Below are 72,089 nucleotides of genomic sequence, written 5' to 3'. Positions count from 1 at the left end.
GTGAAATCATGTCCCTCATTTTATGGAAAAATAATCTGCATTTTCCTAGGGAGAAGAAAACATGAAGGCATTGCCCAGAAAATCACCAAACTTGGTGAGAAAAATAGTGGGAGAATCGTTATGGTTAAAATGCATTTCATTTACCTCTATATTTAAATACTAAATCTGTAGCTCAATTTAGAGGCCAGAGGTTGCACTGTTTTCTTTGTTAACCCTTTCTTGGATTTCCATTCTTAGTAATATTTTAATCCATTTGTTCTGCATCAGTTTGAAATGCCTGCCACAGAAATCAATGGATTTCTATAGAATTTACAAACATTTCAAGCCAAGCAGGTGTTTCTGTCTCCGCCTGTGCCTGGCACTCTGGCACTAAAATATCCAGAACAGGAAAAACTAGAGTTTAAAAAAAAACTGGATGGCATTACTTTTATTTTTGTGGGATTTAACATTCAACTTTGATATTGCTACAAGAAGCTGCAGTTCAGCAGCTAATGCACATGAATTGATATGATGCGTGGTTTGGAACATGCTAAATCTTTCTAAATGCATCTCTTGTAACTGAGGGAGCAGCACTGAATGAGACTTCTATTTAATAATATTTTTTTAGCTACAAGGATGGAGTTTTTTCCTGCTTTTTTATCACTGCTGAAGGTTTGGAAAAGTAGCATATATGTCACATATTTTCCTTTACCTCATGATCAATGCCTCAATGATCCTCTAACTTTCAATGAAAATATTAATAAAATAAGGTATATTTTAATAACAACTTGGAGAATTTCTTTGTAAAAGGATCACACCTTATATAAATAAATACATTATAATTATATGTAATAACCTAGATTTCTGCTACAGTCCATCCCACACATTCTTTTTGTTTTAAAATGGAAGTTTCAAAGCTGAATAACTATACATAAATGTTTTCAGCTTATTTTTCTGCAGGGGTACATTTTCACTTCCATCTTTTCATCAGCCTGCCACCAAGGCTGAGGGGAAGTTCAGCATACAGAATACATGGTGAATATGGCAGCTCTCTATGAATTAGTTTTGCATGGCTTCTCCCTGCTGCTGCTTTTCCTGTGTTTTGATTTTTCTTGTGCTGAAGTCATCTGGAAAACTCTCCATGCAATTAGATTCTTTTTATCGCATGCTTAAAAGTAGAATAAATGGAAAGCAAGGATTTAAAAGATCTGTAGCTGTGATAACTCCAGCAATTGCACAGGAGACCTTAACAAGCAGCCCAGATTGAAGCCAAAATCTGCTCCTTGATTTATTTAATTTTTCGTTTTGCTACAGAGTGGTATACATTAAGAGCAGGCTAGTCTTAGTCAATAAGTACGTTTACTGTGATTAATTAACATTAATTTCTCTTAATACCACATGTGCAAGCAGTTTTTCACAAACCATCTCATTTGTACTTTGCTTCATCATTTAGTGAAAAAAGAGGATGGTTTTGAAGACAATATAAATTCATATACTTACCATATTTACCTAACTTTCTCTGCTTTAACTGTGTATCTGCTTTTCTAGAAGAGTATTAGAAAGCAACTAAGTGATACAATCAACAGGGAATTTGGTATTGTAGTGTATTCCTAGGCGTGTTGGTAGCTTTTGGAACTGTACTTTCCAAAGGTAAGAGGAGGTTTTTAGGGGTTCTATCTCCATCACAAGTTGCTCAGTCTATGGACCAGGGGTGAGGATGCAAGGATGTGCCAGCAACAAGAGCTTCTGTTTCTGCCTGGGTGTGTGAGAGGAAGCAGAGAAGGTGCTGTAAGGCTGCCTGCTGGGCTTGTGCTGGAGTGTTTTCACAGATCCACTTTGACTCACAGGAAGAAAATATTTTTCCCACACTATCTTCTCAGCATGCTCCCTATTACTGGGTCCTAGCAAAGGCAAAATATTTACCCTATGAAAGTTCATGTGGTACTTAAGATGACACATATTTTATAAGCAACATTTGGGAATCAGTCCTTCCTTTAGCATCATGCCAAAACATGATGTTGCAGTTGTGAGGGTGCAGTAATTAGGGTTCCCCTTATGACTTTAATTGAAACCAGTGTTGTGGCTGCACTGTAACTTGACATCTGGACTCTGGGCTTCTCCCAGGACTAAATTGGGATCCAGGGTTTTGCTTCAGATGATTACATGGAAATGAATCAGTCACAAAGGTAGTATAAGAAATTCAGTCATTCTTTAGAACTAGGGTTTTTCTCTGCCTTTAAAAACCCTGCTCCCAATATCAAAGTATAGAGATTGGTGTTAAACCCAGATAAGATTTTAAACCAGCAGGAAGATCTGTCTCATGATGACCTTCAACTGAGACATATTAGCATCTCTGAAGTTTACTTATATATTCAGTGACACTTATTTTCTGATTATTAAAGTAGAGAAAAGATGGAAAAGGAGGTAACTTACTTTCTTCTCAGAAAACAGAGATAATTTTCTTGGTATCCTGACTTGGGAGCTGTTGAATGTTGCAGCAACATTCCATGTGCCTTGGGGCACAGAGGAAACACTTGATTGTGGTTTTCTGTTTCTTAAAACACTTCATAAAGGAAAAAAAAAAAAAAAAGATGAGGAAATTACGCACTATGTGAGGTAAAAGTCTTTCTTGTCAGCAAGATCTAGATTTTTAGCTTGCCCTATGCAATCATATGGGACAGTCACTGGGATAAGTTACAACAATGAATTTGGATTTATTAAAATATTTTGACTGTTAAAATAAAAATTGGTGGCTATGAATTGCATTCTTTTATCACAGCCACTTTAACGTTTACCTTGGTAATCATTGCATTTCTATTCGATAGTTTAATAAGTGCATTGTCTGTTGTGGTATTTCCTTACTATCAAAAGGATGGTGTGACTTAAGCAAAAGTTTTGAGTATACTCCTCTTAGAAGTAGCCCCAAAGAGAGCTGCATTTGGCAGTAAGGACACTGGAAGTGGGCTTTCACAGCACACAATAGCAATTAGTGCTGTGGAGAAAAAATGGTCAGAGTATTCCAAAGGGCTCTGGGTTACAAACAGATGAGAACCAGGTATGACTTTTGAGAAAGCAGGGTGGAAGTTTAGGGTAACAAGCAGCAAGGTTAATGCCTGACAAAGCTAACTCCTTTTCAGAGCTGGATGGAATTCAAGGTTACTGAATCTAGTAATTCTTGGGTACCAGTAATTTGATGTGAAACTCACTGTCCAGTATCATGCCTCATCCTGACCCCCGGAGGGGTGACAGCCTTTGCATTGGTAGTTGCCTTTGTACAAGTAGCAGAAATCCGTGCTGTGAGAGAGACTAGAATCTTGCTATGAGAGAAGGCACTACCTTGTCCTGTAATTAAAGGCCATATGTATGCAAGAATGGTAATGTTTTAGGATTGAAAGGTCACCTTTATTTGGGATTTCCTAGAGCCTGACTCCTTGGCTTTGCAATTTTCATTTTATCAGGTTGTATTCTTCATGAAATTTGCTCTTATTAGTATTTTAATTACACTCGTGTTGCTGCTGCAAATTCAGAAATATTACCCCTGTGTACTTACTCCTTACTGTGCACTTTGCCTAACACACAAGTTATGCTTAGTAAGGTTTTTAAATCATTCTTGTGTAATGACGTGGTTATCCCAGCTAGGTCAGCAAATATATTAACTGTGTTAATGGCAGGACCAGATTACTGGAAAGTGGTAAATGAGGCATCCTCAAATTTCAGTAGATGGATTATTCTGTGACTGAGGAGATGGAGGAAAACATCTCACACCTCTTCACAAGGATGTGTCTTTTCCAAGATGTCTTCTACTTCAGACAACTGGCGGTTTTCTATTAGGTATGACTCACTACCACTTAGAAATTTGTGAAAAGATTTTCCTGTCTCCTCCAGTTGCTTACATCTTGTGTTCTCTAAAGCAGAAATACTTGAACAAATTAATGCTTTGAAGGTGTGTGCACTCTGAACATGTTTAAGTTAATAGTGAGGCTGTCAAACAGAGCTTACTTATTTCTACAGGATTTGGTAAGTTTCATAAATGCTTACTTCAACTTCTTAAAGTATTCACTTCTCTGTTGATGCAGACCTGAGCAATTTTCTCTGAGTATTTTAAAAGCCTCCTTGAAGTCCTTGGAAATGGACAAATCACCAGGGCTTTGGCTCTGTTGCTACACACAGCACTTGAAGTAGAAAAAATAAAGTGCGCATATCGCACTTCAGATTAATAAGACAAGATGTCAGGATTTAGTTATTTTCCCTCTGTTTATCTGCTGACAGGCAGAACAGCTGAATCCACAATGAGCTGCTGCTGCTGCTGGTGATGGGTACTCATCTGTCTTGCTGGCAGCTGGTTGTGTGTAGAAGTAACAGTTCCTGCCTTACTCAGTTCCCCTGTGCAGAGGCCTCCTGGTCTGGCAAGGGGTTTCTGAACCCCAGAGTGGGAATTGCAAACCTTCCTCTTCCTTAAAGGCAAGACAGGAGATGTCAGCTCCAATGGCTCCCAGACCACCCTGAGCTCCTCCAAGGGCTGCAGTGGCTCTTGTCCTGGAACAAGTTAGATCCAGTCAGCACTATCTTCTCACTGCTGCAAAACAAACATTTTTTTAAAAATAAATTCTTTCTCAACACACAACAGCTCACTCAACACAGTGATATGTATAATTTAATATAAAAAGTGATGTTCTAGCATGATTTTTCTCATGCTCTGAGCGAAGAACTCTGCTTATAACAAGAGAAACAGTATTCAGTGTTGCTCCTAACTTTTGTGCCACGTCCATAAGTTATGATTATTAGCTGCCTGTAGCTACTGCTAAGAAGTGGTGTTGCATAATTCTTACAAATGTCTGTGTTAATATTGGGGAGTTTTACTCTATGATAGATTCATTGCACTGTGTCTCATAGCACTGTCAAGGAATTGTTTCAGCAGAGGAAAGTATTCAGAAGCAGGTAGTACAAATAAGCACAGAGGAAGGCGTTTCGAGTGTAAATGTAGGTGTAAGTATACAATGAAATATTTGCACAAAGCATTTTGAACTCTGTTGTTTTCCTGCTGCAATGACTACGGTATATAAAGTCATCTTCATGTTTCTTGGTGGCACAGTGCCATGTTGTATTCAGCCAGACACTGAATAAATTGGTTGCTTGTAGTCTCACAGCATTTAATTTTAATTTTCGGTTTGCTTCCCGATGTAAATATGACAGCAATTAATATGGCAGAGATGGAGAATCCACATTAAACACTGCTGCTCCCCTGGGATGAGCTCTCTCAAAGCATGTTTGGAGAAGAATTAAAGCCAGAAACTTCTCCCGTTTCCTTGTATTACTTTTTGTTTTGAAAATGTCTTTAAGCATTGTGAATGACGGGAGTGCTGGTGTTCCTCATTCTTGAAACAAATCTGCAAATGTTTGACTGAACTCATAGGGTTTTAGGATCCATTGCTGAAATTCCTTCTGTAAACTCTACACTGGCAATCCATTATCTTTCTCATGTCAGACTTTTAAAACCACTTTTTAATTACTATTTGAGCAAAACAGGTTTTCCTAACTCAAAACAGACTTTTTTTTTCCTGAATTTTAGTTATATTAAGACAAGATGTTTTAATAGAGGAAGACCTATGCATGTATTTTTTCCAGTATTTGAATCCTCAGAAGTGTCAGAAACTAGGTGGTTCTTTTCTGCTTTTCATTTTTAGTGAAGTAATATAATGGCACCTGAATAAAAATACTTTTACGTATATATAATAATGCTTACATCATAAAGAAAATTATTATGTATATTTATGAATTGAGAGTGTGGTTCTTGCTTGAAATTTTTGACTGCCTCTCTTGCTCTACACAACAGTATTTAGCAATAAAAAAATAAATCATTACTGATATCCATGCATTAGAAACAAAGGAGTTTCTGTGTAAAACCAGAAACCAAAAATACAGAATGTTATGTAAACATTGGTCAGCCTCTTGTTCTTAGCACTGTGTTTATTGATTCTAAAAGTAATACTTCAGTAATTTTGATGGATGTCCCCTAGAAGCTGGCCGGACACCATCAGTATTACAGCATACTTTAAAAAGGCCTTTTCTGCCAATTTTTAAAATTTTTTTTTATTTTTCTTTTTTAGCAGCAGTCTGGCCAAAGTAGCCTCTGCCTGTTTTTCCTTTTAAGCATGTCAGCCACATGTGCTGGGTCTGCAGCTCTCCTCTTCTCTGCTGCAGCTCCAGCTGTTTCACAAGCAGCATCTGGTAACCTGTATCAGGGCAACTGTTATTTTTAAACCTGGTAGAGTTGCTGGGTGACCCTGAAAGCCCTTTAGGTGTCTCAGGGTCAGAGAGAAGCAGTGTGGTACATGGGCTGGTTGAAGCCAGGGTGTCTTTGAAAGAAAGTTAATGGACTGTATCTTCAGAGAGACAAATGTAATGCTTCTCTTGCTTCCAGAATTGACAAAAGCTTGCCAGGATTGCCTTGTTGGAGTATTATATGAGGATGAGGAACAATTATTGAAATGAAATGCTCAGCCCTTTTTTTAACGTGTTGTTTGAAAGGTCACCTTCAAAAGTATAAAAATCCCTTGGTGTTTTCAAGCATCAGTGATGTGGTCAGATTGCCATGGTGTCACTTCTCACCAGTCAGCAGCTTTTACATGGGGCACTGACCTTTGGTCTTGGGTGGCTTGCTGTTCCAGAAGTGCAAGCACTAACCTTAGTTATACATCTCTCTAATGCAAAAAGGTTATCTTAGGCATCAAGTAAATTGAAATTTAAGTATCCATAAAAACCTGATTTCATTGTGCTATATCGGGTAGTTTTTAACAGCTGCTTATGAAGAATTAAAAAGGTTTCCTCAATAGAATTCTGCTCTCTGCTCCTTCAGAAACCTCATTCATCAGTGTGATCAAAGATACAGCAGAAAAAACAACTCCTCTGCTTTAATCCCTTGAGCCACAATTCATCCAAGAACTTAACCATGCACACAACTTTCAGTTACCTGAAACACTGAAATTGGTGAGGGTTTCATGCTTCAAATGGCACACCAATTTAAGTGCTTTCTTGAGCAGGGTCCTAGAAAACTATTATTTTAGTGCACATATCATAAAACTATTGCCCCGCAGGAATTTTAAAGAGAAAATATGTGGTTTTAATTTTTTTTTCTTTCTTCTTGTTTTGTAGGGGTTCACATTTGTTCTGTGTTGATTTGCAGCTACCAGTCATCTTCCACAGTGGATTCCTTATCTACTATTCTGGCGTCTTCTGCACTTGTTAGTAAACAGAAGAGAACTATCAAACATAAAGCCAAGTAATCTTAATCTCAAGAGAGAGACTTCATACAATATGTTCTGTACAAAACTGAAAGACTTGAAGATCACAGGGGAATGTCCTTTCTCCTTAGTTACTCAGAGTCACATTACTGAGGAACATGACAAGGATTGCAAAGAAAACAGCTCTAAAGCAGCTTTGCCCATCTGCAAAGAAGTCCATGAAAAAGAGGCTCAAAGAAACCTTCCACAAAGGAAAACGAGCAGAAGTAGAGTGTACCTGCACACATTAACTGAAAGTATCTGCAAACTATTATTTCCTGAGGTAAATAGAGCCTGCATAATACCGATGATACTTTAATAACCTTTGATTATAAATACAAAAAAAACATTTTATGCCAGCCTTTAGATGTAAGCTTTTAGAAAATGGTTTTGACTTCAAAGTTTGTGTTCTTGTGGAGTTCCTCGTAGATTAAATCATTTTTTCATCTTTTTTACAGTCCTTCTGGATACAATTCCGCCACAGTCAGTTCTGTACACACTTCCACGGATTTGCCTATGTTTCTCCATAATTTTGCCTTATATCTGCAACCTTCCACTGATAATTAGATTCCATTTAAATCCATGGTTTTCTGTAGCAATTTTTAAAGAAATAAAGATACAATTAGAGAAACTCTGCCTTGCTACCTAATTATGTAAATTATGTGATCACCTCATCAGTTCACCAAACTTCATCCATACTTCTATGTACATTATTCCTTATCACAAAGAAATTTAAAATAGCAATTTTCACCTGTTATGATGCTAACCTCCTGCAATACTATTTTTAAAACCATTTTGTCTGTGTTTACCACAAAAATATTCCAATGTCTCTGCTCCACTCAACTGAAAACAGGTACAGTGTATGCACAGTGGTTTGCTTGAGTGGATATGAATAGCAGGGTTTGTTTCTGTAAAAAGAACATGAAAAATGCAACCCCATAACATTCAACACTTGGGCTAGCCTCAAATTCTGTGGAAAGTGTGAAAGAAGTGACTGTCTTATATTGGGACTACAGATGACAAATGTTAATTACAATTCTACTATTTGACCATCAATGTACTTCACTAAATGTGCTGGAGTTCTCTTAAACCTATTTGCAGTTCTTTTATCTTTTCTGCAGCTCTTCATTTACTTCAGCTTTTATAAGCTCTATCAGTTTTTTATGGGCTCCTTTTTGCCTCTTCTGGACTTACACAGAAGAAATTTGGCCCTTTAAAATGATCTTTAAATGTAGAGAGGAAAGGAATTTTAATTTCTGAATTAACTGATGTTCATTTTGTGAGTCCCTTTGGTGTCGTGGTTGCTGTATTGCTTTTCAGTATATACTTGCTGGGATTTTTAATGAAATAATTGGTAATTTTTCTCTTTAAAGAGCAGTATAAATGTATGCAGATGCCTTTTATATAATTGTGGTAGTCTAGTTCATCAGCTGGGAGAAAAACTTGATAAATTCAAGGATATTATTACCATGTACCCTAGGATCTATTGCAGCTGAAGGTTATTATCACTGCTTTTTACAGGTATTCAAGGCATACTGATTGGAACATGTCCATGTATAGTAGTCTGTTCTCATGCTGATTTGGGGTCAAGACCTAAGCATCTGTCCAATCCCAGTTCTCTATAGGAAGATTTTCCTTGTTTAAAAGTATAGTTTTACTTGCCTTAACCATCAGCAACTCTCATCATCTCCCTTCCAATTGTGAACATCAAAACAGGGGCCCAGAGCATGACCCTGAGTGACTCTTGAATTCCTCATGAAAACAGTGAGTCGTGCCTGGAATTTCAGAAGTCAGTGAACCCAGAATAAATCTTGATTAAATTTGAGGTATAATGTAGTGAATGTGATTCTCTTTATTGCTGCTCTGGGTGTTTACAGAAATGTAGAGAACATTTATCAGAGACAAGGAGTGAATTGGATGGAGTTCCACTTTTACTGGACCAGTTTATACACAGATGTAATTTAAATTGTGCACATAAAAATGGTAGAATTAAGTTAAGCTTTTGGTTTGGCAACTGTCTAAAGAATATTGCCTTTCTTTCACATAGTATTTTCTTGGCATGTGCAAACTTTGCTTTTGACAATACAAAAAAGTAAAAGACACATCAAGTAGCAAGTGCTGGAGCCTTCAGGGAATGAGAAGCAAAGCAAAGCCAGCCCATAGCCAGCCTCAGGGAGGAATTGTACCATGGCAGTGTAGGTACAGCTCAGTGACACAGCCTCCATGGGAAGTTTGGGTTTTGAATGGTGGGAGACAACATACTTTAAGCAGCTTTACTGGCCTCAACAATTTGAAATGTGCATGTTTCTTTGTGTTGTATCTGTTCCAATGATGAACTAGAGAAAGGCTATGGAACCATGGGACTGAGGTAAATAAAGGTGTAAGGAGGATTCTATTCCAGAATCCTTTTACAGAGCTTAGCTACAGACATTGGATTTTCAACTGGAAGATATTTGGGTTTGCAGCATACATAGTCAAAATTCTTCTTGTTTTACAAATTAATAAAATAAATGGTTCTAACATTGTCTTGAAATGCTATAGTATTGAAAATAGAAAAGGAGGTAATATGAAGCAGGGAATGCTCTCTCACTCCTTATAGCTTCACTTGAAACTGTTATTTTTGCAGTATCAATCTTGACACTTCTTTAATTACCCTGAAAAAAAATTAACTCTTAATATGCCAAGAAAGTTTAATTTTTAATGTTCTGCAGTGGTCATAATGCAGAATATAACTGACATTTTCTAATAAGAGAATATATTTTAATCTGAAAAAATTTCATTCTACATTTTACATCCAAGGCTTTTTTGAGGGGGATGTGTAACAATATAAAGTTATACTTAGAGTCAGTTATACTTATTTCTTAGCAGCACTGTCTGTATTGCTATGTGGCAGCTTGGAGGGAAAGGATATCACTACATTGAAAATGCAGCCCCTTTGGCACACAGCAGCTAAGGGGCTTAATTACTGGTGGCATTGGAGCTGAAAACATCAACATAAACTAAACCCCAAGCACAGAAATGAGATGTTCTTCTTAACAATTAAACCAGCTTGAAAAAAAGCTGTTATTCCCAAGGACAGCAAAGTATAAAAGTGTTTTCTGTATAAAAGTGTTTTTCTTATGAATAAGTTTTCAGCAATGACATTTTAATCAACATACATTTTTTTTCTTCTGTAGTTTGAAAGACTAAATCTTGCACTTCAAAGAACACTTGCAAAACACAGCATAAAAGAAGCCAGGTATGTATGTGTAATGGGTTTGCCACTAACTTCACAGCAAACATGTTTTGTAGAGAGTTCATGGGGCCTGGGGTAGTGACTGGGAATCAGGACTCCTGGGGTCTGTTTGCAATTATCTTTTCAAACTGGTGTGTAACATTTCATGCAATGTAAGTTAATAATCATTTGGTTTATTAAAAAAACCCAAACATTTAAGTCACTCACGGAGTTGGGAAAGTAATAGGAATATTGAGCCATTTGTGCAGGGAAACATGCCAGGACTATGTTTAAAATGAGCAAATACTTTGGAGGAACTTAGAGACTACACAGGCATGGGTAGAGAGGTAAATGTGGCTCTATATGTATCTAGCCCAGTGTTTCTAAGATCCCAGGAAAATAATTTAAAATGAAAAATACTAGTATTATAAAAAAAAATAAATTAGCTTCTGATAGTGAACAGTAATAAGCTACAGATACTGACATACATGTTTTCACTGGGCTCACTGGGGTTCTGATTTATATTTAGGAGGAACTCAGCTTGATTTTCAGCTGAAATCCAATATTAATCATTTGAGCCTTGCAGGGAGTTAGAATTTCTTAGCGTCTGATTATACATTGAGGATCCAATTTATTTAACACATCTGAAAATATAAGTCCTTCAGTTTAAATCTCCTTTCAAAAAAAAGAGAAAAATAATGAAATTGGAAACCACTTGATAAGAAAATTACAATCTGTCTTTTGTGTTATACTGATAGTTTCAAAGCACTTTACATGCATGAACTGAACCCAAGACAGCTGGTCAGATGTATGTTGTAATTGCTGAGTGGCTAATTAATATGAATATTTTCTGTGCCCTTAATTATGGGTTGCTACCTGGAGTATTAGTTTTAAACAAAAAAATTATGCTATTCAGGATGATGAAATAATGCAAATATAAACCAGACCTACATGTCTGGACTGCTTTTGCATATGAACATATCTAAGATATTTCAAATGAAGAAATTCAGAAGGCATGTATCAAAAGCTTATTCCTTATATAGAGTTTAAATATTTAATCTAAGCTATATGTCCTTCTCATTGGTTTGGGTCTGACATTAAGGTTGACATCATTGACTTCAAGAGACCTCAAAGAGGGCTGCAGCTCTGTATCACAGAGTCTGGAGTAGTACCAATGAACAACTCATTTTGAACTTAAAGTTGCTACTGACATTTCCTCTCAAACCAGAAATACTTTCTCACCTCTTTTGAATTTAATGCAATGTAATTCCAAAAAATGCTTGAATGTAAATGCCAATCATATTTTACAATACGTTGTGAAATATAATTAAGGCTACAAGCAAAAAAGCTAAGCCAAACAAAAGCAGGACTCTCACAACCTAAGAGTTTTTTAAAAATTACAGTCTACAGCATTTGGCCTCAATCTATAATCTGAGCTCAAACCACTTAAACTTTAATTTATCACCAATGCACAGGATAATCTAAGATCCTACCAAGACCTTATTTTAAATTAATGAAAAATTGCCCATTTGATCAGCAGAATTTGGTCTGTACACATTAAAGAAAGGGTAGGTTTACTTGCAATGTTTACAATATTCATTGTAAAAATATTGATTTCTAAGAAGGCTTCTTTGTATTTTTATGATTTTTACAGAAAAACTGAGGATAGAGAAGATTTTGAAAAAATAATCAGTGATCATGCTAATGCAGCAGGTACTGTAAGGTTGTTTAATAATAAATTTTCTGTGCAGTATATATAAAATAATACTTGTATGTAAAAATTGGTTTTGTTACTAAGAAATAATTTCCTCCGTGATGCTGACAACACAACTGAACTATGATCACTGCAACTAACAAGTTCAGAGTGTCAACATTTGAGCTAAAGAAATTATTTTCTCAAGTCTGAGCTTTTACAGAAGCATCCACTAGTACGATCTAGCATCCATGTAGTCATAAGTTACAGTTTTATACTCATGTAAAACTCTTTGATCCTTTTCATCTTCTGAAGGACTCCAGTCTGTCAGAAGAGAACTGCTGTAGTTTGCATTACAGAACTCTCCAGCTACATCTGTAATAGTAAATCAGAATTTTCCAGGAACTGAAGCATGCTCTTCTGGACACTTCAAAGTGCTGGTCCTGGCACAGTCAGCCTGTGACAGATAACACTTCCCCAAATGATTCGCAGTAACAGTTGGGAAGTTGGAACGTTCCCAACAGTCTGGATGCTGCTATCCTGTTAAAACAAGTTTGCTATCAAAGGTGTGAGCTTTTCTGTGCCAACTGACCTCAGTGCCCTGGAATATTCCTAGCCGTTTCATTTATTGGATCAGGCATAATACTTATGCCTGTATGTATGCACAGATCCTGTTTTATTCTTATTTTAGGTTTTTGAATTCTGGCTTTACTTCTGTATATCAAGCCAAAGGAATTGGGTTAAATCCTATGCCAAAACTGGCATTCAGTCTGTTTGCAACTGTACAAAGAACACCAAATATTGGATCTTTCCAAACTGCAACCTGTTTTCTTCCTGTTTTCCAGGCAACACAAGTTTGTCTTTGTTTACAGCAGAACTTCTAAATAGAGAGCTCTCAGTCGTCAGTGCTAGGTCAAGGAAGGATATTGCTAATTTGATATGGTCTGGCGTGAAAAATATGGAGGTTAGCCTGAGATTCAGGATGATGAGTGCAGTTCTGACTAAAATGTGGTTCCATGCAGGTGTTCCCGTGGAGTCTCTACGGGAATCTCTCGGTGAGGAGCTATTCAAAATATGCTATGAAGAAGATGAACACATATTGGGGGTTATTGGAGGAACCCTTAAGGACTTCTTGAACAGCTTCACTACTCTGCTGAAGCAGAGTGGCCACAGCCAAGAAGCAGGAAAAAAGGACAGACTTGAAGATTCCTCCATGTTGTGCCTGGAGAAAGATCAGGACTTCTTAAATGTGTATTATTTCTTTCCAAAGAAAATCACGAGTCTTATTTTACCTGGTATTATTAAAGCAGCAGCTCATATTTTGTATGAAACTGAGGTGGAAGTAATGCTTATGCCTCCTTGTTTCCATAATGACTGCACTGAGTTTGCTAATCAGCCTTATTTGCTGTACTCCATACAAGTCAAAAGCGCAAAACCTTCCTTATCACCGTGTAAACCACAGTCTTCACTTGTGATCCCTGCCTCTGTGTTCTGTAAGACTTTCCCATTTCATTTTATGTTTGACAAGGATATGTCAGTTCTTCAAATTGGAAATGGGATAAGAAGACTTTTGACCAGGAGAGAATGTCAAGCTAAGCCAAATTTTGAAGAGTATTTTGAAATTCTTACCCCCAAAGTGAGCTGCACTTTTAGTGGAATAATGACAATGCTAAATATGCAGTTTACTGTAAGAGTCAGAAGATGGGACAATACTGATATGAAATCATCCATGGTAAGAGAATTTTTGTAACTGTTATTTCTGTGTTTACTTCGGATAGAGTTAAAATAGACAAAAAAAAGTGGTGCACTTTGTATTGTCTACCTCTGAGCACCTAATAGAATGGAAGAATAATTTATTGAGGGTATTCCAATGCAATCCAGATTCTGAGGCCAATATTCAGTAAAAACTGTGCTTTAGGACTTTAACAGCAGTAAAATCTGACTGTTATTTCTATTTAAAAATAACTACTTGAAATATTGAGATAAACTCAGTAAATTGAGATGAAGCCAGTAACACACCATGCGGCTGAGAATAAGGGCATCTCCAACACAAAAACAGTGGCAGGGAAAGCAATGCCAAAGTTTCCCTCAATCATTTGGAAACAACAGCTCCAGGAAGAATTCCTGTACTCATCCAGACTCTGGTGTGTTTGATATTTTGGTATCTTTGATTTTCTGATGTTTTCATTAGATGCAGGCGCCAAAGATCCCACTTTTTCAGCTGCTGCGATTACCCACTGAAGCTGGGTCTCTGACAAATGACCTCAATCAGTAAAAAATATTGGCTCTTTAATGATTTTTTTATTCATCACTGGCCCCAGCTGACTTCCATCTTACACACACCTGAGGTATTCCAGGCTGAGTTGCCAGTTCAGACTCAACACTACAAGTACTTAAGTGAAGAACATTAATAAAGTTTTCACCCAGTTATTAATGAAGTCAGAAAAAATGTAGCACTGATTAACCACTGTCTCCCAGATCCCTTTCTGCACCAGGCAAAAATTTAATGATTACAAGGGGTAGTAGACTCTGATTGGCTTTGGCAAGTAAAGGTATTTCTTTAAAAAAATGGACTTTCACAGCAGTGTTAAATGGCCCTCTGCAGCACCTTGTACATCACACAACAGAATACAGAAGGGCCATAAAAAATTTCATTAAAAATCCTTCATTTTTTTTGAGTATTACTGAATATTCTATGATAAAATTGAAGCAGATTTTCATGCTTTGTCTTACCAAGTGTTGCATGAATCAAATACTCAAGTTATTAGCAGAAATTTGTAGGCCACTACAGTCAGTAACATTTTATCAGTAGATGAAAATGCACAAAATTATTATTATTTTTTTCTTTCTTTCCAAGATGAAACTGATACTGCTACCCACACATAATTGAGTGTCTTTCCTTAAATTGTGGTCCAGATTTTGCACCAGGAGTCTCAAGAAAAAGAAACTTACTTTATGGCTTTATGCTTTAGCACACCATGTTACCTCTTTAGCAACTAAATGAAATCATAAGGACTATGGACCACTCTGACTTACCTGGGTACTTCCCCTAAATCTTCTTCTAGATCATTGATGGGCATGTTTTGTATGATTTCTTTTTCTTCAACTGTTTCAGGTAATGGATCTTAAAGGCCAAATGATCTATATCTTTGAATCCAGTGCCATCCTATTTTTGGGATCTCCTTGTGTGGATAGACTAGAAGATTTTACTGGACGTGGGTTGTACCTCTCAGATATTCCAATTCACAATGCACTGAGAGATGTTGTTCTGATAGGAGAGCAGGCCAGAGCTCAGGATGGACTCAAGAAGAGATTAGGAAAGCTAAAAGCAACCCTTGAGCAGGCTCATCAAGCACTTGAAGAAGAAAAGAAGAAGACTGTTGATCTTCTGTTTTCGATTTTTCCTGGAGAGGTTGCTCAGCAGCTGTGGCAGGGACAAGTTGTGCAAGCCAAGAAATTTAATAATGTCACAATGCTTTTCTCTGACATTGTTGGATTCACTGCCATCTGTTCCCAGTGCTCACCTATGCAGGTTATCACCATGCTGAATGAGCTTTATACTCGCTTTGATTACCAATGTGGAGAGCTGGATGTCTACAAGGTACACAATTTATTGCATCTCTGTAGGGTTCTGAGACAGGAAGAGAAACTAAAACTATGTCGTACAGAGGATAATAGAAGCAAAAAAATTATTTTTATTCATTATTTTGCCCTAAATCTTCATTATAAGAAAGGCATATTAAGATAAATCATAAAACAAGCAAACAAAAAATCAGCAGTCATGTAGCTGCAAGAGAAACCCATCAAAACTTAGAGTTCATTTTAAAAATTAATTTCGATGATGGTGCTGTGAATCTGGTATAAATAATTTTTTAATTATAGCTACTGGTGCCTGACAGCAGGCAAGCAAAAAAAAGTATTTAGCATCATTCCCAGCAATAACTCCAAATTGGGCAGTTTTTCCTTTTGAATGGTCCTGCAGCATTAGCCAGGACTGAGATAATTTGGCAGGACAAATAAGACAGTCAATATGTAGGTAAAATTCTTACTGAAGTCAGAGATTATTCTTTTCTGTGTCAGTGTAACACTAAGGAACAAATTTGACTGTTTTAGGTTGAGACTATTGGAGATGCCTACTGTGTTGCTGGAGGTTTACACAAGGAAAGTGAAACCCATGCTGTTCAGATAGCATTGATGTCCCTGAAGATGATGGAGCTGTCAGATGAGGTGGTGTCTCCCCATGGAGAGCCTATCAAGGTCATATATTTCATTGTGTTTTATATGGTTACAGTGGGTATTTTTGTTTGTTTAGTTGCTTTCAGGATATTTGTCTTAATTAAATTTCATATAATTGCATTAGCTCAGGCAAGTGTGTATGGCTGGAGAGGCTGACCTTTTTAGCTTTATGAATGAGTGGTTTGTGAAGAAGTAGAGGTGAAACAGGGATCTGAAAATCAACCCTAGGGCTTTAAATGCAGCGAAATAAATGGTTGCATGCTGACATGCTGCTGGTTTCGTCTCAGTAGCGATATATTTGTCCATGGCATGGAATATTCTGTTATTGTTTTCTAATGTGGAGACTGTTCCTCTCTCAAAATTAGACCCCGTGAGAACATAGTCTTTTGAGGCAATCGGTATAAATACAAATCCTCAAAGATGTGTTCAGATTGCAGTAATCCACATGTACTTAAAGGAATCTATTGCTATTTCTATGTTACTGTTGTATACCCTCAGTAACATAAAGTAATGGTGTTAATGCTGTCAGAGCAACTCTTTGATTCAGTGGTAGTTATATTATGACTTCCTTTTGGTGAGGACTTGCATATGTAGTGAACTTCTCATGTAGGTTTACCTCTCACTGAGAAAAAAAAAAAAAGGCCTGGGTGGATGACAAATGACATGGACCTTCTACTAAGTACAAATTGGATCCTGTTATTTTTAATGCAGGTGTCTCAGTTCATTCTGTCTGAAAAGACACTGCTCATTTTTAACATTTATCTGTTCATGTGTTCCTTTAGAAAACTTCAGCCTTCTTTGATTTTAGATTAAGGAATATTTGTATTCCAAGAGAAAAAGAATGGTTACTAAGAGGATTGCATGATCCACATTTATCACAGAGAACAGCAGTATTATATTATAAATATATAAATATAAATAAATGCCATTGTTTTTGAATTTCACAATATCAAATTAAAGTATTCTTTAAAAATCTGGAAGCATCTTCACTGTATTATAAAATGTTTCTAATTTCCACATAAATGCTACCACTCTGATTTTGAATGAGGAAGGCTATTACATTTCAAAATGTCATTTTAAAAGAGGGAGGGAAAGAATTGTATTGTGTAAGCACTTAACAGAACCTTCTTAGAAGAAAACTGAAGTTTTCTGTTCTTAATGAGACCACACATCCATTTTAATTAAATGCTTCATGAAAGCATGGGCTGTTTTGCAAAGCAACAAATACAGCACACAGTTTATTGTCATTTTATGTTTCAGCTGTCAAAGATAAAAGGCATGACTGCAAACTTCTCACTTTAAATCAGGCTTGTATATTGCTGTACATATTTCAGTCATCTTTGCTGTGTGGGTGAATTTTGCTTTTGTTTCAGGCTTTTCTGCTCAGAATCTGAAATTGATATTTCTGTTTAATGATAGGATATCTCATGATACATAAAGAGCAGCACACACAGCAGATACACAAGCATCCCAGCATCATTCCATTGTTGTGCCAGAGTCCTAGTCTGAAGAAAATGTGTCTACACATTTTGCACATACATATGTGCACATACAATGTATACAATGCACATACAAAAAAGAACACATCCAAAAAAACCCCCCAAAAAGGTCGATATCAAAATGTTTCAAATGCTCTATAATTTAATTATAAAAATTCTGTCCTCTGGGATTGGGATTTATCAATGTGCAACCTTGTTGTTAGAGTTCAATTGAAACTGCAGCATATTAATAATGCTTTGCTTTTCCTTATGGCTCCTGACCTTAACATCAAAGCAAGTGCTACCCGTTAGCTCTCACCAGTCACTGTGTTGTCTCATACAGTTCCTCCCAGAAAAAGTATCCCAAGTGTTGTAGCATCTCCTACTGATGTTTCTAGATCCATTTACTGCCACAGAGAGCAGCATTAGCACAGTGATATCAGATGAAGGATTACTTACATAAATGCAAAGCAATGTAAACTTCAGCTTGTTTCATCTCTGCAAGCAGTGATGACCAGAATACAGACATTTTAAAAAGACTGTACTAACTCAGCTTGTATTAGTAGCTCATTATTTCTTTTTATTACAATTGTTGTTAGAATTTATAATACTGACTTTAACCATTCTCTTTTACCTAATAATGCTGTTTTTCATCTTTTACTTAAAGATGCGTATTGGCCTTCATTCTGGATCTGTCTTTGCTGGAGTTGTTGGGGTTAAAATGCCTCGTTACTGCCTTTTCGGTAACAATGTAACCCTTGCCAACAAATTTGAATCTTGCAGTGTACCTAGAAAAATAAATGTCAGCCCAACAACTTACAGGTATAGTGCTTTATAGCTGTAAAATGTCCACCTGAAGTAGTTATGGTGATAGTTCATTGTCTTCCTGTTGTTTTTTTTTTTCCCCCTCTGAAGTACTGCTGTTTATTTTTCTTTTCTCTTTTTATCTGACTGTTAATAAATTCACTGTGGTTATTTATAGTCAGAATGCAACCAGTAGCAGCAAGAAAAAGGGTGAGACAGAACAGCTGATACTTATTTTCCAAATGTTGCATTTAAAATAAATTGACACTTGGCCAATTTTGCTTCTTGCCCTGCAGCTGTATACCTCCTGCTTTTTATTTCCATCTTTTCTATATCTGGAACCATTTTGAGCTTTCCATGTGAAGTGGATGACAAACTAGCTGCAGGCACCTTTGAAAATAGCATCCTAACTGAAGAACTGTTAAATGTTACACTCTACATCTTCATTGTCTTTTTGGTAGGGCAGATGAATAAACAGGTTGCAATTAATCAACCACGCCAGCACTTGGTTTATACACATTTTAATTCCAACTCAGTTTCAACCCTTTAATATGGAAATCAGGCTGTACTGTTGATCCACTCAGACCAGGTATTTTTAGTAATGAGTACTATGTGACTGTGCAGACAGCCAGCAGGGTCCCCCATATAGGAATAGAGCATCTTTCATTTGTCCTCTGAAACTCATACTCTCTTTGTATAATCTCTTCAGTTGTATGGAAAAATCACCTTGCACCATGTCCATGGACAAGTAATAGTGTTTCCTAGATGGTTTGAATTTGATGGTAACAACAGTCTACATCTGAATTACAGATCCAGGTCTGAATTTTATGCCACTGAGCAGACATAGGCTACTGTTTCTTCCAGACTGACCAAAAGGTTTTTGAAAATGGAATGTATAGAGTGAATCTCCTAGTAGAAAGTGATATTGCTGGCTGGGTAAAATAACCTGAAATATGGATATAATTTTTTTTTTTTATTTTATTTGAAGGAAGCTCTGCTATCCTCACTGTACCCTGGCCAGTCACTTGTACCCATTGTCATGGATGTGATGATGCCTTGCGGCAAGGTTCTGTGGCCTGTGTGAGACAGAGTTTGGCAAAGGATCCTGACATTCCCTGCAGCATATGCTGTGTGATTTACAGGGTGTGAAGCTATGAACTAACTTACAGAGGTGATTTAGATAAAAGTAGTGCAGGTATTAGGGCCCACAGTCAGTAACCTTTTCAGTCATGCACTGTAAACATGAGCATCACCAGTGCTTATGCACATCAGAAAAAACAGTGCCTGGCCAACAGCAATTGAAAGAAAAAATGTTGGGGGGAAAAAAAAAAAAAAAAAGATAAAAAAAGATAATTATTTTTCTGAGTGCTTAGAAAACAGGCAATTTGGTTAAAGCATAAACAATTGTTATTTTTGTTGTGCAATCTTTGGGGTTTTTTCCTGAGTGAATGATGTGTTAACCTCCTTCTTCTTTAGGGTTCTTTTCTTCTTGATTTCTACACCAATTCTAAATATATATGGATAACATTTTGGCATCTTGCACAGGTCCTGTATATTTCAATAATTCTTTGGAAGCTTAGATACCAGTCATCAATTTGTATCCCTGCTGATCAGCAACCTGTTTCAGGTGTAGAAGGCCACTGTGTTTAAAGGACCTCCGTGTGAGAAAGCAAAATTATCAGAATTTGTAAGATCTGAATAGTTAACAAGCTTTTAATTATTTCTTTAACTGAAACATTAATTATACTAAATAATTTTTAAAAACATTATGGAAAACATTGAAAAGACAAAGAGACAAAACTCCTGTCTGTGCTGGTACACAAGTTAATAGGTTATCATCAGGGCTACCAAATAAACTGTGTTTTTTAATCTATTTTCAGTATATAGCATAAATACATTCTGCCCTCCTGTACATGAAGAATTACTGAATGTCTGCACTTATAACAGTTTTTGATCAAGATTATTTGCTTTCTTTCCCTAGGTTGTTAGAAGAATATCCAGGTTTTATGTTCACACCTCGCTCAAGAGAAGAACTTCCACCAAACTTTCCCAATGATATTCCTGGAATTTGCTATTTTCTGGATTCTTACATTCAAGGAACAAACACACAGACTTGGTTTCAAAAGAGAGACTTAGGAGATGGTAATGCCAATTTTTTGGGTGAGGAAACAGGAATAGACTAAACTGTACATTCACAAGTGTATAGAATACTCTATAAATATTTTCCTTTTTTTTGTATAAACTGAAAATTTTTAAATATGTATGAAACATGAATGCACTTTAGATTGTTAACACCTGAAAATCAGTATTAAAATTTCAGGAAGTATGCCACTGACTCCTTTTTGCTTTTTTGTTTGTATTAAGAACATAGTCACTCTAATAATATTGCAACTTCACTGTTAAAAATGCTACTAAAAGTTTTCCCTGTGGTAATTTTTAAGTAAGTGCTATGTAACAACTCTCTCAGTTCCTTCTGTGCTGAGAATTCTAGATGTATTGTACATGTCAGGGAACGTGATGTGAAAGTGATGCAGCCACATGCAGTGTTGTGAGTGGGTGATTACCAATAACTATTAAAAATGCATTTTCTTAGTGATTCCATAAGAAAATATTCGTTAAAATATTGTCACTGCTATCACATACTCCTTCCAGTGCATCATCTGGGCCCCATCCTAGAAGCTGGTGACCATCTTCTAACACTGACTGGAGTCAACGTGTTGAGGGTGCTCAGTGTCTCCTGGATCAGGCTGCTAATTGTATTGACTACACTCATACACAGCAGAGTATACTGCTTACTGTTTCATGAACTTTATGTTGTGTATAAAATTAATATAGATTAAAGCACTGTATAATCACATACTAAAGTCTCTGTAATAGTCAAACGATATTTTAGGTCTTGGGGTTTTTAAAATACTTTGCAAAAATAATAGTATGCACTTGCTATTATGTATTAAAGCAATAAATGTTTTCTTTTAATTGTCATTTAAATTTGAAATGTTTTAAATGAAGTGCAATAAAATATGCTTTGGAGTGTTTGCTGAGAGAGAAGATTCCAGACAGACTGTATAAAATGGAAAAGAAGCAAGCCAGTTTAAAGCTCTGATCCTTATTCAAGAACAGCAACTGGTTTGCCCTGGTTTTGAAATACCTGGGGTATACTTGCTTTAGAGCTGCCAGAGGAATCTAGCAGTGCTTTAAAACATATGAACACATATACAAAGCATTACTATTACTATTACTATTACTATCACTATCACTATCACTATCACTATCACTATCACTATTACTACTACAGCAGCACAAGATGTTCTGTTGTGGACAATGGAACCTGAGTGGAGACCTCTCAAGGGTCTGCCTTTAGAACTGGCAGAAGAGAGGGAGTTACAAGTCCTGAGTTTAGGAATCTGACTCCCTGGTGAGCACGTCATCTGCAGGGAAGTTTCACCATTCACCCACTTTGGTGCCAGCTGGAGAACTGCACTGCTTACATACAAATGTTTCCAGCAGTATCAAGTATTATTAATTACTGGTTTAATCTCTTAGACTCTTGGGGTTCGGTATATCAAGCCAAATAAAAGGCTTTCCTCAAGCTACTTGCCACTGAATCAGAATTAGCTCTCTGAATGTTTACCAAGAAAATTACTTCAGACTAAGTTACCATTCTGGTCATTTTCTGGGCATAACTGGCTCATTCTGAAGCTCAGCATACCGTCTTATCCTATGATTTTGCAGTAGAAAATAATACAGGCAGAGCGTACTCCATCAGTGCTTTGAGAAAAATTCTCATATGGGATAAGCATTAAGAACAGATTAAAAGCATATTTTAATTCAGATTTCTTGTAAGCAACATTTGAACAAAACTTGAAATATTGAATCTTGCTATTGCTTAGGGTCCCTAAGAAATAATGCTTAGAAATAATTCTGTGACACAAAAATAGAACCTGAGAGTATATTACATATTTTATATACATATATATACATACACATATACAAGGATAGATATTTGTAACATTTTAACGACAGTGTTTCAAGGAAACACAAGCTGTGCAAATCTTGGCAACTGATCTTTGCAGTATTATTTTGTCAGAAAATGCTTTTCTATTGACATAAATATCCAGAGGCTGATGGCAGCTCCATGTGGGTGCTCCTGAATTTAAAAATTTGGGAGCATTCAACTACTGACTCTTCAGTAATGGCTGAAGTCAGTAGGACTTTATCAATCCCTGTAATCTATTTAATGTTACAAAAGAGGCTTTTACATAAAAAGCCTCCATACCTACCAAATGGGATGGACTCTGAGGAGTGAATTTCATTTTGTCCCTGAGAAGGATCTGTTGCTTGACAGGATGATGGCCATTCCCAAAGCCAGATTTCATAGAGATTAATTAATCACAGCAGTTCCTGAACCCTTGCTAAGTGTGTAGAGCAAAGTTCTTATTACAGATCAAATTAATTTTCCAACAGTAGTTTTTAGAACTCTCATTTTTAATACAGCCTGGGCTGTACCAGCTAGGATAGAATTGCTGTAGAATTCATTCTTATTCAGCAAATTTTCTGAAAAGTTAAAAATATTCTCGTGTCAATTTCAGCCTTAGTTCAGAGAAGAATCCTGCTAAGGCTCTTAAATGTACACATAAAGCAATATCCTTGAATCTCAGTGAAGTAAATAGGATTTAGGCAGTATTTAAGACAATGACTCAAGGAAGCGCTTTAAAATGTACTTGTGTTCTGTTCTGCCAAAAAATCAAAAGTCTATGCTTAATTTTAAGCAAAACTTCAGAATTTAGGTCTCACTGAAGCTGTTCCTCCAAGTTTTTTGCTGAATGAATATGTATTTCATAAGGGACAATTACTTTTAACTAATCTTTTCATTTAGCTTTCACCTTTTAACTAAGCTTTTCACTTAAATTAAAGCCAAGGGGAAGGGAAGGAAATAAATCAGAAAGTAAATTGTTGAGATAAACAAGGGGAGGGTAATTTAACTGATAAAATACCAGGACATTTTGCAAGGAAATAAACCAGTTGGTTCTAATCTGATGTTTGGTATAATATTATGTTGTAGGATACTGTAAGAGTCTTCAGAGACTATGCAATGCTATTTATATAAATACACAAATATCTTAATGCTATGTCCAGAAACAGTTTTATTTTTATGTGATTTTTTTGTTTAATTAGCTCATGAAGATTCTGAGGGACTGAGTCCGGTTTCAAATTTATAGTATGTGATGGGAGATACCTTTTAATCACACTGCAGTTTCTTTGCCAAAGAGGTGTGAGTGTCCCTTGAAATAAAGAAAGTGAGTCCTTAAAAACTTAGCAACGATATAGCTAAAGTAAAACTATAGCAAAAGAATTCAGGCAAGACCTGGTAAGATTCCAGGGAGATGTTGGAAAAAAATTCTTTTTACTTGTGTCAGAGGAAGTGCAATTAGTGTGGAGTTGATTTCTTTTTGTCTGAGCTACTGTTCAAAGCAAATGAACTCTCAGAAACTGACAAAACAGGGGAGTGCACAGATAATGGAGCCACAGAGCAAATCTATTTTTTCCTGTGAAATTTTAAAAGGAACAATTCAGACCTCACCCAAACCCAGGTAATTTCTCCCATCATTTTCTTTTGCATTCTCTGCAGAAACAGCTGCAACAGATAGTAAAGGAAACAAATCAGCATTTCCTGCTAAAAGCTATCAGAATTAAAGGGCATTTCTCTGAATCTTGGCAAGGGGACTCTTTTTCAAACCCCACCCATCCTATAACCTAGCAGGCAACTGTAGCTGCTGCCATTTTTTCTGCCTTCTCATTGTTCTGCAAGAGCAGTGGAAGGGGAGTTTTTGTTTCCTGCAGCTGCAATAATATTTGTGGCTATTTGCCATAGACCATACAAGGGACTATGTTGCTTTCAAAACCCTGCTCCAGTTTGTCAGAAGTCTGCTTGGCAGGAAACAAATTTGAGGTTGTTTCTGAAACTAAAACTAGAAATTTCTTTTCTACCTTTGCATTCTGCACAATATGTGCTACACCACCTTTAGAGACCTCTAAACCCATCAAAGATGGGTTTAGAGGTAAAGCATAAGAAGGAAATAATCAGATAAAACTTTTTTTTTTAATTTTTAAATTTCCAAATTCCATTTGCATGAGTATGCTGTCAGTCCTTTTCTGCAGAGCAAAGGGAGAAAGTAAAACTCCCTGACAGTGAAGCACAAATAAAAGATGGAAGATGATCAATGCTTCTGGAACCTCTGCTGCATTCAGATGCAACAGTTTGGAGCATAAACAGTAGGATCTGAATGTTAAATGCACAGTTAGGATGGAACATGAAGCTGGAAAGCCAGTCAAAGGAATAATATACTCTGAAGGAATCTAAAACCAAAGTAAATAGCCTTGTAAAGTTCTGTGTCTGATCTGCTTCAGCAGATTTTTGATGCTGGCAGTAAAATGGAGGTAGCAGTTTCCTAATATAAATGGAAATGAGCAACGTTGTTTTGCAGTCCCATTATAAGGCCTTCCTTGAAGAACTGTGCTGAAATGGTTTCTTCTGAGCAGTACAAAGTTACAAATTCTTTTGCCACTACACCAAAAAATGCCATTTTAGGAGTATCCTGCACACACACACGTCTTGTAATGGAAAATAACCTGGATGAATACCTGCAGTAACATCCCAAGGAGGTGAAGAGAGGTTAAGTCACAGGTACACTTCCACTTCTCTGATTTTTTTTTCACCCCCAAAAAAGCCTGAGAAAGAAATATCAAGTGCCATAATGTTCCAGGAGCTTTGGACTACAAGCCTATAAAAAAACCAACAGGAATCTTTCCACTATTTGCAGAAAGTGTTAGGGAATATTGGGACACAGGTTTAGTTTGCTCTGCATTCCTAAAATGACATTTCTCTTTCAGGATGCAACAGAGCTCACAAATTTTCTCAAATCTACACAGGCTATTGCATTACAGAACACTACTGATGTGTTTCAAGCTGTTTCAGTCACAGCTTGTCCATACCAGAATTGGAAAACTAATGGAATGATATAGTGAAATAGTGTGTAGTGGTGTAATAGAAATAAAGAACCTTGCTGAAGTGATCTTAAAAATAAGAGTGTTTTTCTTCTGCACCTGGGAAATATAATTATGACAATCCCAAATGTCTCAGACCATTATAATTCAAAATTGATATCTAGAAAATACCCATAATCCATTTTGATGCAAGTAAAGTAACTCCATCTTCAGAAAATCAAATTCAGCAATAACATAAAAGGCAGCATTTTTATTCAGGATTATAGTAAAAGCATAAACTAGAAAAGCAAGGTCCGAAGTAAAAAATATTCATTAAAATGCTCTCCTTGTTTTATAGTGCCTGTGCATTAACACAAACCATATTGAACTGAATGTAGATGTTCTTGGCCAGAACTGTCTCAGCAACTGCTCTTTCATAGAGCATAAAAGGATTCTATGCTACTTTTTGCATTCATGGACATCAACAAGAATTTCCAGATGAAGTTATCATCTCCAATCAGGAAAAAACATGTATACCACCACTCAAAAGGTTTAGCAGTTGCCTTTCTTACGAAATCACTGACTGCAGCTCTTGGCTCTCCGATGGCAAGCCCAGCAAACATCTCCTGACAAACATGTTCAGGGGGACACAAAGTGGAGAAGCTGCCACGTAGGATTTCAGGTCCAAAAAGCATTTTCTTCAAGGCTCCTTTCATGCCAGCATTCCATCCCGTGCACATCCCAGTTGTGGCTGAAGTGCCACAGCTACTCTTCCACTCCTAAAGACCAAAAAGCAACTGGGCATGAGCAGTACATAGTGCATGAGGGTCCCCAAATGGGAATGAGATTGGGTGCTGTAGTGATTGAGCTGCAAGATTTATGGAAGTGCATCTGATGCAGTCCAAATGGTTGCATGATGTGCACAGTGCACGTGGCCTAATGCTTGATGGGGATGGGCCTTGAAAACAAAGCCCAGTATGAACAGATTAGATGCAAAATTACATTTTCTTGTTGATTCAGAGCCTTTGCTTAAGATGAAATGAAACATTGCCTGAGACCTACCAGACACTCTTGATTCAGCAGGGATCTGAAATGGAGACTGGTCCCTCTCAGCACATCACTAGTTGGAATTCTTTAATTCAGCATCTTCTGAACTTTTAAAAGGGGATCCCTGTTTTAGAAAACTTAATTAATCATCTGCTTTAACTCTGCCCATGCTGTTTTCAGTTTCCATTTTACAAATCTCACCACAGATGCTAGAATTGCCACTCACAATGGTTTAGCTACAAGAACATCCTGCAGATGCAACCCACCAAGCCTGAACCAAATCACGAGGCAATTTCACAGCTCTCTATAGCAATTTTGACCTTTGCACATATCAGCACTTTTGAAAACGTGTCCACCATTCACACAAAAGTGCCAGGATAATATGCTCTCTGAAAGCCATATCCAAAAGGAATTTTATGCAACAGATTTGTGAAGAGGAAACATCACACATAATGCAAGACTGCCAGGTTTTGTCTTAGGCCATCAGTAATGCAGATTCACTGCCATCAGTAGGCACACAAAGATTACAAAGGCTAATCACATAATTACATAGCTACAAAGTTTGTGTTGCAGGATATGTTTTCCACTTTTCACAAAACTTCCTTCCTACCAAATAGGAAAAGTAGGTGGTGACCTGAAGTACTCAAATCCTAGTTAAGGGGCGACAGGCTGCCCCCACCTCAGCTACACTGAAACAGACTTTCATCTGCTTACAACAGAATGATTTATTACATCATCTCTGCCGCCAGTTTCCTGGAAAATGAAGATGTTCCTAGAGATTTGCATCTCTTCAGTTTTTATTTGGTTCTCTATACAGATATTCTTCTATACATCTTCTACACAGTTCTCTATACAGATATTTTCAACTAGTTTTTTTCAATTACTTTTTTTACTTAGAAATTTCCTCCAAAATTAGTAGATCATTTGTATGGTTTTCATTGGTTGTATTGAAACGTTTCTTCTTGGTCATCCTTTAAAAAATCTAGAACTGGCTTTCCCAGTAGATTTGGAATGTGTTAAAAGGAGTAGAATTGGTTGTGATGCCTATGTGACATAAAAGCAGCTTCATTCTACTGTTCTTGGAAACCCTGCTATGAGGTTTGCCAAATTTCTGATGTAATTTTTCTCCTCACTTACTAGTAATTTTAACAGATCTTAACACAGATTCAAAATTTCACCAAGCAATAGATTAGATCTCAAAATATCTTAAATATTGTCATTTGTTAACTTACAAAGTTCCAACACACACATTCCATCTTTGTTTCTGTAGGATTTTTGTTTTTGTTGTTTTGGTTTTTTTTATAAAAAAAAGAGTATTTGAACAGTTAAAATTTTAAACTTACCTTGCACTATCTTACTGCAATTTTCCTTACATCTAGAATCCATCTGGACTGATTAGCACCTATGGCTCTAATGACTTCATGCAACAAAGTCGCTGCCCAAGAACTACATCCCATGAAGTATTTATTTTATAATCCTCCTAGATAATCTTATCACTTATATATTTTGATTCTTTTTAAGCAAGCAAGCAAAAACCCCAAATCCAAACAACCAAAAACCAAAATCAAAATGAAACAAAAAAAAATCCCAGTAGCCTACTCAGGATATTTATTTCATACACTGAGGCCAGGTCTTTAGATGGTACAATGGACTTTAAGCTAAATGGGTTTTTCAGGTGCTCCCATTTTTTCAAGTTTTGTTCTATATATATGGTAACATAATTTCTGAACTGCCCTTGGCATGTTGTAAGAAACCCTCTGCTCAAAAAACTTGTGTTTTAAGGGCCATACCTTTCCTGCAGAACCTTTGGGGAATCCATGCACAGCACAGTGTTGATTCATGTTGATCACTAACAGTGACTTAACAAGCACAAAAAAAACATTACTGAAAGCATTTTTAACTTACTGCACTTTTAGTGTCACTAGCCTTTGGAAAATGAATGCACAGAAACAGAAATGTCTGTGACCCTTTACCCTTCACATCCTCACCTTTTTTGGGGGGTATTGTCTTTCTAAACGCTTAGTGGTTGTATTGGGATATGAAAAAAGGGCCGAAGCTTTAGTGCTCCTGGGCAGGTAGCCCCTGCGCCATACCCTGCGTCGGGTATGACACCAGAACACACGCCGGGCACCACAGGTACACACCGAACCCTTCGGAACCAGCCAGGCACTCAGGTTAACCCTGATGAATCGCAACAACTCCAGCTGGAGTAAAAGGCCTTTGAAAAAACCTTTTTGGTGCGCAGAAAACCGTAAGGCAGCGCTTCCAAGGCTTCCCTGCTGAGGGAGAAACAAACCCGGGCGGGAGGGATGCATCTCCTGGGCCCGTCCCTCCTTCCGGACCGGGGCGACACCGAACCCCATCATCCACCGCCTTCACACCTGAGAGGGAGCAGGGGAACCGCAGCCCCAGAGCTGCCAGGGCGTCCGGCACAGCCGAGACAGAGGATCCCCGGGCTGTCGGGAGGCGGTGACTCAAATCTGCAGGGATGGGATGGGATGGGATGGAATGGAATGGAATGGAATGAATTGGGATGGGAATGGGAATGGGGGGGGAGGGGGGAGGAGGGAGGGGGGAGGGGGGAGGGGGGAGGGGGAAGGAGGGAGGGGGGAGGGGGGAGGGGGAAGGTAGCGGCTACCCCCGCGGGTCTCGCGCCCGTCGCTCCCGCTTTCACGCACCCGCATCCCCAGCCACCCTCGGTCCCGCCCCCCCCAACCCCCCCGCCTCTGATTGGAGGAGAGCACGGAGGCCGAGGCCGCCATTGGATATTGGAGCAGCAGCCGCGCATGCCATTGGCTGCCGCCGGACGCTACCGGGGGTAGTGGCAGTGGCGGCCGGGGTGGCGGTGAGGCGATCGGGAGCGGTCTGATCCGCGGTGGCGGAGGAGGAGGAGGAGGAAGAAGAGGAGGAAGAAGAGGCACCATGGTGAGCTCCGCCGGGGCTCACTTTCTCGGGACACCGAGGCTGATGCAGAACGTCTGTCCGAGACTGGGCTCGGGCCTGGGAATGGGCCGGTGGTGGGAAGGAAGAAGCTGAATCCGCTTGGGAGGAGGAAAACCGGGAGGAGAGCCGGGCCCCGGCCCTTTTTGTTTTGGGGGGAAGATGGGTGGAGGTGTTTCAGGGGGGGGTTTGGAAGGTTTCGGGGGGGGGGGTTTCGGAGTGGTTTCTTCCCTCCGGGGTGAGCAGGGCCGGGGTAGGAGGGATGGGTTAGGGGGGGTTGGAGTAGGATGCTGCGGGGCGGCGGAGGGGTTTCCCCCCTCCCCGTGCCCCACCGAGCCGCCGCCTCTCCCTGCCCGCAGTACGGCTTCGTCAATCACGCCCTGGAGCTGCTTGTCATCCGCAACTACGGCCCCGCCGTCTGGGAGGACATCAAGTAAGTGTCTGTCTGTCCCTGCGTGTCCCTCCGTACTGTCAGCCCTGGCAGAGCCCCGGTACCGGCCGGGATGTGCCCGTCAGGCACGGCAGCGGGGAGCTGGGTCTCAGCTGTGACGAGCCCGGCCACGGTTCTTGCCGCTTTTCATCCCGTTTGGGGCCTTTCCCAATGGTTCAAAGGCCCCCACCTTGTGCCACCTTCGCTCATCTCCGGGAGCCACGGCGGGGATGGAGTTGGTCCCTGCGCTTTCCTGGGTTACACGAAGTGTGTGGGGCAGGAGTAAGGAGCAGGGAAAACGTTCCAGAAACGTCGGGAGCCTTTCCTTGAGTCAGGCCACCAGGTGACCCATGCAACAGCTACATCTCTTTTCATTCCTGAAGGAATTGAAGTACACTTTTTAGCTCTATGCAAGACTAACAAGAGATTTAGGTGATGGGATCATCTTGGAATTAAAAAAGCCCCTGCTACAGAAAAGTGTAACTTCAGCTACATATAAGGATGATTTTTTTCCTTCTTGTGGCCCTGATTTCTAGTACCCAGCCTTTGCTTGTTTGACAGCATACCATTTATCCAAGGAGATTTCTGTATTCCCTTTATATTTTGGATGAATTGTGGGATTGCAAAAAAAGTTTGCAACAAGTAATGCAAAGGAAAATCTATTTACCACGAATATGATAGCATTGATTCTTAGACAAAGCTACAAGAAATATTTTTTTAAAGACAGAAAAGCTCACAGAGTTGTAAGGTTACTTTGTAAGGCTGCAGCTAACTATCTGGTTGGAATAAATGGTTAATGTGGTCTGTTGATATCGTGTGTTTTAATGGAGAAGTGATCTTAGCTGGAGAAAGTCTTCTTTCAATTCATTACCTTCTTCTGTACTTTCTCCTCTTTATTTTGGGTCAATTTTTATATGTCAATGTGGATGCCTAGTACAATTTTTGAGCCAAAGAACTACTGTGAAATTTTTGTGACCATGCCACATTTTTCATGAGTCTATTCATTAAGAATGTGTTAATCTTACACAGTACCATGAGATCAGACACTCATAGAAGTGTTTGTTGGAAGGGACCCCAGGAGATGATCTAGCTCAGTCTCTGCTGCAGCCAGGAGTGGTACCAGCACCAGATCTGGTCTTGGCTGTGACTTTTATCTTGCTGAATCTTTAAAAACACCAGAGATGGAGAGTCCACAGTTCTGGTTCAGCAGATGTTTCTTCTTCCAGTGATCCATGACAGTTAGTCTATAAATTATATTTTGCAAATGCAGTTCTATGGATTGCATAGATGAGTCTTCAGTGAATGCCACAACAGTTTTGGGCTGCAGGTTATGAGAGGTATGTAAGTATATTTTTCTTACCTTATCTAAGCACACAGATCTGATTTGAATTCTTATGACTGGATACTGCTTTTATGTGACACATGTAAGTTAAGAGACTTAGTAAAAAAACAATAAAACATGTACAAAACATAATAAAGAATGTTCACTCTTTCCTGGTATCTCATCTCTCACCAACATGCTTTTGAATATTATGGTCCACTTGTGTCCAGGTTACCCACTGAACAGAATGGGTATTTCAGAATACAATTTGAATTTCATCTGAGAAAGTAAAAAGTTTCTTCATCTTCTACAATATCATGTTGCAGACTGTCAGAACCTGATCATAAGTCCTGATGCATCCTATCTCTAGGAATTTACACACACCTAATAGAATACTGAAGATGACTAAAGCTGTGGAGTGTTAGTCCTTTAAGCTTTAGGGCATTTTAATAGTAGGATACAAAGTATTTTGCTGAAAGTCAGCTGGGAAAATTCAGGAAGCTGCTACAGCTGTTTCTGTCTTTCAGCTGAGAAAGATTTCTGTCTTGTGCCAGTCCAGCAGCTGGGTTCTGCTATTAACTCATAGGGCAGATGGCTTTGGGGGAGGAAACAGTTCTACACCACCACCCAAAGAGAAGAGTGGAACATGAGCTGCAAGAAAGAGCCAACATATATGCAACAGCTGCCTTAGCTCCTAACGCAAAAGGTGTTTGCAACAGAGTGTTTATTCAGCAGAATTTGTCCAAAAAAATTAGGTACAGAGACACTGTTACCCAGGGAACAACCTCTGTCTGTGTCACTTGAAGGAGTCATAGTAGTTGTGCTGGTTTAGGGGATGGCACAGCCACTAAATGCTTTTTGGTATAGGTACTTCAAGTTCCTATGGTGCACTTCTAGAGGTGCTGTTGAACAGGTTAGATGTTTTATCTTATGTAAGCAAACACAGACTTCTTGCAAAAGCTTTAAAAGAACTGATAATCATTTAGGAAATGATAGAAAGATACAGAGCAATGCTGTGGCTTGCTGGGTTCAGTATGTTGAATCACTGATGGCTGAATTGGAGAAGTAATTGGTGAAGTCAATAGGTTTTCAATGTTTAAAAAAAGTACAAAATTTGACATCTATGCTTTTTTTTTCCTTCTTTTTTTTTCTTTTCTTTTTTTTTTTTTTCTTTTTAATGTTGAGCTAATCACATATAGCTATTTTGTTCTCCCTGAAGTCACTGAAGAAGCTGGTTATCCAGCATTGCAGAGTGGTGGGTTGTGACTGCTGAGTGGTTCTCAAATGCCAGTTTGTGAATTTTTACTTAATATTGAGGAGTGGAAAGAAAACAGAACTGAATAGACTAAAGTAATGAAAATAGATCTTTCTTCAGGGAAAAGTGCATTCAGAAAAATACCAGACTGAAAAGGCATGCACCATTGGGAGCATGGAAACTCTTGTCTCCTGTACCTTCTTCAGTCAAAAGTGGCATTGAATGAAGTCCTTAAAGACAGAATTTGAGAGACCAGATTGCTGAATTTGCTGCTCTTATGTGAGTGGGGTTTTTGTTTCCATAAGTGATTATTTCTGTTAACTGAGTCAGACTGATGATTTCAGGTCTCTGTTTCTGCTACACCATTAATTTTCCAATAAGCTTTTGAAACCATGATCTGAGAAAGATAATGCTGATATAGTTTTTAAGTGTTCCAAAGTAGAATTCTTGGGAAAGTTAGACTTCCATCTTTTTTCTATCCGCTTTTAAACCATAGCATAACTAAGTGGTGGATATTTTTTTTTTCTTTAAATCAGGAAACTTTACAGTGAGGCACTAAGCTAATGGGAAAATTATAGTATATACTCTGAAATTTTTAGTGAATATCAATTTTATTATCTCAATGGCAATATGGCTTGATTTTGCTAAAGAACTATAATTAAAATGTTTGAAACCCCAAACACTTCAAAGCCATCTATTTCTGAACCTATGTTGTTGATCCTAAATAGACTGAATTCAAAATAAGACTCAGAAATCTGGCATATGTCTGATAAAAGTAAATTTGATTTATGCATTTTCTCAACGGCAAGGTCTCAAAAATTTTTTTGCTCCTTAGTTTTCTCTGGCTACTCTGGCTACTGCTCAAAGGACTGAAAATTTCAGCTTGTGGACAGTTTTTGGTTGGTTGGGTTTTGGTTTCTTTTTGTTTGTTTGTTTTTGGTGTTTTTTGTTTATTTTGGGTTGTTTTTTTGTTTTTGTTTTGGTTTTGGGTTTTTTTGTGATGAAGTCCTAGAAGCATTATATTGATATAGCAAAGCTGGGTGAGAGTTGAGGAGTGAGATCCATTTGGTAGAGTCCTGCAGTGGCTGAATTCTGCAGCTGCAGATTTATCATAGTGGGAAGTAAAGATGATTCAATGTAATAATTTCTTTTGCTTATTGCTGGTTGTGCGTTGTAGTTTATCCCTTCAGTCCTTGGAAGAAGGCACTTAGGACCTGGAATACATAGAGATATTTTTCTATTATCATCACTCCACTAAAAGCAGTTCTGTTACTTAGAGCATTTAACCCATTTCTGCTGAGCAGTCATGTGCTTTGCTCCTTCCCTGCTTGTGAGAAAACTTCTCTCAGATCCCTTGTTCCTTCATTGTTGCATCCAGAGGGCTATGTCAGATCTTCTGGCTACATTTGCAATGACTTGAAAAGCTGATTCTCAGGATTCTTTTCACATTAGAGATCTTCAGTTCCTCTGCAGCCAGCATAAGCACTGACTGACATAAACAAAAATTGTCAGACCTGAGCATTCTGTTATAGACGGAGCTGTGTGCTCAGTCTGATCAAAGAACAGATTTGTATTGCTGAGTTATACTGATGTGTGGGGATGTGGCAGTAAGTAGGGAGTGTGGAATTGCTGCTGTGGGAGTTCCTGTGGGAATTGTACCTGTTTAAAATACAAGCAGAGAATTTACTCATACTGGAAAAATAAAATAATGAAACCCAAGGCTTATGAAGTTGTGTCTTCTCTGGTATGTTTTGTAGTGGTAGGCTTAGGTTTAAATAGGTTCATAGTTACACCTTTTTAGAAGGGGATCTATCAATATAAAATGTGAGCTCTTCTGTAACAGGTATCACATTTGGCTGAGCTGAACAGCCAACATATGTGAAATTCTGAGTGTTCTATTCAGCAGCTCTAAAGGTTTAATTTTGTAGCAAGCAAACATTGGCAGGGGTGTCTTCTTGAAACAGGTCCAGGACAATATGTGGGAGCTAGGGCCATGTTAGCAGGGAGTATGTATGGTCATGTATAGTAATTTATCTTGTCTTCCCCAGCAGTATCCCTTGTGTTTGATTAAATGAGTATGGAGTTTTCTCATGGGCTTCTAAATCTAAATTTAGCCTGGGTTAGATGCTCAAATTGTGACACTTTCAAATATTGCCCAAAAAAGAAATGAGAGCTCAGTATATTAAGAAAGTCATTAGAATGCTTTATCACAAGACTGTATAATAAATAAATATTTTTCCCACAGAGAGGTACATGAAAGATCTGGATCTATAAATAAAATACCAGTCAACTGCAGGATTAATCTTCCTTCTTCCCACAAAATTATGTTTAGCCTGAGAAGCATAGGAAATTAGAACAGACATTGAAAATTCTGTTTCCAAAAGGTAGTGCTTTTTAATTGTTACTGGAGAACAACATCGGTGTTGAAACTTGCACAGTAGCAGAACAGGCATTTTGTGCCCCAAAAGCCATGTGTCCTTTCTGGGTGTACCTTACAGTGGGATGCAGAAAGCAATTAACAAGCATATTTTCCTGGTGCTCTATGCTTAGTGCAGAATTAAGGCATCATCCTGCCTTTACACTTTTTTGTCCTCCTTTTGTGGGTCAGGTTGGCATGTGCTGCCCATACATGCTCTTAAATGCCACGACCCAGATACAGGGTGCTACAGAAGTCAAGTCAGAGCACAAGTCAATTACTTGTCTTATGAGGAAGAAACTTTCTGTCATCTTACCCCTGATTTCACACATTACCACCTACCAGGCTCCAGGCTAGCTGATTCTTCAGAATGTGTTGTCTGTAACTATCCTACTATGGTTAAAAGGGTAAAAAATTCTGATGCAACCTAGGTGGAAAGATTTTCTCCTCAGTTCCTGATGGGGTTCAGTTCAAGTGGTAGAAAATGCAGCACAATTTGAGGGAGTGAAGTAAACTGCAGGGTTCTCGTTTGACTTTAGAAGACTGAGCATCATGTGAGTAAAGGTTATCATAGGTTAGATTTTAGTTATTCAGTGTGGCTTTTGCAGTAAAAGAATACATATTTATTTGGTATATTTTCAAAGGCATTCTTAGTAGTTAGGTACGTCAGTATTTTTGCAGGTTGGCTGGATAAGTCAGGAGAAGTAGATACTTTTATCTATTTATGCATCTTAAAATTTCTTCCACTGGCTTTCACTGGAATTTGGATACTTATGAACTCATAGATAGGATGTGATATTCTGATTAATCTTATTTGCTGTTCTATTCCAAAGTAGAAAATAATATAAAACCATTAATGTAATAGAAAATTTACCCAACTTTACCCAACTCTGCCTTTAAGAACATGCATTATGCCTTTAAGAACATGTATTACACTTTTTTTTTTTTTTTTTTTTTTTTTTTACACAAAGCTGATTTGGGGTTTTTTTAAACCTTGCATGGTTTCCTGGGAATTTCTGGCATAGTAAAAGCTATCAATTTTTGTGCTTCTTAAACAATATGGAGAGTAGAAAACTGGAGCTGTAGAGGCACTCACTTGATTCATTGTGTCCGTATTCTGTGTTCAGTGCCACTTTGCAAGGTTTTTTTTCCTGATTACTAATATGGCAAAACACAACTTTCATTTGTTGACAAACCCTGTAAAAATCAAGGTTTTGGCCTATTTCTGTTGCTTAGCATGATGTTTAGGTGCAGTAATAATTTATACTAAACTATCGTTTGTCTTTCAGAAACCTAGATAAATACACACAAAAGCTGTAATGAGAGGCTGTTGTTACCAGTTGTACTAGGAAGCTCTTAAGAGGTGTTGGAATTCCAACAACTTGTAGTTCTGATGCTGGTGACATGTAAAGTCCATGAAAACTGTGTAAAAAGTGCTGAGTATCTTGAAAAAAACAGGTCCACCTGTCTCAGACTGGGTACCCAAAATAAATGAAACTTTTTTCATCAGAACTCTAAGCCTGGAGGGAAAGGAACAGATTCTGTGGGTTCATGGATGTGACAGGCAGGTTGTGTCATGCAGGCTCAGGGAGAGGCAGGGAAATGTGGTGTGGAGCAAATTTCACTGATGTTGCTATGAGTGGTAGCCAAGTCCATTATTTCCTGCTTTCAATAAAAAAAACGAAAAACAAAAAAACCTTATTAAATGCTTATGGCTCTTTATGAGACACTCATTTTACTTCTTAAACATTCTGGGAAACGTCAAGTTTTGTAAGTCTTCAGCTGACTGTAATTTCTATATGTAGGGGCAATCTTGTAAAAAACCCCTGTAAAATAGTACCATAATCTATACCAAGATCTGTCTGCATTGTTAACACTGTCACTTCTGCTAGCAGAGAAGATGCACAGTCAGCTTAGAATGCTAAGGTTTTGGAGAAGCTACACTTGTATAGGTAGTTACATAAGGATATAAATATTTATGCATATGTGTGTATTTATGCACAGTGTGTGCAGGCTGTGCCTTTATAGCCACAATGTCATCTGGGTAATAAAAATACAAATGAAACGGGATAAGTGTTGAAGATCCTTACAAAATGTGAGGTTTGGTATTTCACTTAGTTACCATGTGTAGTTAAAGTGAGTTAAAAGCCTTCCAGTTAGTTGTGGTGTTTCTCAACAAGGCTGATTTATAAGGAAACTGTGGTGCCAAACTCCTTTCAAACAGCTAAATGTAGGTTTGGGTGTGCCTAGGATTTAATTTTATTTTTTAATCCAATTAATACCTTTGGGATTTCTCCTGTCAAATTGTTGGCTTTCCTATTGCTTTCTTATGTACTTCTCTTCCCAGGAACTGTGGAAAAAGGTCCAGGTGGCTAGCAACTTGGTTATGGATTTTACTGCATAGCCATGTATAGCTGTAGCATGTATAGCCATGGTGGTCATCAGTCCTGTGTCAATCATCTCTCCTGCTTCATTGAACTGCTGTGACCTTGCTCCATATTTCTCTGCCCATAGCTATTTTATTATAAAGAATACTTGCTTTGCAGTTTACCTAAAGGTACTGTTAACTTTCATGGCCAAAACTGTTGCAGGCATACTCTGTTAATTATTTTCATTATCTTCTTACCATGAACACTGATGAAAAAAAATAGGCTATTCACTAGACTTTTAGAATGGAAGTCCATACTTTGGGTCATGTTAGGACTCAGTTATAATTAATTGCAATGGTCTGTGAAAAAATGTGAAAAATTACTTTTTGCTTCCTCCCTAGTACCATGTGGGTTTGTCCAGTCCTAGAAATGAAGTTTTCTGTTCTATCAATTTCATAAGAATTAAAAAAAAATCTAGATAAAATCTAGGTTAGTATTAAATAGACCCCAGAAAGAGGCTTTGGAAAGCCATAAGTGGTGAAAAGACAGTAGATTATATTTTTAATTCACACACCTCTTAACATTAGTGTTTATTCAGAAAGTGGCATTAAGTAGGAACATTTATTGTTGTTTATGTTTCTAAGTACTTATAGAACTGCAAAGTTCTAAGCAGTATTTTCAAGTTAACTGCTGCTGAACAGATGATTCTTCATGGGTCTGGAGGTTCATATCCACAAGATTTGCAGGGTCATGACACTGCATTTCCTGCTGCTGTAGTTCCTCACAGCAGAAGGACCTGCTCGGATGTCAGGAGTTTAAACTGTGGATGCCAAATTCTTTAACTCATCTGGGAAAGGCTTGGCTAAAAGGGAATAGTGGCATGTTGTGAAGCACCATGTGAATGTTCTTGCAGGATCTCTCAGGTACTTTGCTGTTTTCCCAGAACTGGCAAGTGCTTCCAGAACTGTCAGGGTACCAGGTGTTATACCACTCACTCTTACAAATTAAATGCTCAGAAGAGTATTTTGTACATACCATTCCTTTTAATGCACTTATGTAAAAGGAAGCAAAGCAATACTAGCTTTAGGTTTTTTAATAATATTTTCAGTATTTGGAGTAGTAGCAAAGAACTTGAACATTTATTAACTGTATCTTCTAGGATTATCTTGTTTTGAAAGCCTACATTAAACATTCTCATATCCAGCCTGTAAAACTGGGAAATAGCTCAGAACTCTGAAGTCTATAAATATACCTATTTACTTTACCCAGAATGTCATTTTCCTGGACAGATTCCCATTTTTATTTAATCTTGTAACTTAAAAGAATTTTTCTTCCTAGCTGGGTGTTTTAAAATATCTCTGGACCATCCACAACAAAGCTCAGTACATGAAAAAAGGGGGAAAACATTTTGAAAACGCAACCCATCTGTGAAGTAATACAATGAGCAGTGAGTTTGCCATTTTAATGTTAAAGAGAGGCAAAGCCGGCAATTCTGGTTTCACTGATCCCATTTTTAGTTCTGACACACATCATTCTGCTTAATAGTGTTGAACTTGGAATGGCATTGAACTTGATGTGCTCCTGTCAGTGAGATCAGAGCCATGCTTTGATTCTACGTGCAGTAGTGTTATTTTGTCATTAAGATTGTTTTGACTGGTCTCTTCAATTGAACCAGCACATTTTCCATCCTTGGTACACCAAGAATAGCTAAGCACAATGGTGGCAACAATCCCAACAGAAACAATGCCTATCATGGGAGAAGTCCTAGAGGTGATCTTGGAAATAGCTGTTGTTGTGGTGTGTTCAAGGTGACACACCCAGAGCAGGCACTTTGGGATGGAGATTTAGTAGGAAGTGTCCCAAGTGTACTTTTGGGACAAGTAGATGGCATGTTAAAATGACACAAGCAGCTTCTGAAAAATAACAATGTTGTATCACAGAGAACCCTGTGCATCTTCAGCATACAAAACAACTGTTCCATGCAGCCTTTTCCTGTTTGCATCCATTACATTTCATTGATATTTACTTAATGTAAAGTTCTGTAATGGGAATGGATCTTTTTCTGTAAGATTAAAAAAAAATAAATTATAGACTTCAGAGACAGGATAAAAAGCGATACTTCACAGGAATAAAAATGTTCTTACAACATCCTACTTGATTATTATTTATTCGAGTTCTTTATAAGTTCCATCACATGACTGCAAAACTATATTAAAATCCACTTTCTGCAGAATGGGCTGTATAAGTAGCCTCCTGTGGCATCTTGTCCAACTGTGTTGCCTGTAAAATCTCTAAAGATAGCATAAGAAATCCTTACTGCATCAAAACAGAGGAAAGATTTCCTCTGTGTGAAATAAAGATGTGTGCAACCTGGGATTTAAAATCTGCAGTGCAAGATTGTTCTGATTTAAAAAATGATTTTTGTCAGACTGGTCATTCACACTTAACTTTTCCTCTGTCTCTGTGAATTATTAACATTACCTTTGAGCATTAATAGTGTATTTTCAAATACTAAACTACTTTCACAATAGGAAAGATTTTCAAAGGGCCCATTGTACACACATAGTATCACCTGTAACACTATTCTGTGCTGCTACACCAGCAGCATTTTAGGAAGTATTAGCTTGGCTGATGGAGGAAAGGCTGCTTTAAAACTTGATCCTGCTTTGATCTACTCAATAAGAATTTTCCCACTGATTCAAGGTCAAACCTTTACATAAAGTATGGACAGCTATGAAGCTGTTATTTTCCATGGTGCAATGGCTAAGGCTGTTTTTTTCCCAAGTAAACTTCCTCACATTAACCTGGATAATATAAACATTCTAGAGGAAAACAAAGGCATTTTACAAAAAGTCCAGACTGGAACCTTTGTTTCCCAGAATCTGAAGGGCTCTCTGTAATCATTCACAATTAGTCTAGAGTAAATAAAAAGCAATGCCAGACCGGTGTAACATAGGATGTAAGTTTTGAACCATGAGATATCACATCCTGTGTGCTGGCAACAGGAGCCAGTTTGGGCAAGAACATTAAAACCATGGATTTTTAAAAAAAAACTTACTTGGTAGCAAGGCACATTCTTGTTTTGTCTCTAGAAATATAAATGAGGCATTAATTGTAAATTTTGTTGTATATGATTTAGGCAGTTTTTTGAAGGCAAGGACATACATAAAAGTTAAAAGTTAGCTACTGTTGTGCTGCTGCTTCAGTGAAGAATTAACCAGGGCTTAGGAATTTGCCAGATCATGTTGTTTTTGGCTTATTTCCAGTCAAGCCCTTATGAAAGCCACCAGCATGTTATTGCTATTACTGCCTTTATGATCAAACACTGCTCTGCAGAAAACAGAGCTATGCTAATTTGCTCCCATAATTTTGTCTGATTAAAAACTGGGCATGAAGACTGAAGCCCACCCTTGCAAGGGAAATGCATGCCACAGTTTTTCATGCAGCTGTGGAACATGACATTTTCTATGAAACATGGTCAGCCAAATGTAAATTCCTTATATCTAAGGATGCCGTGTTATATTGCAGTTCTAATGCCAGCTGTCAGCCAGGAGAGGGAATCTGTTCAGATGAACACAGTTTCTGTTCATTCATAGTTCACATACTCAGGTTTGTAGCCATACCTTGTTGTTGCACACAGGCAGATTTATTTTCATATGTGGTACTCCAAGATTATGGAGTCAAAACCAGCTCTGTCACACCAGAGAAATTACTTTGATGAGCAGACAGCCACAACAGCTCCTCAAAGCTGACAAAGCAGCCTCACTTTTAACACTGGTTATTACAGTTTTCACAGTACCATGATATATTTCATCTCACTCTTGTTGTAGAACTTTCATTAGTTTATATGCAGGCAGTTTTGATGGATCAGGCAGGGATCAGGTCATTAGCTGAGAAAACAGCAGCCATAAGGAAACAACTTAAGAATTGCCCATTCACCTGAATGAATATTTCAATGCCTTTGTCCTCTAGACTGCTGGTGATCACACCATGGTCAGCCTCTCTGGTGTGGGTAGCTGTGATGCTAGGCTGTCTGAAGCAAGTTTATTAGAGGGACCTTTAGTTTTGTAGACCTGCTGAAGGACAAGTGCCTTTGTAAAAATAAGAGTGTTTTCACATGGCATTGTCAGTTTTGGATAAGCTTACAGCAACATTTCACCATCACAGGTAGTCATAAGGTTAAATATTTCAAAAAGAATGACTTTCAGATTACTGAGGGAGGCAGAAAGGATTTAGAAGCTGCAGACCCAGCTCACTGAAGGGAGTGACTTCACCTAACCTGTCCTGTCCTCAGGCCCTGTCTGGCTACACCTTTTCCTGTGTACACAACAACTTCTGTGAGCAGGTGATGAAGCACACAAGGAAATACATCCAGCTGAAAAGCAACTTTCTAACTGAGCTACATTTCAGGACAGCATCTAGCTAAATGATTGAGATGTACCAGCTCAACAGAAGTATGGAGAAGTAATTGGAAACAAAAAGTTCTGGAATTTACTGATTTTCAAGCACAGGCTTTAAAAAAACAGTGTCTTTTTACACAGGTTTAGATCAGACATTTTCATGGGATTTGTCATGTTTATAGGACAAGCAAAGAGATTTTTATTTTTGCCCACATGGTTTTCAATGAACAGTTTAATCTCCTGCATGAGTTAATATTTAATTGGACAAATTTTCTAGAAAATTTTCCCCAAATGAGATTGGGTTTTGTTAGATTGCGTTCTTTTAAGTATATTTTTCTCTCTCCCTCTAAAATAAAAATAAAAGCACATTACTTCTTGTTTTGGAGTATTAGCCTGCAGTACAAACACTGGGTCCTTTTGTTGCTGGACTTCTCAGTGAGACTGCTAATAATGAGGGAGAGAGAAGCCTTAGAACTGTGAGTTTCAGCCCAGAAAATTATACCCAAGGAATATGGAAGTGATTTCTAATTGAACTATTTTACCTTCATCAAGGCTACATAGAAATAGTCCAAATATCTAGAGAAAGCTGGAGAAAAACAAAATAGCCAAAACGATAAAAGTGGAATAGGCATTGAAATAACTAATGGTGATTTTAAAAAGTAATGGCTCAGAGAAACTGCAAGCATGGAAAGAAACTTTTAGTAAAGACAAATAGAATAAGAAAAAAAGGAAACATGGCTTGGTACAGAGAAGGAAACAGGAAAAGTTTCGGTCAATGTAACTGGAAAGAAATGTAAGAAGCGGTGAAAGAGTTGCCACTGGGTCAATTTTTAACAGAAAATTCTCATACACAAAAGCTGCATCTACTGGATTGTGCAAGTATGCAGTATTTTTGAGGATGTTCATTCCTTTTCCACATGTGTGTGTTATCCTTTGTGGTTTGGCTGAGATCAGAGGGGCTAAAAGAAAGCACAGTATGTATCAGGGCTGTGGGAAAGTTTGTTCACCCTCTGCAAACTTCCCTCCAAGCTGACTCTGCCTTTCAGTTACAGATAATGTTGTGAGAATCAAAGAACTGAGATGGCTTTCTTGTCTCATATTCATTTCATTTCAGTTCTTAGGAAATGTAACCTCTACCTTCTTATCTCTGACTGACCTTGTATGCTTCAAGGTGACATTTCCCACTGGTAACTTCAGCTCTCCTGCTTAGGAAAAGAAGGAATATGTGGGAGCTGTTTTCAGAAATCAGTGAGACTCGATATCCTGAACTAAAGTTTTCAGAGAGTGGCTGAGGAAGAGCAACAAAAGTACTAATTTGGAATAGGAAAATAGGGGCCTGCATATATGCATACCATTTCTGCTTGCTCATTTATAAATATACTGTTTCTCCAAGTAATGAATAAATAATTATAATAATAATTATTTAAGAAATATAATGTTGTCCTTTGTCTTTTTGAGTCTCCAAGAAAACCTTTGCAGCCAGTTTTGTCCTTTTTCCTTCTAGGGATGGATTTTTGGATATCTACCTATTTTAAAATGCAAATGCTGTTGTTATTAGTTCAGCAATTTCTTTGTGAATCACTCTTCTGAAAAACAGAATTTCTTTTCTCACACATTATTACTGTTATCAGAACACGCATGGTCTGAATTTTTTGTATAATATCTTAAGTAGAGAGGGGAAAAAATTATTTCTAATTTTCTATTTTAAGTAATTCCTTAAAGATAGAAGGTACAAACTTATTTTATGTAAAAACTAATACCAAACAATATATAATAATTTACTGATATGGTGCTTCTTCTTCAATAAAAAGATTTTGTTCTATTTTCTTTTTAGGAAGGAGGCACAGCTGGATGAAGAAGGACAATTTCTTGTCAGAATAATTTATGATGATTCCAAAACCTATGATTTGGTTGCAGCTGCGAGCAAGGTTCTTAGTAAGTAAAAGAGGTATTTTCTTTGCCCGTTCATAACATAAAAGATAAAGACCTTGGCAAAAATTGTGTAGCACAGAGAAATAGGATTTAGCACAGAGGAAGTGAAAACAAGATGTTGATCAAAGTGAGAAATTTTTTAAAAACTCAGAAGAAAGGATTTAAATTTTTTTTATTTATCTAAGATGTTGCTATCGCTTGTGTTCCTTCACGTGATTTTTATCACTTCCGAAGTATTCCAAGTCATAGGTACATCTTAAACGGCAGTAATATACCTCATCCACAGAGTATGGTCAGTGTTAGAGGCGCTCAACCAAACTGCTGTAGCTACCTTGTCAATACACCCAGGTTTCAACCACTGCTGCAAGAGCAGCCTGTGAAGGAATCCTTGATCTCTACTGAACAAGCATGCTGAGCTGTAGATTTGTTTGTGAGATGGGCATATCTTAATTAATATCTGCCATTGGTTTGGGTGTCATTTATTTTTAATTACTTCAGCTCTTTAATTTCAAAGGCAGTTATGCCCATCAGCATCATTGTATCTGCAGACCCAAGTGCTTTAGGAACTTGTTCAGAATCTGTAATTAGCCAATGGACCCATAAGACTATGATGACTGTAGTGATGTTGAATTGAAGCAGCTGATGTGGTTTCATGATAGTGTAAACCAGAAGTAACTCCTCTGAGGCAAGCAATACTAATAACTAAGTTCCTTTATTTTCAAGTAGTGATGTCTTGTATGTATCAAAATCTATGTTATACATGCATGAAATGCAAAATGTCACAAAACCATAATGGTAATTGGTAAGTTTTAGTAAAATTCCTGTGTTGAAAAATCATTATTTGCCATGTGGATGCTGATGGTTTTTCTCATATTCTTGACCTACTGGATCCAGGTAGAGTTTAGCCATTGTCTTTCTCATTCATGAATGCTAGCCTAGTGTAGTAAGCAAAGTGTGTCAAATGCAGTGTTTAAACTGAATCATGTTCTCTTCTTCTAAATAGATCTAAATGCTGGGGAAATTCTTCAGATGTTTGGGAAGATGTTTTTTGTGTTTTGTCAAGAATCAGGTTATGATACAATTCTACGTGTCTTGGGCTCAAATGTCAGAGAGTTTTTGCAGGTAAGAATTTTGTGCTGAGTTATTTCAGATACCAGACAGAGGTATGGTCTGTTCAACAGATTAGACTGAGATTTGGTGACAGGGGTTGTGCTGTATAAACTCCCAGTTATGTTTGGAGAGGCATCTGAATATTTTTTTTCTTGGTATTTGTACTGTATAGCACTTTCCATAGCTCTCCACTTTTGGCATTGTTTTTCTTTTCTCAGTTTCCTGACAGGGTAAAAATTTTCCCATAGCATCTTGAACGTCAAACTATTCAATTTCATAAAAAACGAATGAGAAGGCAGGTAAGTTGGAGCTACATAGGCATTCATAAATCTGAAATCCCATTTAAAATTCCAAAGAAAAATTTTGAATAGGAGTTTTCATACATCACAAAAGTATGAAGTACAAGAGAAGCACAAAAGTCCCACAAATTCAGATCGTCTATGTGTGCTAAGTAAAAAGGCTTACCTTGTTTATATTAACAGAAAATGTGATCTCCAGAGTTGTAGGATATTTCTTCTCCTAAGTTCTCCTTGACTAATTATAGATACATTATGTACAGAACTAGGGTTCAAACACAGCTTATCTCTAAGACATAATAATTCATCCATGAGGGTGGGAGAGAAGTGTTTAAGAGAATTTTAGTGCTTTCCCAACTGCAGAACACTGTGAAAATGCACTGTAAAAAAAGAAAAAAACCAAACAAGACAAAAGCAATTGCTCAATAGCATAATAGCACAGAAGAAATGTAATGACTTCTCTAAAGTGTAACTTCTAAGTGTAGAAAAGCTTAACTTTCCATTATGTCACCTGAAAATTTTTCATATCTGAAAATACCTTTGTATTTAGGGTTTGTGATAAATATCACTCTTGGGGAGAACTGTGTTCTGTGATGAGTTTAAAAATGCTGAACTGATTTAAGATTTCATGGGAGACTGCCAAAAAAACGAGTGTCAAATCTCTAGTGATTTTAATTGGAGATTTAGCATCCTCATGTCATCTGCTTCCTTAAAATCTCTCCAGCAATAAGTGAAAGCAGCAGAGTGCAGTTTGCTGGATTACTAGAATATCAACGTCTGTGTCTCCTTACCTACCCCGAAACTGGATCCTTCCAGAGCATCCTAGATGCACTCAACCCAGACTTCTTGTACAAATCCTATGGACTGTAATTGCTGGGTGGACAGACAGGGTGTGTGCATAGCATGAGTGATCCCCGTACCATTATCTATGGGATGTGACATCATTTATATTTCATAGTTTCATTCTCAGACCAACCTCAAAGCAAACCTTCAGAGAAGCCTAATTTTTATAGAGGACTCAGGTACTGAATCTGTGGTTAGGGCTGAGCAAGAATTAAGGTTAAGGTTGAGAAGGAAAAAAAAAAAAAAAGTGTAGCTGACCTGTTGCTCCACCACTTTGGGTACACATGGATGAGCCAGTCCTTCCCTATTCCTTTCCCTCATCCCCTTTTCCAGAGTATACTTCTCTTTTCATTCCTTACTGTATGTTATGATGAAAAGAGTTGACGTCTTTGTAGTGTACAACAAACATCTGTAAAAGCTTGAAAAACTTACATTTATATTCTTCTAATGGCAGTATTTTAAGTTGCTGTGTTTGAATTTCAGTGTTAACAGAAAACATTGGCCAGTATGTACATCTGTAAATTTTGAACAGGATTAATATATTAATAGCTGTGCCACAAGTGTACTTTCTAGTTTTTTATTTTGATGGTAAATTAACATTATCCATGATTTATTATTTTTGTGTCTTCCAGCAGTCAGATTAGGTCAGGAAACTAATTTTTATACCTATTGCAAAAAAAAAAAGTTCAGATTGGTCTTAATGTGCTGAACTCTTGTCAAATACTTGGAATGCATTATACAGTTCTGAAACACAATTTTTGAAATTGGTACTGAGTCTAAGATATAAAAAACATTGGAGGGCTGCAGCTTTTTAAAGCATGTGAAAATAAATCTTATATTTATACTCTGTTTCCCATAATATCTCAGAGAAAAGGTAGTTTATTCCTAGATGAAACAAAGGTACTTCAAATTTCATGAAAGAGTATAAAGATAGCACAACTAAATGTAATATTTATGCTTTCTATGAAGAACACAGGCCTGGAAAAATTGAAAGTCATATTGAAAGATACTGTGCCAAAAAGGAGTATGAAAACAGGTGCCTCCTAAGAAACCCAAAGCATGCTTTTATATTATGTCCACTGGTGGTTAGTTCTCTCATTTAGGGAATCATTTACATGGCTTTTTAGTTGTTCATAATTGCAAGCAATAATTTTCAGAGGACTAACTACTCTTTTATAGAGGTTTCCAGGTGCTCTGTACCACACAGAGCTGAACATCATGTTTGTATTTCATGTGCCAATCATAGCTCTTTTGCTTTTCGAGAGGCCAGAATCTGCCTGATTTAGTAACACCTGTTCTTGTTCTTGTTTGGAGATCCCTTGGTGTTTTACAGTGGAGTTGATCACTGCTGAATTGGTGTGTCTGGTCCCAGCACAAGGTCCTGGCATACATCTGAGCAATTTAGGAGCCAGAAATTAAGGGAGGGAGCTAACCTGTTATTATCTGTACCTCACTGCACCCCTGGCCTACAGCAGGTGACCAAAGTAGAAAAAAAAATGACACATATGTTCTTCCAGAAGCTGTGGTATCAGTTTATTATGGATCAAACACAACCAAAAATAGGAGTGGGAATGACACTGACAATGCCTAAATGACAGGATCTGAAAGTTATTTCTGCTCCTTGGTCTGGAAACACACCCCCACTTCTTGACTCTGTTGGAGCAAGGTTCTCAACACAATAAGCTCTTTGCTTACCTCATTCTCAGTATGAATAGGAAGAAAAAACACCTTGAGGACTGGAAAGCAGCTGCAATATATACTGGGCAAGTCTGTAACTCTGAATGATTAAAGATTGAAGGTCATATCACATGGGCTCACCTATGGTCTTGCTTGGACAAAGTCAGTAATGGGATGGTGGGGTGGCAAAGTCATCTTGTAGAATGGAGCTACTACCATTTGTTAGGAACACTTGTGCTGGAATTAAATGCTAATAATTAGACAACCATTTTATAAAAATTCTCTCCTTGACATTGGCTGTATCCCATAACAAACTCATTTTGAAATTCTTCAGATGCTGATGACTGTGTAACTGGTAGTTTATTGTCTTTTCCCATGTATCTCCTTGAAAGGTTTTTTTTCCAAAAGATTAATATATTCCAGCTGTTTTTGAGGCAAGTGTACCAAAAGAGCTGTTCTGCACCCAATAAAGGAGGGGCATTCCCTTGGAACCAGTTGGTTATCCAGATCTTTTCTCATTCATTCTTTTGAAGCAGTCTCTTCCAATTTAAATTTCTTGAACCCTGCAAAGATCTTACAGATTTTTCCTTCAGGCATTATGGTTTTTGCAATTGAATGCCCACTAACAGCTGGAATTAATTGACTTCCACATTGTTGCATCTTCAAGTTTTAATTTGGAGGTGTTGATATAACAACAAAAATGTGAATTTGAAACAAACTAAAAAACTGAAGGAAGAAGTTCCAGGCTACAGAATTCACTTCTATGAAGGTCTCCCAGGAGAAGAAGCAGCTGTTGCAGCTCTTCACAGCTCACATAAAATCAAGTTCACAAAGTCAATGATAGACAGATGCACATGAAAGGTGGAGAATGGCCCAGACAGCACTCTAGAAGTATTTTCACCTCACCTCTCCTTGCGCTGTCAAAAAAACAAAATCCAAAACTTCGTGCTAGCAGTTATCTGGGGGAGAGGGAAAACAACATTTAAAATATGCAGTAATTTTCTGGGCTTACTATGTAAAGGAGCTGCATGAATTTTACAGGACAGATAAATAATTATGTGGGTTGCAGCACTATCCTGTGAAATGGCTTTAGGTTGCTCGTTCTGTGTTAAATATACAGTAAATAGTAAAGTAGAACCTTGATGATTGCTTCATAATCAAAGCCAGAGCTAGCATTTTGTACTAAGTGTGATTTTGATCTCATTGATCTCTTTAATGTCCCTATTATGTATGCCTATCATTGTATCATTCACCTTTTGTCTCCAGATAGCAATTTTTCTGATCATAATTTAAAGTTAAATACATAAGATGTCCATGACATCAGCTGAAAAAATAGAAGTCTGCTTCCCTTTCTTGAATAACGTCTTCTGAAACATTATTACATCATCTGTCACATATTCTACATATTCTATGGATTTTTTCAATTATTCTCAAAGAAAGCGTGTATTTGAGATCAGTTGTTTACCAACTTTATTTGGCCTGACTTTGTCAGGCCCTGTAAACCTGGGTTGACTGTGAAAATGTCAGAACTAGAATGTTTCTTTGAAAATAAGGAAAATTACTCATGTCTATTCAGATGTGTATGTGCATCTGACACCTAAACAAATGTACATCTGAAGATGAGGTTGTAGGGACTAGAATTTGGAAGGCATGAAAGTCGACAAGATACTGGATTGAGAAACAAACACAAGATCTTTAATCATTGGAGTGTTTCAAAATACAGCAGACAGGTATGAATTTTTAGGACTAATTTTTAGTAGTGCTGATTTTTGTGCGCTTCATTTTCCAAATATTGCCAGGGTAGATGGAAAAAGCATCACAAGCAACCTGAAAAGCCTGCTATGATGATAGTCCTACAAATAATAAGGCAAGTGCACTGTGAGTGAGAGCAGTAGGAGAAAGGATATGTTCAGATTAAACAGGATATGTGCTTTCTTCAGAAAAAAATGCATGTCTTATGATCGTGTTTTTAATTTCTTCTTCCAGAACCTGGATGCTTTGCATGACCACCTGGCTACTATTTATCCGGGTATGCGAGCCCCTTCCTTTAGATGCACTGATGCAGAGAAAGGGAAGGGACTCATTCTGCATTACTATTCAGAAAGAGAAGGTCTCCAGGATATTGTCATTGGAATCATCAAAACAGTAGCTCAACAGATCCATGGGACAGAAATAGATATGAAGGTAATGTCTGAAGGCATGTACACAGCGGAAATTTATGTCACTGGGGCAAAATCAAGAAAATCAAAAGTGAAGTTATGGCAACAGTCTGTGAATCAGTGGCATCATTACTGGCTCAGGAAGAGCCATCATCATTTGTGTTGCTTTAAGGACAGGTCAGCCATGGGCTGGGAAGGCCAGCACTAATTTGCGAACAGACCTCATGAGAAACAGTTCAGAATAATATAATATCCTTATTCAAAAAAAGGGATGACATATATAAAACTAGGTACTGGATTATTTGGGATTTTTTTTCCACTGTATTTTGTATTTGGCATATATTTCTTACTCTCTGTGTTCTGTGAGAATGCAGACATTTTGTCTCTGTGTCCTAAATTTTTCCTCTTTGTGCAAACTGTAGTGCTGATGTGCATTGACGAGGCTGAGCTGTTGAGCAAAGTGTTTTCCCCCCAGCCTGCATGCCAGGTCTCTCCCAGAACCAAGATGTGTTTGTGTCTCAAACTACCACTGTGTGGAGTGTGGCTGGATACATACTAGTTGCCCTGGAAGCAAAAAAATGTTCCCCAGTCACAAGTTTTACATAACATCATGTGTGCTAAATGGGAAATGGTAAAAGAGGCTTCTGCTTTGTGTCCCTACACAGCAAGAGAAAGATTTAATTGATCAGGCCAGGTATAAAATCAGAGCTTGATACAAGGTGCAGGTGTATCTGGGAAAAAAAAAAAAAGCAAATAAAAGGTTTTTTTACTTCTAGAAGTATTACAACTGATACAAAATACCTCTCATGAAGTAGAAAATAACCTAAGCAGGTACAGCAAAAAAACGTTTTTCAACTATTTACTAGTCATAGTACATTTGTAGCACAGTTTTATGGTATACTTGCTCAGAAAATCTGTTAACAGTTTCATGAATGTGTCACAAAAGCCTGATTTTGCTCAAGTAAGGGATTTACAAGGAACCCAGTGACAAAGGTATTTGTACTGCTGTATGAGAGTGTTTGCCTTTTAGGTTTCTTGTTATAAGCTAGCTCAGGTTTCTAGTGAATGACTAGTTTTGTGACTGTGAAATACTTCATGTCCTTTTTTAGATTCTACTTCGTAGAAATCCATGATTCAAACTTGTACAGCAGCTGTTAGTAATCACATATGGAAGGATGCAACAGAATCAAAACAATCTTTTTCTTAGGTCCCTGTTTATTCAGAGTGTTGAGACAAACAGGGACGACCATGTTTGAAAGTTGGCTCCATTCCTTTTGGTAGCACAGGCAGCTCACACAGTCCCCATTCTCTTACTGCTCAAGCTTGTCCTGCAACAGCTCCTTCTGCTTTTTTCCCTCCAGCTGTTGTGAAACTATAAAATAAACTAGACTAAGGAAATGAACTGAATTCAAAATAATGGAGGTTCTTATGAGTTATTCTTACCCACATCTTTATGTGGTTTGGTGTTCTCTCTGCCAGGCAGAGTTTTGCCAGCACAGTCCAGGGGTCATGCAGAGATAAAAGTGATCTGTGGGGCAGATCTGATGGACAAACCATTCTGTGATTCTATGATATACACATTCTTCTGAAGTATAGTAAGGCTTTCCTTTTTCCAGAATGGTGTCCTTCAGGAAATGTCTTTTCTTTTAACAACTAGAGAATGTGTGTGCCCAAGGGAGGAAAAAAAAAAAAGGACTTAGTTTGTCTCTGTTAGCACTGACAGGACCACAACTTGTTTTGAACTTGGATTCACAATTCCAGTAGAAAAATTCAGGAAAGCCTAGGAAGACATTATTTGGTTAATTAGTTCAAATCCAATTTGCCTTTTGTTCCCTGGTAATCAATTTCTTGCTAAGAGCTAAGACTGTATAATTTTTGCAGCAGGTGTTGTCCCAAGAATTGTTTCTGAGTTTTTCATGCTGAGATTATTTAAATTATCTCAGTTTCAGTGTGAGAACTAAAAATCTTCATGGTTCTGGGGACCAGCTTTGGCATGAGATCTTTGTTAGCAGCTTTCTGGCTATGTCTTCTCTTGCTTCACTTGTCAGATGTTGTTTGGTATAAATGAGGATGACCTGAGAAGGTAAAGTCAGGACAGAGATTCCCTCAGAGCTACAAATGATACTGGTCAACAAAGAATATTTTAGAATCCTTCAAAGCCTAAAATCCTGTTGGGAGAACAGACTTCTGCAGTTCTGTTACTATCTAAGAGCAGACAATCAGAATTGTTCTTTTATACAGGGGAGATGATTTACAATATAAAATGAGAACAGGTCAGGGGAAATTCTTGTCAAGATAGTAATTTCTTGCTGTCTCATTACTAATAGCAATATAAAAATCAAACCCAGAATGCAACCAACTGGAGAACTAACCTAAAAACTACTTAGGTACTTCTTATGGTGGACAAGCAGAAATGATCCATACATCAAACAGCCAGCTGTGCATGAAGGGAATTCAGTTGTGGGACATAATAAGCCTCTAATTATGACACAAGGGCAGCAGAAAACTTCAGCATCTCCAGGCTCAGCAGTTTGGTGTAGTGAGAGTCTCTGTCTTGAAACCAACTTCTGGGTGCAGACAGCACCATGGTTTTAATATCAGGTGTGCAGAAAATGTGGTGCCATTTCCACAGTGAACTGCTTTGTCTGAGGATCACCCTGAAACAGCTGCACTGAAATTTGTCAGGTAGCATTGCACAGTCAGTTTTTATCAGAAGAGATCAAGGATTTCACCTTTACATGGCAAAAACCTGACTTTGTATTGATCTTCACAATCTAATCAAGAAAGATCCCTAAGGATACCCTTTCCATCCCTGTGATGAGATATGAATATATCCTGTGGACATGCTCCTATGTATAGAACTGAGTCTTTTTGTGAATGTATCAGTGAAAGTTTAACAGATAATTTGTTTCCTATACATGCTATATCACAGTGATGCCATTTGACTTAATATCTTGTATGAGGCCCACCAAATATATTAAACCACAAAGTGATTTTAAAATAACTGTTCTCTGAATTGCCCTTCCCTGAAATACTGGAGTGAGTTTTCACTTGGCTAAGCAAGGACAAATTCTGAAGCTACATCTTCTGGAAGGCACAGACAGTTTAGCAATTAGATGTTATATATTCTCTTTGAAAAGAGGAGAGTGATTTTTCCCTTCAGTTTTTAACTGCAGTTACTATGGTGACTGAGCTCTTAGTCATGGTGAGCTGATGTCACCGCACCAGCTAAGACTGCAGAGGGAGGAAGAATTAACTTTATTCCTGGCTTTGTTTCTTCTGTCACTGAACTTTAATTTGTCAAGCATTTAACAGAAGCTTCTTCAACAATATTTTAATAATAATGAAGTTCTGTGTCTTGCAAACTTCACTTGCAGAATGGAACACTAGATAAGTTCTGTTCTAGTCAAGCGTAATGCAGAGTAGGGCAGGGCTTTGTGCTAGGTAAGTATCTGGCCAGTTAGGTTGGATCTGTATGTATGAGGGTGAAGGGACAGAATTTAGCATATTATATTAATAGCCAGAAGTGCTGATTTAAAATTTTTCAGCAGGATTGATGAAATAATGACATAGGGAGTGCATAAATGATGTGACCAGAAAAGGAATAAAAAATTTATGTACACAATAGGGATTTACTTAAGGATGAATCAGTAGCTTGCATAGCATGGAGAGGGATATTGTAGGGATTGTAGCTTCTCTTAGTAAGTGTCCAGAATCAAATTCAGTAAACCAACCATGTCCACAACATATCAGGTTTTGCAGGAGTGTGCAGGTGGGACTGTGGCTGTCTTCTAGATCTGTCCCATTTCCTTGTCTTTGGCCTGTTGTTCATCTGCTGCACTAATGTGGTGCCCTACTACAGCAAGCATATCCAGATGCCCTGAAGTCAAAAGTAGCTTTGGAAACAAACTTGAAGATGCCTGGAAAATTTGCAGCTTTGCACTGTTACTGACATGGTTCTAATGTATAAAAGTTAGGAAAATAGCACATTGTCTGTGATGACTGACTTCACCACTGTGTACACTTAAAGGCTGTCTCAAACTTAGCCAGATCTTGAGAAGCATCTAATAGTTCTATTTTTAACCAACACATGAGTTTTGTTTATTAATCACAGAATCATAGAATCATAGAATTGGCTGGGTTGGAAGGGACCTCAGAGATCATCGAGTCCAACCCTTGAACCACCGTTGGGGTTGCTAGACTGTGGCACTAAGTGCCACATCCAGTCTCTTTTTAAATATCTCCAGGGATAGAGAATCCACTACTTCCCTGGGCAGACCATTCCAATGTCTGATCACCCTCTCGGTAAAGAAATTCTTTCTAATATCTAACCTAAACTTCCCCTGGCACAACTTAAGACCGTGCCCTCTTGTCTTGTTGAAAGTTGTCTGGCAAAAGAGACCAACCCCCACCTGGCTACACCTTCCTTTCAGGGAGTTGTAGAGAGTGATGAGGTCTCCCCTGAGGCTCCTCTTCTCCAGGCTGAACACCCCCAGCTCCCTCAGCCTTTCCTCATAGGGTCTGTGCTCGAGTCCCTTCACCAGCCTGGTTGCCCTCCTTTGGACCTACTCCAGGACCTCAATGTCCTTCCTGAGCTGAGGGGCCCAGAACTGGACACAGTACTCAAGGTGTGGCCTCAGCAGGGCTGAGTACAGGGGCAGAATCCCTTCCCTGGACCTGCTGGCCACGCTGTTCCTGATACAGGCCAGGATGCCATTTGCCTTCTTGGCCACCTGGGCACACTGCTGGCTCATGTTCAGCTTCCTGTCAATCCAAACTCCAAGGTTCCTCTTTGTCTGGCTGCTCTCAGCCACTCTGTGCCCAGCCTGGAGCTCCCCATGGGGTTGTTGTGGCCAAAGTGCAGGACCCGGCACTTGGCCGTGTTAAACCTCATCTCATTGGAATCAGCCCAACTCTCCAGTCTGTCCAGGTCCCTCTGCAGAGCCCTCCTGACTTCCAGCTGATCCACACTCCCCCCCAGCTTAGTGTCGTCTGCAAATTTGCTGATGATAGACTGAATCGCCTCATCTAAATCATCAATGAAGATATTAAACAGAACTAGGCCCAACACTGATCCCTGGGGGACACCACTAGTGACCGGCAGCCAACTGGATGCAGCACCGTTCAGCACCACTCTCTGGGCCCGGCCCTCCAGCCAGTTCCTAACCCAGCACAGGGTGCTCCTGTTCAAGCTGCGGGCTGACAGCTTTTTCAGGAGGATGCTGTGGGAGACGGTGTCAAAGGCTTTGCTGAAGTCCAGGTAGACCACATCCACAGCCTTCCCCTCATCCACCAGGCGGGTCAGGTTGGTCAGGCATGACCTGCCCTTCCTAACCCCGTGCTGGCTGGGTCTAATCCCTTGCCCATATATGTAATGTATTGCTCTTTTCCAATAACGGACAAAAATGGGAAGTTACAAAAAATCCATTAGGTACTGCATGGCATCAGGAAAAAATCTACCAGTCCAGGTGCAGGCTGGTAAGAGAATAACAGTTTGCAGTTACTAAAATGGTCTTTAGGTGATAATATCAGTATCTCTGGAAGGTGATGTGCTGTTAATATGAACATTTCCTTAAAAAATTACTAGATCTTTAAAAATTAATTTTAGGACTGCTTTGCTGAAAGAAGAAGACTTTCATCTAAAGTAAAATTTTTTTTTTCTAGTTGTGGCAAGGACAACTCTTTGAAATAAGATCCAAGACTGGAAATTATCAGTAAGCATAGATCAATTCTAGTGATAATTCTACACAATTTGAAAAAAGCTACTGAGTATAATCTCAGCTGTCCAAGGACATAATAACAGTAAGAAATCAGTAGGAGTGTGTATCAGTGCCAGAAAGTAAGCATAAAACTGTAACTGCATTCTGTCAATCCTCAGTATGGACGCAGGTTCTCACAATTTCAGGGATAATGATGTAAAAGAAGAGGAAGGCATGGAGAACCTTTAAACTGTGAATTCAGAGGAAAACTAGGTCTCCATCTATTATGTTCCATTTTCCTAGACAAACCCATGTAACTCGTTTTCTTCAGATGACTGCCACATACTCTTTCTAAGGTTTACTTCTTAATAACTTGTAATTTCCCACATCTCTCTGCAGCACATCGCTATTTGGATTACCAACAGTTTCTTATGGAAATTGAGTTTATTGTCATTAACATTTGAACTGGTTCTTACATCCAGCTTTAGGTACCTAAATTAGTTGGTAAATTTAGTAGGGCGATTTTCTCTAAGTTACCTGTACAACAGAAGGAGAAGAATAATGTAGCAGATGGTAAATGAGCACCTGAATCACGCTTCTGCTCTGAACTGTCCTCCAGAAAAGCCTCTTTCCTTTGAATGAATAGTCAAATAAGAGATCAAGGAACACTACCTTCTTAAATTAAGCATAATTTAGCATTAAAATGTTGTTTTGTTGTCTTACATTCCTCCATTTGTATAGAAAGAAAGAAAGAAATCAGCACTCCCCAAGCAACCTGATAGTGTGGCTGGCAGTTGTGGAGGAGAAATAACTGATAAAGTAAACATCCTAGGGATCAAGTGCACTGTTTGTGCATATCTGTTCTGTCCTCATATTGTAAATGTTAACCTTTGTGGTTAGATTATGTCTAAAGGATGCATTTGAGATTTTAAGAAATAATTTTTTTCTTTTTCTCTAGTGGCTTTAGGATCAGACTACACGAAAGTAGAATCAGGTGCAACATGTTCCAGAAAGTTGCCACTAAACAATACTGTGTAAATAGAATTGTTCTGTTCCAGTCCTTAAATCTAATTAGGATTGAGAAGAGGTGAATTTGGCCTCTCAAAGTAAATTATGTCATTCTATTAGTTATTAGCTTTAATTATACTGCAATACCTGACTCCCTGTAAACAAAACAATCCCTATTAATTTCATATTTTTTTACTAAATTTGAGTAAAATCACAAAATTGCAAACTGCTTTATTCAAGATACTTATTGCAATTCAGCTGATTTAGAGGAGTCTGGTTTTATTGTGATTTCATTTCCTACGACACCTAGCTTGTAGAAGATTGTCATTGCTCTTAGTTTTATTGGATGGTCCTGATCTTACAGTTCTCACTGCTTAAATGTGTAAGGACTGGATATTTACCTGCTTCATCCACGTGTCTTCTGGCTATGTTATGCCCTTCCTCTGGTCAGCATTATTTGCTGCTGGGTTCTAGGCATCACAAACAGCTTTCATAAAAATAAGGACTCAAGTGGTCAGTCTCATTCCAGACTTGCCACATGTTCATTCCAGGGATGAGGAAGAGTCCTGCTCTCTGGCACATACAAGTAAAAGCAAGTGTAAGCTGATCCTTCACCCCTGATTTCAGGATGTGCTTTTCACATGATCTTCAGTTTGTATAGACTCTCTAAAATCAGAAATACATATTAGAATATAATATTTTTCAAGATGTAAACCTCAATCTCAAATTCATCTTTCTGCCCTAAAGGTATTCCTGTCTTCATAGTAGCATTCTGGTTATTAATGAGTAATAGAGTTTTCAGATTTCATTTTTTCCTTCATTTTTCTAGGTTATTCAGCAGAGAAATGAGGAATGTGACCATATTCAGTTTTTAATTGAAGAGAAAGAGTCTAAAGAAGAGGACTGCTATGAAGACCTTGACAGATTTGAAGAAAATGGTACCCAGGAGTCTCGCATCAGTCCCTATACTTTCTGCAAAGCTTTTCCTTTCCATATAATATTTGACAGAGATCTGGTTGTTACACAGTGTGGCAATGCAATATACAGAGTCCTTCCACAGGTTAGATGATTCTCATGCATGATAATCATAGAGATTCCTAATGCTAGATGCTTTACAGATTTATTTTAAAGATTAATAAAATAGATTTAGGATTCTCTGTATAAATAGCATTCCTGTGTAACTGTATAACATTTACTACATTGTGCTTCTCTTGCTTGAAAAAGCATTGTGAAAATAGCCCTAATTCTGCAGCAGGTCTGTTCCTTATGAACCTGTCCATGTGTAATAAGAGAATAATCTTGAGCAGAGAAAACCTCGTCACTCCTACAGTTCAGGTATTACTTTGATACCTGATTCTTTCTGGTATCTTTCTCCAAGATACATTTACTATAGAAGGGACAGATAACTCTAAAATGCATGTAACTCACTCTGCAACTTGGCCTGGCGTTCTATACTGTGTAGTGTAGCAGCAGGTACACAGTCTACACATATTACTTGACAGTAATGCCTACAGATACTTAAAATATCAGATGGACAATAATTGAAGAGCAGAGTAACAGAAGTTGTAGCTTACTTTCTTGGCTTGTGCATCAAAAGCATCAGATTAACTAAGATGAGTCAAATTATGTTTGTGATACATACATGTGTGTGTTCTGAACTGAATGCAGCTGCTGCAATTTCCTCTGGATATTTAAGAGTAGTCAGAGGTCCACTTAATATTATGCATTTTGTACTTGAATGGGATATCTCAGCTCTTGCCTGAAAGAGCTGACAGTGTTTCTAGAAATAAGCAACAGGTAAAGCAGTAATATGAGAGAAGTAAAAGGTAAGATGATGAAAACATCAAAGGATCTTTACAATTAGATAGCCTAATGTTACACATATCTTGTTATTTCTGAGTTATTGACATGCTTTTAAAATGCAACTTTGTTTTAATTGTTTATTCCTGCATTTTAATTTTATTTTTATTTTGTGATTTCTCTCTCAGTTTTGCAGAAAGATTTGGATAATCAGCTTTGGAAGTAGCTCTGCCAGATTTTTCTCAAGGATATTCGCTGAGCTGCTGTGACTTAACTGTTCAGCCTCCTGATGATAACCAGAGTCCTTATTAGCAGAGTTGATGCTTTAGAACACATAGTTTATTGCAAAGGGAGTTTGAAAGAGATGTCTCGGGGGCAAATACTGGAAAATTTTTTTTTTACTGTAGAGTGGGAACAGCTTGATAGATAGCAAATGTGATAGTGTAATAATTTTACAAGGTTGTCTTGCATACTAGAATTGTACTTTGAAGTAGTAATCTTTAAATTAAAACCTTGTGTTTCAATGGAGAAATGCAGAATATATATATTATCTTCTATTCAGTATTGTTGTCAAGAAAATAGAATGTAACTACAATATGTACATTTTAGTTATAAAACATAACAATATTTTTTTAATTTCTATTCTAGCTGCAGCCAGGAAATTGCAGCCTGTTGTCAGTTTTCTCCTTGGTCCGGCCTCATATTGATATTAGTTTCCATGGGATCCTCTCACATATCAATACAGTCTTTGTACTGAGGACCAAGGTAACTAGACCAAGTAATTCAGCTGGCTTTTCTTGAAGTATGCATGCTTTGGGGAGATAAGAACAAGTGCTGAAAGCTCACAAGTCTTCAGAGAAAATTCTTTGCACAGTAGCACACTCAGTCCCTTTTGAGTCTTGAGCCAAGAAAGAGCCACAGGTGTGAATTTATGTGTAACTGTTACGTTAAATTCTTTATAGGAATGGTGAAGTATATATGCTTCGTGCCTGATGCTTTCTTTTCAAGGAGCCAACCCATTTTATGGCATTGTATCAAAGTACATGTAGAGGGGCACTTACATCTACTTCTGCTTCATAATGATATGAGAGATAAATATGAAATGTGTTCTGGCTTGAGCCCATACCTTCATACACAGTTCTGTGTCCTCTTCTCTAGAGAGGGCAGGAGAGGAGATGGGTGATATGAACCAATGCAGCAAGTAGGGTAGAACCTACTGTGTCAAGGAGCCTGCTTATTTACAGAAAACTGACCCTGAAAGAAACAAACAGAATTTCTTAAAGATGCTCCAGGTGTAGGTAGAACTTCATGGAGCAGGCAATACTTTTGTCAAACTATTGTTAAGAAATTACACAGAAGAAAACAAGTTATGAACATGACTGTAAAGAAAGATACCATGCTTTATCTTTGAGGTAGCAAATCACAGCATTAAAATACTAAGTGGATGGTGTTCAAACGAGAAATTAATTGAGTTTTAATGTAGTCTGTAACTCTATTCCAAACATTTTCACTGCCTTCATAAGGAGGGCTCTTACCTTTGTGGCCTGATGTGTAACACACATATATTGCCCTCACACTACTGTGACTTTTCATCACCAGGAGGGGCTGTTGGATGTGGAAAAGCTCGAGTGTGAAGATGAACTGACTGGCACAGAAATCAGCTGCTTGCGCTTGAAAGGGCAAATGATCTACCTGCCTGAAGCAGACAGTATTCTCTTTCTTTGCTCACCAAGGTACTGTAAACCTTAGGAGTTCAAGAATATTGGTTTTCATTGTAGAATTTCTACTTTTAAGAACACTTATGAGAGTAGTGCTCCAGAGATTAATTGGCTCAAGTACTGACTCCATTGATTTTTATGTGTTTATACTAGAAGTGGTAGGAACATTTAAACGTTGGAACTTGACTGATTATTGAATAATTCAATATAAACATTGGGATGCTCTTGCCCAGTTTGTACCAATGGGAATTCCTCATTGCCAGCAAGTTTTGTTCTTTGTTTCTTACTCTGAAAGTGCTAAGAAATTCCTCCATGATTCAATTTCCTGTATGGATTCGTATATTTTTGCAGTAGTTCTAATCTAATAGAGTAGTGATGATTATAAAGAAGTGGTTGGAATGAAGGATGGAATGGAGAATGAAGAACACATTGAGCTAACACATCAGATTACACAGTTATGATATGTTCATCTCCTGTGTTAAAGGAAGAGAGTGAATGAAAATTGAAAGAGGCTTTCTTTACATAAAATCACCTTTATTTGAGTACTGAAGTATATGCAGTTCTCATCAATGAGAATTCTGTATTCAAATGTAAAAAGCAAGAGCCATTTGTTAACATGAATGAACACAAATCCAATACAATTTCATAGAAAAGATACATTGTACAGCTCATCACAAGTTCAGAAGCATAATCTTTCTTCTGTTATTCATCAGCCTCTGCTGTTCATTTGAGTTTTAAATGCTTCTTTGGCATGTTTAAGCATACCTATATTATTATATCTCTCTCCACATTGCAGTGTGATGAACTTGGATGATTTAACCAGACGAGGTTTATATCTGAGTGATATTCCATTGCATGATGCTACCCGTGACCTGGTTCTTTTGGGAGAGCAGTTCAGAGAGGAATACAAACTGACTCAGGAGCTGGAGATCCTCACTGACAGACTGCAGCACACACTGCGTGCACTGGAAGATGAAAAGAAAAAGACAGACACGTAAGAAATGAATCCTGATTTTGAGCTGAAACAGTCACAGCAATATATTATTTATAGCTGCCTTCTTCAAAAATAATAGGGTCTTGGAAGGGATATAAGACATATTCAGGGCAAGAATTTTTTCGTCAAGAAAGAAAGTTTTACTTTTAATGCCTCACAGGGTATTTGTAAAATATCATCTGCAGGCTAGGCTATTAGGTGCACAGGTGTTTTGATGGATCCTTACTTAATAAGGAAAATTGTGAGAAATGACCTGACATCCTTTTTGCTTTTTTAATTACCTAAAACAGTAGTTCTGCAAACTTTCTAAAAGCAGTCTATGTAGCCAAGATGAATTTGATGAATGCCCAAATGTTACTGTTTGATGGAGTTCTGTAAACCAGCTGTAGGCTATATCTTTTTGGACTGCTGTGTTCACAGAGTAATAGAACAGAAAAACATCTCTTATAGGCATCAACAATAGTCTGTAAGGGTAAGTTTTGCAATACACTAGTGTGAAGAATTTTATTTTATAGTTAACTATAGAAATGTATTTGGGGCTTTCTATATAATATTACTATGTAAGTACGTAACCATGATAAAATATATGCATTGGGCCCCAAATCCATGTCTACAGGTAACTTAGCAGGTAACTATGGCATCTTAGCTCAAATACTACTGGCAGATAAATTAACCAAAATTTGTGTGACAATCAGTGTGGCATTGATGGCTGACTCACACTTACAAAACATAGTCCCTATGTCTGTAATAGAAGAATTTCTTGTGGATTATGATTGTTTAGTAGTAGAGTTACCATTTATTGTTCTATGAATTCTATTGACAAATACATTTTTTCTGTGGTAGAGGAATAGAAATTATTGCAAAGAGAGCTGAAAGATATGAATGGAAGATTCAGAGAGAAAAGAATACTAAAAAATGTTTTATTCATTCTTGTTGACTTGTTTTATAAAGTCATTTTATCTTCAGGAATTCTACCCTTCTTGGCAGCCACTGGAACAGACAGTGTCAGTTACCATATCATGTATTCACTCATTATAACTCATACAGTAGTGAACTTGCCAAAAGTGCAGCTAATGAGGGTTTGTGAGGGAAGCTGTGTACAAAATGATGCTCAAAATCTGTGAAACAGTCACAGATCTTCAGCTTGCCCACTTAGCTGTGTAAGGAGGTGGAATACACCTTAAGGTGGCAGCCAGAAAGTTGAAAGGATACACCAGAGTGGGATGAAGGTCTGTGTGTGATTTGTATTCTATTTACATGATATTTAATGTGAACAAGTGTGTGTTAATGTGATCTGAAGTGTCCTGGCTTTAGGTATGTTGATGTGGATCAGCTCCTACTTCCCAAGTAACGTATTTTTCAGTAAACATCTTTTATATTGCTCTTTGATGCTGCGAGTGTATTACAAACCCTATGGGAAGTACTAAATTAATACTGGCTGATGCAAGATCTTTCTCCATATTCTTTCTGTTTTGCTTGTGCCTCTCTTTCCTGACACATTTAGGTTACTGTACTCTGTTCTACCACCATCAGTGGCAAACGAGCTGAGGCACAAGCGTCCTGTCCCAGCCAAGCGGTATGACAATGTGACCATCCTTTTCAGTGGCATTGTTGGATTCAATGCCTTCTGTAGTAAGCATGCCTCTGGAGAGGGAGCCATGAAGATTGTTAATCTTTTAAATGACCTGTACACAAGATTTGATATTCTGACTGATTCACGAAGGAATCCATTTGTTTATAAGGTAAGTATAAGTATTTAATCTCTGAATTTTCAATAATTCCCTATCACTTCTGAGCCCCTCACTACAATAAGGACATGGAGGTGCTGGAGTGTGTCCAAAGAGGGACATCAAAGCTGGTGAATGGTCTAGACAACAAGTCTTATGAGGAGGAGTTGAATGAACTGGGATTGCTTAGCCTGGAGAAAAGGAGGCTGAGAGGACACCTTATCACTCTCAACAACCACCTGAAATAAGGTTGTAGCAAAGCAGGGGGTTGATCTCTTCTCCTAAGTAATAAGCAACAGAATCACCTCAAGTTGTGCCAGGAGAGGCTTAGATTGGATATTAGGAAAAAAACCTTACATTGAAAGGGTTGTCAAGCACTGGAACAGGCTGCCCAGGGAAATGGTTGAGTCACCCCTGCTGTAGGTAACATGTGGGAAATGGTTTTATGTTGGACTTGGCAGTGTTTGGTTAATCATTGGACTTAGTGATCTTAAAGACTTTTTCCAACCAAAATGGTTTTTCTATCCCCTGTTTTTTAGGCTTTTAAAAAAAGCTAGTTGAGGTCTCAGTCTTCAAACTCTTTTACCTAATATTATTTTAAAAAGAGTAGCTGGTTTATGTCTAAATTTGTGAACAAACATAAAGGGCTTAGTCCTCAGCAGGATTTCTGCAATGGGTGATATATAAATCTATTTCCATGTAGATGACCCTGTGCTTTAAGTTTTCTAGTCATGCACCTGGATCTCCTGGTTGTAAATTGTAACTTGTTCAGTTATTCCATGTGAACTGGATTCCTTAATTAGGAATGAGGTGTAGTTGCAGGTGTATCTGGTAGCAGGTGGATGGGTAGCTAGGTAGGATAGATAGATGCATAGATACATAGATACAGACAGATCCCATCTATATATACACATGTATGCTTGTGTGTTTATAAGATTCATTGCTAGTTTTTACTAGAAATCAATTTTTGTGTTCTGTACGAAGAGAATCTAGTGTGTGAGTCAACACAAACATAGTTCTCAGTTTCTACAGAAATTCAGAAGACCCCAAAAGACAGGCCCAAGTTCACACAATCACAGTGATATTTTAATTTTTGACATTCTGACCTTATAATAAATTATCTTCATTAACAACCAGAGATGAGAGGAATTAAGGTGATTTGAATGAAGATTAACTATATGAAAGGATAAGGAGTCTTAAAGGAAATGTCCTGGAATTCTAAATCCTATAGTAATAAAGCAATTGAAAAATATCTGTCTTGATAGGTGGAAACAGTTGGGGACAAGTATATGACAGTGAGTGGTCTACCAGAGCCTTGCATGCACCATGCACGATCTATCTGCCACCTGGCATTGGATATGATGGAAATAGCAGGCCAGGTTCAAGTAGATGGTGAGCCTGTACAGGTCAGTAAATGTGTGGGCTTGAAGGAAGAGCCCATTCTTTGATATGATAATAATGCTTTGGAATATGCTAGTGCTCAAGTCACTTTCCACGCAAACTTTGTTTTGTTAGGTTTTGAGTCTGATACCTGCAGTGCAGAGTCACATGTAGATGTGACGTGCCGGCCCCAGACCTTAAAATCTAATTATTGTGCTTAATCTATTAAACAACTAAATTAACTCCACATCATTTAAGTGTTTTTCCCCATCTTTTCTATCTCATCATCAAATTCCCATTGTGCATCCGGTACAATTACTTGAATCTTCCTCATCTCAGTGAACTGAACAATAATATTCCCTCACTAGTATTTTTGATCAGGCTTCAGATCCTCACATCAGCATGAGAAAATGTTGCATTAAAAAGAAAAGTACATAGGTGGTTGCTGCAATGATTGCTGGCAATAATGTGTAATAGTGGAAATTCACTGATTGTGGGATTTTTTGAAGATGTTGTGGTATTAATACAAGAATAGGTGTATCTGCATTCACCTTTCCTCCTCAGAAGGCTGTGAGAGGAAAATAAGAAATTAGTGCAATGCATATTTCTATTTGCATTGCACATGACATGAAGGTCGTTGGTCTAACACCTCACTTAATCTGTGTACTTCACCTTGTCACTGAGCAAAGAAGTGAGAATGCTTGGTTTGGGCTTTGAAGTAACTGTCATGTGCCATAAGAACAATCTTTCCCAAACATCTGTTCTATCTCTTGAGCTTTTAATTGCCAAATACCATGACATTTGACCTACACCATCAATCTCTGCATCTTCTGATCACTCATGAAACACACACCTGCAGAGCATGTCTCTCTTTCCACTTTTTTTTTTATTTTCACAGTGCACAATAGTGGAGCATGTCATGGTGCATGCTGGAAAATATATGGAGTTTGTTCTTTCATGTGGGAGACAGAACCATGGCATTGCACTACAATTAAAAAAAAAAAAAGTGACACAAAACACAAAATGCAAGGCTTTAAAGAAGCAGGAGTGGCACACTGAAAAACGTCTAGTAGACATAAATGACATAATACCTGTATTTAGTTCAGAAGTCCTTTATGTTGAGTTTGAATATTCAAATTGTATTTTTCTCTCAAAAGATAACAATTGGAATCCACACTGGTGAGGTAGTCACAGGTGTGATAGGCCAAAGGATGCCACGTTACTGTCTCTTTGGAAATACTGTCAATCTAACAAGCAGAACAGAAACTACTGGAGAAAAGGGAAAGATCAATGTCTCTGAATATACTTACAGGTGAGTGATGCACTATTTTTATTGGTGTTGACATCCTAAAAGACATGACTTTATCTGCATAACATCGAAGTGGTTTTGGAGTTGAAATTGAGAGGACTCCTGCAAAACACAATTTAAATACATGAGTTCTCATGAAACTGTTTGGCAGATTGCATTATGCTACACTGTTATTGGTATGCAAATATAATAATGATCTAGAGATAGATTCGGCTCTTTTATTGATTGGCTCACATATCTGTATCATGTTTAATATATTATATAGTCTGTGGTGTGGATGAATAGTACATACATTTACATGTTTTTTTCTTTCAATTTCAGGTGTCTTATGACACCAGAAAATTCAGATCCTCAGTTCCACCTGGAGTACAGGGGTCCAGTTTCTATGAAGGGTAAAAAAGAACCAATGAAGGTTTGGTTTTTGTCCAGAAAGAGTACAGAGACAGAGGTATGACTAACCAGAGTATAATTTGTTTTAAACAAAGCATAAATACGACAAATTTAATCTAAACCACTGAGATCCACTTGCATTTGCAAAACTAAATATTTCCTAGAAAAAATTAAGTTGTACAACACTATTTCATTAATGCATTTACTGCCTTGACAGCACATTCAAGTCCTTCGTTGTCTTTGCAGTTATTGCAGTCCTTGAAATAATAATTTTGTATTTTGAGAAGTCCTTGAGGGAATGCCAAGTGTTTTAGTATTTATATCTCTCTCTTCTTATGAAGAAGAATTCTATTTCTCCACTGTACTAGATTTTGCAATCCAATGTCCATTTCTGTTTAGCTGACATGTCTGATTATCACCACTTCAAAATTTAGCTCTTGCACTGAGGGAATAAATGTACCTTCAGATATTTAGGCAAAAGTCCAGCAACAATTTGCAGGCAGTTTCCCATCTGATGTGCATGGTGGTCTGTTAACCCCAGATGGATCTGCTTGCTCAGAGAGCCTTGCATGATAGAGGTCTTGCTTTACAAATATATGATGTATGAGCCTAAAATGGTGTAGGGTAAAGCTCATCAAGCACTGAGTTGTCTTTAGGCTTTTAAGTGAGTGTATTTAATATTCAAAATACACCTGACTACAATAATGAAAGTCATTAGTTACCTCTGCTGAAATAATTCTTGTAAGGCAATTTCAAAGGAAATTTAATTAGTGTCTGAACTCCCATGTGCTTCCAAAAATAAAATTTAGGCTGTTAAACTGTTTGGGCTCTTTGCAAGAAGATGATATGATACAGATTGATGATATGATAAAGATATGATACAGATGAATGACACAGAGTCATTACTATGGTTACCAAGTGTATAAATACTGACATTTTAGTGGTAATTCCCAGTATTAACACCCAGTATTAAACTTCTGGGGAGACCCTGTACTTAAACTCTGCTGAAGTCTGCATTCTACTATACATACAGTAATGCTCTGGGTGCCACTTTTGATAATACTTGTCTATTTCTATGCTTTATCAAAATCAACTCTAATTTCACATAGTTACCATTCTTTTAAATCTATAGTTGTTTTAAAAATATATTTTAATTGAATCACCTTTCACTTTTTTCTGCATTATAAATTACATTCTATCATTTGTAGCAGGCACATTATAATTTTAAATGGAAAATTTCAGAGCTACTGAGTCAGTTGGGTATTTTCCTTGTTTCCATCCCACAAGTTTAATATGAATATAGGGTTCAGATAGCTTAAAATTCCAATTTCCTTTTAGAGATCTTGTACAACAGTTGGTTTTGTCAGTCCTCACAACAGTCCTGAAAGGTATTTGCTGATACTCTTAGCTAGTACTTGACCTTTGTAGAGAGGGACATGAGGGCAGGAAGAAGCCTGACAAAAAATAGTCAGCCTGATTGTAGTAAGCTTGGGAGAAGACTAAAAAGATAGAGTGTTGTGTGGTGATTTGACCTAATCATTTATGAAAGCATCATCTTATGAAAGGTGATTTTGAAATCTGAAAGAATATAATCCTCTGATCATGTAATGCTTTTCCACTCCCTGCAAAGATGCACTGAGTTTTACTCCTTTAAGATTTTTCTGAAGCTCACAGTTTGTCTTGGGAAGGTACCCTACATGTTATTTGTGGCACTTCATAGGCTGTACATAATAGTTATGATCCAAAAGTAGAAATCATGCTAATGTATTATCATATACAGTGCTGTCAGTTTCAGAGGGACTGCTCAGAACAACGAATATGGCATGTTAACATATATTCAGAAACTTTATGGTAATTTTCTGAAACATCACTCCAGAATATTGCAATAAGTGGCTTATAGAAGTAAACATAAAAATATTTCTTAAATAATCCTGAAGATAATTCTGTACATTATTTTTTCACTGTGAAGTTTTCTACCTCCAGTATATTTAAGTCTATGATAGATTCACATTAGCACATTAGTCTTCTTTTCATGTTATCCCTTGAGAGTGATTAGTTCAGCATTTGCAAATATAGCAGCTTAATATTTTACCCTGAAGCCCCATAATTAATATGTGCTGAGGAAAGATGACAAAATACTTACAGCTGGCATAGAGCTGTGAAACCAAGGCTTAAAATATGCTCTCTGCTAGACCTGTAGAAAATTGCAGTGCTGAAGCAGCTCAGCATACCTCAAACTTGGTTCCTAAGTTGACAATTCTAATATAAGTTACCATGGGTAGAGGTTACTTCTGAGAAAGACTTGGTTTACCAGAATCAGTGTTGGGAATGCTGCTTCTTTTTTCATTCAAGGTATCTCTGTCACGATACCATTACAACAAAAATCAGAATTGCATCAGAAATATTCATAGAACAAAAGCAACTGGGAGCTATTACTCATTTTGCATCTGCTTGTTTGCATGCTTATAAGATAAATTATTATTATCACTATTGTTTTAACAGATATTTAGCTGCAGTTTCTCTCTGGAGAAAGAGATTTGTTGTAAAAAGTAAAGCTTGCAGAGACCCTGACTGCAATTCCCATAATTTCCAGCTTCCAAATATATTTCTCTTCTGCCCTGTTCCCACATTACTTGTGGGAACAAGTTGAAGTCTCTCAGTCAGAGCCAGTAGTTCATCAGGAAATGTAGGAATTGTTACATTCCTACATACAGCACATGGGAAAGAAATACATGTGTTACTTATGTGTGTTTTATTATTATCATTATTTACTGATATTGGTTGCAAGTTGTAAAATGTATTTTGTCACTGCACTGACCCACCATGTTGTTGCTTCAAAGAAAATCCCTTACTTCTCAAATTCTACTTGCATGCACTCAAGGAAGCAGAGCAAGATGCTCTCTGAAGAGGAAGAAGACGCTGGATAGGGTGCAATACTGTCTTCAAGTAGGGTGCCAGGTTGAGTTATGGTTGTTATTTTACATCATATTTCCCATTGTCATGTGCAGTACCATTGTCTTTTGCCCCACTCCTGAAATCATACAGTTTTTCTCCAGGCTTGCTTGCTATTTTTATTTCCTTAATGTATGGTATTGTTATATCTCTGCTATGAGCATGTATTTCAAGCTTTCCTTATTTTGATATGCATTTTTGCACATCAATCATATGGCCCTTTCTACCACCAGATAATACTGAATAAATTTTTTTACTATGCACCACTTTGATCTGATGCTTCACACCTTCATCTTCATTTCCAAAGTATAGTGGCTACATGAATCTATGACATTTTTTGAAAGATAAGTATTTCAGATGTTGGGCAGAACAATGAAAGGTCTAGTTTTTAAAAAAATACCTGAAGCAGCCTTATCAAAATTATTGGATAAGTGTGGTTTATCAGATTTAGTTCTGCTTTTACCATGCTTCCCAATGATTTTGTGAATAACATTTGGACACACTAAATTCCTGGTTAGAAAAATGTTCCTCTTTTGATATCATCCTGAATTTTCCCTTTGCAGACATTATGCAGACATTTTCTACATTGAAAGGGAGCAGTTGTTTGTCTGATTCTGCCATTTGAAGCATGTGCCAATGTACTTCTACTGAAAGGATTTTCACTTGCAGTGTATTTCTCATTGATTTTTATTACCTAAATGAAGTTGTCATGTTAATAGTAGATTGCTGGACAATTTTAGGCTACTTGTAGTACTTTCATTCTTTTCTAATGGAGCCCCCAGAATTGAAAGCCATGCTGCTAAGACATGGTTGTCATGATTGCTCTTTGGTTTAATCTCTCTCATTTTCAGGAATTATTTTATTCCTTGGGAGGACTTAATAATAATATAGGCATCATGGCATAATTAAGGGACGTAAAGCACAATAGTGGTTCTTATCAGCTGATACAGTCTGTAAAAGTGGGTAAGGTTTCAGATGTCTCTGGTTTCATATCTTCACCAATTCCCACACATAGATCTTCCATAACATCAACATACAGTGCATTTTTATGTGAATATTATCTATTCTTATCTGACTGGTAATTTCTGAATATTTGCATTATAATACAGGATAGTGCAATTACTATGTGTATAAAAATTTTCAATACCTAGCATACCATTATCAGCACAGAATATGTATGTATAAATGTTTCATGTTAATGTGCAAAAGAAGTTGCAATAAATTATTTTTTTCCACTGACTCACAGAAATTTGGGGGTTTTCTTTTTGGTTAAATCTGTATTTCAGTGTTTGATACAAAACAGTTATGTTCTCCATTCCATAATTTGAACTTCAGCTTCAATTATTTGTGGAGTCATTGCTCCAAAGTTTGCAGATCTCCAAGAGCCTCCCACATTCAGGTTAGTGAACTGCATACTCACATTCAAATTATGTAGATTAATCTCTCCTCTTGACAGCAAAGGGCTCTTCTGGGGCTTTTTGAAGCCAGGAAAGTGGCTGGCATGTCCTGGGGGGACAGCAGCTTGTGGATGGGCTGCTGAGGCAGTATGGGTGTAGAAGGTCTGAGGGTCACAGGGTGGTGTAGCAGGTAGTTTACCCAGAAGTTCTCATGGGAGGGTGCTGAAAGCCTGCTAACTCAGCCAGGAAGCAATGGTTTCCACTCAGCAGAAGACCAGGGCATCCCTGAGCTCTGCACCCACCAGCGCTGATGCGGCTTCCCAGCCAGAGCTCTGGTGGAAACACCCAGGAGTAGGGCTGCAGGGTGTCCCCTGCCCTGATGCCGGTGTCAGATGGCACTGGTGAGAATCCCTGTAAGAGGTGTGCCCAGGGAGAGGAGTTCCTCTTCTAAGTGATGGAGCTCAGGGAGGAGGTCAGCAGGTTGAGGGCCATCAGGGAATGCAAGAGAGAGATGCTTTGAGTCTCACCCTGCCTCTCAGGATAGAAACCCAGGAGTCAGACAGAGCCCCTGCAAGAGGGAACTCCCTGTTCTTTTTCCACCTGTCTAACGAGGGCACTTGAAGGACAGGAGGCAATGGCAAGAGGTCCCTGCCTGGCACAGCAGGCACTGCAAGTACCTCTGTCCAGAAGCCCAGCCCAGATGCCACTCCAGAGCAGGTACAGTGCTCTTGCAAGGGGAACAGGAAAATGGTAAGGAGGAAGTGACAACACTGAGGGTGTCATCATGGTCTAGATGGACCACCCCCTGCACCAAAACATCTTCAGTGAAGACCAAAAGACAGGTCATTGTCATAGCTCACTTGTAAAGGGAGCAGAAGGGTTGATATGCACACTGGGCCAGCTACACAGGGAGGTCTGCTATCTGCCTGGGGCCCAGGTTAATGATGTAAAGAAGTTTCTCTCTAATATGGCCCTGCTGCAACATGGGAGAGCACACAGTAGCCAACGAATACATCACTGCTACAGCTACCAGTCCCCAGTTTTTATGTTCCTTCCTTCCTGCTGGAAAAACCCTTTCTTTGTCAGGTGATGCCTTGTTTTCTAATTAAACACTGCAAAATGCTAGTATTTTCTCCCCCCATCGTTACAATACCAGGCAAAATATGCAGAATATTACAACAGTCCTGAAGAAAACAAAAAGAATTAGACTGTTGTGTCAGGTCTTGAACACTCTACAAGGCTGATAGGATAAAGCTGTAGTGATTGTTCTGCCTATGACCCTGCCCAAGAGGTACCTGCACTGTAATACCACCAGGGTAAAATAGTCTATGACCAAAAAACCAGTTCTAATTTTCTTTGGAAAACTGTTAACAAAACAGAATGGCTGAACACACTTTAGTGAAGGAAATCCTATTTGTTCTCAGTTAAAACTTAAAGGCAGGTATTGAGATGGGTTGCTGAACTTGTGTTAATCTTGCAAAAGGTATGAGGCTTTTGCTCCCAAAGCCAGGGCTTGCAGCAGCTCTGCACCTCTGCTGGATCTGTGCTCAGCTTGAGAGTGTTTGCCATCTACTGAAGCACCACAACATGGTCAGGGACATTTTGATATGACATTTGCTCAACTAGTTTGGGCTTCTCTTTATTGTTTGCTTATTTTTAGCAGGAAGAATAATTTTTCCTTGGCAGCAACTCAAAACTCTTTAAAAGGAAAGTTTCAAATGCTATGAAACACTGGGAAAATTAACAGTAGGGGCTTGCTTTGCTCTGACCCCATCAAAAAAGGCCTTAGCAGTGTTAAACAGGTCATCCAAGGGCCGAACAGGAGCTGCCTGAAGAAGTGCGTCTGATTTGT

The 72,089-nt window shown here is 38.0% G+C and overlaps 2 protein-coding genes across 2 annotated transcripts in view; both read left to right on the top strand.

The window, feature by feature from the left end:
- Positions 1-21,666, top strand: part of GUCY1A1 (guanylate cyclase 1 soluble subunit alpha 1) — a 32,904-nt gene extending 11,238 nt beyond the window's left edge. The window contains exons 2-9 of the mRNA XM_030449691.1: positions 7,132-7,542; positions 10,436-10,497; positions 12,128-12,186; positions 13,189-13,898; positions 15,282-15,767; positions 16,280-16,423; positions 18,548-18,702; positions 20,666-21,666. Of these exons, the coding sequence (XP_030305551.1) occupies positions 7,294-7,542; positions 10,436-10,497; positions 12,128-12,186; positions 13,189-13,898; positions 15,282-15,767; positions 16,280-16,423; positions 18,548-18,702; positions 20,666-20,867 (2,067 nt within the window). The 5' untranslated portion in view covers positions 7,132-7,293 and the 3' untranslated portion in view covers positions 20,868-21,666. The remainder of the gene's footprint in view (positions 1-7,131; positions 7,543-10,435; positions 10,498-12,127; positions 12,187-13,188; positions 13,899-15,281; positions 15,768-16,279; positions 16,424-18,547; positions 18,703-20,665) is intronic.
- A 7,831-nt stretch (positions 21,667-29,497) lies between these two features.
- Positions 29,498-70,073, top strand: GUCY1B1 (guanylate cyclase 1 soluble subunit beta 1). Its single transcript, XM_030450061.1, has 13 exons — positions 29,498-29,640; positions 30,015-30,088; positions 43,681-43,781; positions 44,782-44,900; positions 49,691-49,888; positions 57,400-57,630; positions 59,019-59,135; positions 59,970-60,103; positions 60,885-61,082; positions 62,587-62,824; positions 64,075-64,215; positions 65,347-65,501; positions 65,820-70,073. The coding sequence occupies exons 1-13, from the start codon at positions 29,638-29,640 to the stop codon at positions 65,950-65,952; spliced, it is 1,842 nt and encodes a 613-aa protein (XP_030305921.1). The 5' UTR covers positions 29,498-29,637; the 3' UTR covers positions 65,953-70,073.
- The last annotated feature ends 2,016 nt before the right edge of the window (positions 70,074-72,089 follow it).

Source organism: Calypte anna, chromosome 4A, assembly GCF_003957555.1.
Source record: "Calypte anna isolate BGI_N300 chromosome 4A, bCalAnn1_v1.p, whole genome shotgun sequence".
NCBI lineage: Eukaryota > Metazoa > Chordata > Aves > Apodiformes > Trochilidae > Calypte > Calypte anna.
This window is presented reverse-complemented; position numbering and strand designations above follow the sequence as displayed.

Excerpts from the sequence above, each read along its gene's own strand:
- GUCY1B1 (XM_030450061.1), top strand. Across the intron at positions 43,782-44,781 it reads AGCTGCGAGCAAGGTTCTTA|ATCTAAATGCTGGGGAAATT; the intron begins GTAAGTAAAAGA and ends TCTTCTAAATAG. Across the intron at positions 44,901-49,690 it reads ATGTCAGAGAGTTTTTGCAG|AACCTGGATGCTTTGCATGA; the intron begins GTAAGAATTTTG and ends TTCTTCTTCCAG.